The sequence below is a fragment of the Notamacropus eugenii genome, chromosome 5 (assembly GCF_028372415.1).
Source record: "Notamacropus eugenii isolate mMacEug1 chromosome 5, mMacEug1.pri_v2, whole genome shotgun sequence".
Taxonomy (NCBI): domain Eukaryota; kingdom Metazoa; phylum Chordata; class Mammalia; order Diprotodontia; family Macropodidae; genus Notamacropus; species Notamacropus eugenii.
This window is the reverse complement of record NC_092876.1, coordinates 153,669,351-153,741,439: the sequence shown is the minus strand read 5'-3', so window position 1 is coordinate 153,741,439 and position 72,089 is coordinate 153,669,351. Positions and strand designations below refer to the sequence as shown.

General features: G+C 36.9%; 1 protein-coding gene across 1 annotated transcript; it reads right to left on the bottom strand.

Annotated features, from left to right (window-relative positions):
- Window positions 1-15,277: 15,277 nt before the first annotated feature.
- On the bottom strand, window positions 15,278-68,873 carry MMP20 (matrix metallopeptidase 20). The gene is made up of 10 exons (XM_072611251.1): window positions 68,531-68,873; window positions 60,155-60,402; window positions 55,035-55,183; window positions 53,680-53,805; window positions 50,979-51,140; window positions 50,106-50,247; window positions 34,963-35,099; window positions 32,914-33,070; window positions 18,619-18,722; window positions 15,278-15,881 (listed from the first exon to the last, which is right to left on the bottom strand). Exons 1-10 carry the CDS (start codon window positions 68,654-68,656, stop codon window positions 15,781-15,783), a joined length of 1,452 nt encoding a protein of 483 aa, XP_072467352.1. The 5' UTR covers window positions 68,657-68,873; the 3' UTR covers window positions 15,278-15,780.
- Between the last annotated feature and the right edge of the window lie 3,216 nt (window positions 68,874-72,089).

The window sequence follows — 72,089 nt, the reverse complement described above, 5'->3', positions numbered from 1 at the left end:
TTAAATGTTTATGTAACTTTCTATTTCTATAAATTCCTTTTGAAGAAGGAGCATGACTTATGCTTCTCTGTTCTCCAAATGTTTCTCCCCAACTCCCGCCCATTTCACTTCCAGACTGAGCACATATAATAGCCATTGAAAACAAAACAAAACAAAATAAAACTTCAGTTGAAGTGGTTGGAAGGGTAGGAGTGGAGTGGCATTTCTACTTATGCCTTGACTGCTTTGGAATTGTTCAGTCACAGAATGAGACAGATTAGTCTCCCATTGTCTATTTGCCCTGTGTGGGAGTTTGAGGTTTAAAGGCTGAGAACCTAGTACCTAACACAGGATGGAGAATAGTACAGCATAAATGTTTGTTGAGTTGAATTGAGAGCTTGGTTAGCAACCAGGTAAAAACCTATAGGCCAGTGAAGAGCTGGGGAAGTAAGTCACTTGCCTTTGCCCAGCTGGAAGAAATAGCTTAGACGAGAGCCTGGGGAAATAACCTGCCTGTTTGTAACTAGGATCCTGTCATTAACCTACACTTTCCCAGAGCTACTGGAGTAGCAGCTGCCAGCCACCAAATTTCATCTCTAGTTGACCCTAAGCCTTTTCTCTAGCAACATACCAGAGGATATTAGTAATCCTGAAGAGTCCCAGCTCCTGAAAAATCTGACACTTCCCATATGTCTTCACTCCTAGAAACAGCTCAGCAAGTACCCAGCATTATGGAAATGGGACTGGCCTGTTTGGGCAGACCATCAACTCCTTTTTGAAAGGGCTACCTTTTCAGCTTATTCTTATTAATAGGCAAAATACAGATTTTAGAACCCTAGATTTAGAGCTGAAAGAGACTTAGAGTCCATTTATTATTTTACAAATGAGGAAACTGAGACCCAGGGAGATTGCCATTTGCCTTTCTCTCTGATATTATCTCAGATTTTTCCTACACACACATACGCGCGCGCACACACACACACGCACACACATTTGTACATAGTTGTTTACACATTATTAAATTGCAAACTCCTTGAGATTAGGGAATGTTTTTCATTTTCTTTGTATCCCTACTGCTAAACACAGTGTCTGGCACATAGTAGGAATTTAATAAATGCTTGTTGTTGCTAACTGGCAGCCCTTTCACTTCTGTGTGAAAGAACTCTTGAGCCAGTTTCTCTGGCTTCTTAAAGGTGACTGAGTCATCCATACCTTTCACAGATTTTTATAGCCCCTTGCACATATATTGCCTCAAAAGTGTGTATTGATTTCAGTATTTGTACTAGGGAATCAGAAATCCCCAGAGAACTGATTCTTTACATATTCTAAATACTGAGATGCTGGGAGTATTTCTAAAATGGGAACTCTAAAAGAAGAGAATCAGAGGAAACAAAGAGAAATAAGACAGTAGGCAAAAATTAAAAATATCAGAAATGAGTTTTTTCACATTAAGCGTTTTCTGATTCAGAGCTTGAAAGGACCTTAAAAATCCTCTAGTTCAACTCTTTCATTTTACAGATGAGGAAACTGAGGTCCAGAGAAATTAATTTGCTTGATCAAAATCAGACCAGATAAAAGTGGCAGAAATGGTATTTGAACCCAGGTCTTCTGATTTCAAATATAACACACTTAGACCTATTTTCAACACTGAACTAAAGCTTGCTTCCAGAACTAAGTGAAACTTCAACTGAGAAACTTGAAACTAACAACATACTACTTATTTTGGTTTCAGTTTTCATGCAAAAATTTGAGCCAAATGGATTTTATTCCAAATCTTTTAGGGATTTTGTGTTCAAAATGGGAAGCCTTATGTGTGTAATGTGGAAGGAAGTTTTAGACAATTTTATTTACTATTATTATTTTCCTACTTATTTGTTTCAGAGATGACCCTGCAAGAAAGGGTCAGGGGTTGTGGTTACCTTGTGAAAGTCGTTTCCAATGTTTATATTGCAATGTCCCCTCTCCTTTTTATTTTTTGTACTTATTTTTTTTTACAAGAAATCATTTTGTATTTCCTTCCATTATTTTTCTAAGGCAATTTATGCAACTAGCTTTCGTAGTTCATATTTTATTCAAATAAATGTTTATTGTAATTTTTATAACAACATAAAATGAACCTAAAACATACACCAAAAATGGGTCCTTAATGCTTTTTTGTGTGTTGTCTACCTCTTTGGAAATCTGATGAAGTTTATGGACCCCTTCTCAGAATAATGTTTTTAAATGCAGAAAATATGTAGAATAACAAAGGAAACCTGTGTGTTAATGTTGGAATTATTCTGGAGTGTATATTTATTTCCCTGGGGAAGATTTCTACTCTCTACTCTCAGCTGAGTTGAGAGCTTCCTTAGGTCTTGGGAACAAAAACCCCAAGGGGTTTGAGCAATAATGACTCACCAGGTCAGTGACAACTGCATTCTTGACAGTGCTTTCTGTGTTCTTCCCTGTTCTTTTGGGAGTGCCAAGGTCATGGGACCATGGTAGTTAGAGGTTGTGGGACTCATAAATATTGAGCTTGAGGTTACTGGTAATGGGAGAGGTAGTTCTTATACTAGACAAGACTACTACTCCTCCATCTGGGTCAAATGTTTGACTCGAAGAGGGTACCAGTTTCTAGAATTGATTGGTGGATATTTGTATAGAACTTTATACTCACTATAACCCTATAAGGAAATAGGTGGAGCAGGTATTATTTCCATTTTATAAAAGAGGACAATGAGGCACAGAAAGGCTGAATAACTTGCCCATAATTTTATGTAAAATTAGGTACAGAAACAAGACTGGGAACAGGACCTTATGATTCTTGGAGCAGTACCCTGGCACTCTAGGAAGGATTTAGTCCTCTCGAGCCTTGCTGATTTTGGTCAGTATCCAAAGAATCTGTCTCATTTTTGGATCTGATCCAGAGGCCTTTACTTTTGTCATCAGGGAAAAAACCTTTCACCACTTTCTAAACTTCCCCTGATGTTTAAAACTTGACTGGAAGCATAAACTCTCTTTTATTCCCTTTTCTTGAGCCTAAGCATCTCACTACTATTAAAGAACTGTTTCATTCAATTGCTTATTGTTTTTTTCTCTCAATTCATGTCACTGTCACCACATTTAAATGCTTTAATTTGGTCTATTATGACATCTTCAAATTTTATACTTTGGCACTTTGGACCACAAGAGAATATTTCCTAGAGTTTATATACAAATTTAGACATAAGCAATTATAAACTATTGAGAATAATTATTATTATAATCATAGGAATAATAATAACTAGCATTTATGTAGCAATTCAAAGCTTGCAAAGTGCTTTTTAAATATATCATTTTATCCTTGTAACAACATTGGACAGTAGGTGCTATTATCATTCTCATTTTAGACATGAGGAAACTAAGTCCTTGCCTAAGTACTAAGTTAAGTACTTGCCCAGTTTTACATAACTGGCTTTTCAAAAGTGCAAAAGTTTTTTTCTTTTCTTTTCTTTTTTTGTGCAGCCACTTCATGACTTCTGTGAAAAGCCCTCCCTTTTAAGACAATAATAGCTTCTTCCAAAGTCATTTTCTGAATAATGATTAGCACTTATACTGGACAGGCTTCTCACCCTGAGATAACATGATTACTGAATTTGTGTCATCCTTAGGTTAATCATGAGAAACTTCCCAACACAGTTCTTCCTTCCAGATAAATCACCTGTATTGGAGGTAACTGAGCATGTTGAAATAATGTCAGTGATGAGATAACCAGAAAACTCATCATGAGTTCAGAAAGTCACCATGTGTACCCTGATAAAAACAGAGCTATTCCTCTATGTAATTAGGGGGAATTCAGGCTTGAATTACACTTTGTTGAACATGTACTGATACCAAAGCTTGCTGAACAGTGCTCTTTCTGAAAATTCTTTGCTGCTTACCTGCCTGTCTTTCCTCCACAGACACAAGAGCTGACAAGGTCTCATTGCGGGACCAGGAACATTAGAGGTAGTCCAACATCTTGGGATCCATATACTTTTGTTCTTCCATAAACCTCAGTCGGATACCTGATTTTGTATCAGACTCTACTTTTGCTTTCCAGTGACACTTTGGCAACACATTATGTAATCATTTAACTAGAGAGCTAAATTCAATGCTAAATAGTGAAGGAAAAGCAGAAGAGATGGATAATCTCTCCATCCTTTGAAATTATCCTCCCATACACAGGACCTTGCCCTTGTGTCTGTCTACCGTTACGCTGAAGTCATATTACTAAGACATATACTAACTTGATTTGGAGGAGCTTTTCAAGTTTCTTTTTTTTAAAAATTATTTTATTTGTTTTCAGTGTTCTACAATCACTTCCATGTATCTTAGATTTTTTCCCCCTCTCTCCTCTTCTTTCCCCTGTCCCTCCTCACTCCCTCCCCGAGATGGTGTGCAATCTTATATAGGTTCTACACATACATTCCTATTAAATACATTTTCACCATAATCATGTTATATAGAAGAATTAAAATGAATGAGAGAAACCATAAAACAAAACAAAACAAAATACAAAAGAAAGTGGTTTGCTTCATTCTGCAATCCAATTCCTATGGAAAGTTCTTTCTCTGGATGTGGAAGGGGTTTTGACTCAAAAATCCATTGGGAATTTTTTGGGTCCTTGAATTGCTATGAAGGACTAAGTCTATCAGAAAAATTCCTCACACACTGTGGTTGTTGCTGTGTACAAAGTTCTTCTGGTTCTGCTCCTTTCACTCAGCATCAGTTCATATAAGTCCTTCCATGTCTTTCTGATGTCTTCCTGTTCATCATTTCTTATAGCACAATAGCATTCCATTACATTCATATACCACAACTTGTTCAGCCATTCCCCAATTGATGGGCATCCCTTTGATTTCCAGTTTTTGGCCACCACAAATAGGGCTGCTATAAATATTTTTGTACATGTGGGACCCTTTCACATTTTTACGATCTCTTGGGGATACAGTCCTGGAAGTGATAATTCTGGGTCAAAGGGTATGCACATTTTTGTAGCCCCTTGGGCATAGTTCCAAATTGCTCTCCAGAATGGTTGGATCAGCTCACAGCTCCACCAACAATGAATGTTCCAACGGTCCCACATCTTCTCCAACATTTATCCTTCCTGTTTTGTCATGTTAGCCAATCTGATAGGTGAGATGTGGTATCTCAGAGTTGTTTTGATTTGCATCTCTCTAATCAAGTGATTTAGAGAATTTTTTCATATGAGTATAGATAGCTTAATTTCTTCCTCTGAAAACTGCCTTTTTTCATATCCTTTGATCATTTATCAATTGAGGAATCACTTGTATTCTTGTAAATTTGACTCAGCTCTCAATATATTTTAGAAATGAGGCCTTTATCACAGATACTAGTTGCAAAAATTCTTTCCCAGTTTTCTGCTTCCCTCCTAATCTTGGTTGCATTGGGTTTGTTTGCGCAAAACCTTTTCAATTTAATGTAATCAAAATGATCTGGTTTGCGCTTCATAAGGTTCTCTATCTCTTCTTTGGTCAAAAATTTCTCCATTCTCCATGAATCTGACAAATACACTATTCCTTGCTCCCCTAATTTGTTTATAGTATCAATCTTTATACCTAGATCAGGCAACCATTGGACTTTATTCTTGTGCATTGGTCTATGCCCAGTTTCTGCCACATTTGTTATGTAGTTTTCCCAGCAATTTTTGTCAAGCAGTGAGTTCTTATCCCAGAAGCTGAGGTCCTTGGATTTATCAAACAGTAGCTGTGTTCATTGACTACTGTATCCTGAGTACCTAACATATTCCACTGGTCTACCTCTCTGTTTCTTAGCAACAAGAAAAAAACCCAAGTGTTTTCGATGATTGTTGCTTTATAACACAATTTGAGATCTGGTAGGACTAGGTCACCTTCTCTAGCATTTCTTTTCATTAGTTCTCTTGATATTCTGGACTTTTTGTTCTTCCAGATGAATTTTGATACTATTTTTTCTAGCTCTAGAAAATAATTATCTGGTAGTTTGATTGGTATGGAACTGAATAAGTAAATTAATTTAGGTAGAATTGTCATTTTTATTATATTAGCTCAGCCTACCCATAAACAACTGATGCTTTTTCATGTACTTAGATCTGTCTTTGTGCAAAAAGTGCTTTGTAATTGTATTCATATAGTCCCTGGATTTGTTTTGGCAGGTAGACTCCCAGATATTTTAGAGGGTCTACTGTAGCTTTAAATGAGATTTCTCTTTCTCTTGCTGTTGGGCTTTGTTAGTAATACATAGAAAGGCAGATGATTTACGTGGGTTTATTTTGTAATCTGCAACTTTGCCAAAGTTGTTTATTATTTCAAGCAGTTTTTTGCTTGATTCTCTGGGATTCTGTAAGTATATCATCACATTATCTGCAAAGAGTGATAACTTAGTTTCTTCTTTGCCTATTGTAATTCCTTCAATTTCTTTTTCTTCTGTTATTGCTACAGCTAACATTTCTAGTACCATATTGAATAACAGTGGTGATAATGGACATCCACGTTTCACTCCTTATCTTTTTGGAAATGCATCTAACTTATCCGCATTGCATATAATGCAATTACTGATGGTTTTAGGTAGATACTGCTTATTATTTTATGGAAAGTTCCATTTATGCCTATGCTCTCCAGTGTTTTCAATAGGAATAGGTGTTGTATTTTGTCAAAAGCTTTTTCTGCATCTATTGAGATAATCATGTGGTTTCTGTTAGGTTTGTTGTTGACATGATCAATAAAGCTAATAGTTTTCCTAATATTGAACCATCCCTGCATTTCTGGTATGAATCCTACCTGATCAGTATTATTCTTGTGATTAGTTGCTCTATTCTTTTTGGTAATATCTCATTTAAAATTTTTGAATCTATATTCATTAGAGAAATTGATCTATAATTTTCTTTCTCTGTTTTAGCTCTTCCTGGTTTAGGTATCAGAATCATATTTGTATCATAAAAAGAATTTGGGAGGACTCCTTCTTCCCCAATTTTCCCAAACAATCTATATAGTATTGGAATTAGCTGTTCTTTAAATGTTTGATAGAATTCACTTGTAAATCCATATGATCCTGGAGATTTTTTCCTAGGGAGTTCATTGATGGCTTGTTCAATTTCTTTTTCTGAGATGGGGTTATTTAAGTATTCAAATTCATCTTCTGTTAATCTGGTCAATTTATATTTTTTAAAATAATCATCTATCTCATTTAGATTGTTGAATTTATGGGCATAAAGTTGGGCAAAGTAATTTCTTATTATTGTTTTAATTTCCTCCTCATTGGAGGTTAGTTCACCCTTTTCATTTTCGTTACTGGTAATTTGATTTTCTTCTTTCTTTTTTAAACCAAATTGACCAAAGGTTTATCATTTTTTTTGTTTTTTTCCCATAAAACCAACTCTTAGTTTTATTTATTAGTTCAATAGTTTTCTTAATTTCAATTCTGTCAATCTCTCCTTTGGTGTTCAGTATTTCTAATTTGGTATATACTTGGAGATTTTAATTTGTTCTTTTTCTAGACTTTCAGCTGCATGCCCAATTCATTGATCTCCTCTTTCTCTATTTTATTCGTGTAGGCATTCAAAGATATAAAACTTCCCAGAACTGCTTTTGCAGTATCCCATAAGATTTGGTAGGTTGTCTCATTATTGTCATTCTCTTGAATGAAGTTGTTGATTATTTCTATGATTTGTAGTTTAACCCATTAATTCTTTAGGATTAGATTATTTCATTTCAATTAATTTTTGGTTTATTTTTCCCTGGCTTTTGATTACGTATAATTTTTATTGCATTATGATCTGAGAAGGATGCATTGACTATCTTTGCCTTTCTGTACTGAATTGTGAGGTTTTTATGGCCTAGTATATGGTCAATTTTTGTATATGTGCCATGTACCACTGAGAAAAAGGTATATTCCTTTATATCTCCATTCAGTTTTCTCCAGAGATCCATCATATCTATCTTATCCAGAGTTTTATTCACCTCCTTAACTTCTTTCTTGTTTATTTTGAGGTTAGATTTATCAAGTTCAGAGAATGGGATGTTGAGGTCCTCTAGTAGTATAGTTTTGCTGTCTATTTCTTCCTGTAACTCCCTTAACTTCTCCTCTAAGAATTTGGATGTTATACTACTTGGAGCATATATGTTTAGTAATGATATTTCTTCATTGTCTATGGTGGCTTTTAGCAGAATAGTTTCCATCCTTATCTCTTTTGATTAGACCTATTTCTGCTTTTGCTCTGTCTGAGATTAGGATTGCTACCCCTGATTTTTTATATCAGTTGAAGCACAATCTATTCTGTTCTAACCTTTTGCTTTTACCCTGTGTGTATCCCCCTGTTTCAAATGTGTTTCTTGTAAACAACATATTGTTGAATTATGGTTTTTAATCCATTCTGCTATCTGTCTCTGTTTTATTGGAGAGTTCATTCCATTCACATTCACAGTTATGATTACTATCTATGTCTTTCCCTCCATCCCCTTCTCCCCCTTTATGCTTTTACTTCTCCTTTCCCTTCCAAAATAGAGTTTTAATTTTTGACCACTGCCTTCCTCAGTCTTCTCTCCCTTCTTTCAGCTCCCTCCCTTTTACTCCCCTTTCCTCTTACTATTTCTTCCCTCCCTTTTAGTCTCCCCTTCCTTTTCTTTCCCTCTTCTCCTACTACTTCCTATAGAGCTAGTTTGATTTCTGTACTTAACTGAGTTTGTTTTTCCCTCCTTGAACCAAATCAGGTGAGAGTAAATCTCAAGCAATATTAATCTCCCTCCTCTCTTTCCCTCTACTGTAATATATTTTTCTGCCTCTTCCTGATGCAATTTATCTTTTTCTGCCTCTTCCTTTTCACATCTCCTGTTACAATCCCTTTGCACCCTTAAATCACATTCTTATCATTACATGATTTACTTTATATGCACTCACTCTATCTATGTTTATCCCTTTTTATACATCATAATACATATACAATTCTCAAGATTAACAATTATCATCTTCCCTTATAGGGATGCAAACAGTTTGCCCATATTGAATAACAAATTTTTTTCCCTGTTTACCTTTTTATACCTCTCTTGAGACCCGTGTTTGAAGGCTGAATTTCCTTTTGGTCCTGGCCTTTTAATTAAGAAGTTCTGGAAATTCCTTATTTCGTTGGATGTCCATCTCCCTGCTTGAAATACTATGCTCAATTTTGCTGGCTAATTGATCCTTGACTGTAGTTCCAGCTCCTTTACCTTATGGAATATCAAATTCCAATCCCTTCAGTCTTTTAATGTAGAAGCTGCAAGGTCCTGTGTGATCCTGACTATAGCTTCTTGATATTTAAATTGTTTCTTTCTGGCTGCCTGCAGTATTTTCTCCTTCAGTTGATAGTTCTGGAATTTAGCAATTATATTCCTTGGTGTTTTTAGTTTGGGATACCTTTCAGGAGGTGAATATTGGATCTTTTCAATAACTTTTGCCCTCTGGATCTAGAACTTCTAGCCAATTTTCCTTGATGATTTCTTTGAAGATATTGTCCAGTCTCTTTATTCATCATGTCTTTCTGACAGACCAACAATTCTTAGATTTTCTCTCCTGAATCTATTTTTCCAGGTCAGTTGTTTTTCAAATTAGATGTTTTACATTTTCTTCTATCTTTTCATTCTCTAGATTCTGTTTGACTGATTGTTGAAGTCTCATAGAATCATTCACTTCTACTTGCCCAATTCCAATTTTTATCAAATTGTTTTCTTCAGTTAACTTTTACATCTCTTTTTCCATCTGTCCAATTTTTCCTTTTAAGGAGATATTTTCTCCAGTTAGTTTTTCTACTTCCTTTTCCATTTGTCCAGTTTTCTCAGTTAGGTTTTATGCTTCCATTTTCATTAGTCCAATTTTCCTTTTAAATTCTTCTGTGATTTCTTTTTTCATATTTTTAAAATCATTGACCACTTTTTCTTCTACTTCCTTAATTTGGATTTTAAAGTCCTTTTTCAGCTCTTCTAAGAACATTCTTTGGGCCTGAGATGAGTTCATATTCCCTTCTGAAGTTTGAGATGGGAGTAGTTTCAATGCTTCTCTCTTTGGTATTCATGTTTTGGTCCTTGTCCCCATAGAAAGATTCTATGGTCTTATCTTTTCTGGCTTGTTTCTTGCTCATGATGATTGCTGTTTTCCTGGCTTTTAAAGTGGATCTCTGCTTCTGGGGTACAGGGGGCTCTGACCCACAATTCTTGTGTTTCTAACTTGAGACTTTTGTATTGTGGTCTCTGGTTTTTTCAGCTACAGGCTAGAATGCTGTAGCTTACCTGGACTGAGATGGCTGGTGTGCTAAAACAGAGGCCAGGTGAAGTCTTTCTGAGTTTTCCCGGAGTTATCCTGGAGTTAGCTGCATTAAGTGGGGAGGAGGGGTGATATGGCCACAGGAGGTCTCCTTTGCTGAGCTAGAGCATAGGTAAGCTCAGTGGTTGGTGAACCCATCTGCACTAGTGTCTTCCCAATTCCTCTGGGGTGCTGAGGCAGTCCTGGGGTCCTGGTGTTGGTGGTTGTGGGCTCCACCCCCCTGGGTCTCAGGTTCTCCTCTTGGTTCACTGAAGTGGGGCTGTTTGGGACAGCTCAGGTCTTGCACTGGTCCCCTTCAGCAATAGCAAAAGGGATCCCCCTTTGCGATTTTCCTGGCCTCATAGGCTTAAGAGACTGTTTGCCTCTTTGGCTGATCCTATTGTTACAGGATTTTTCCTGGGGAAGTATTTTATGGGTTTTTCAAGGTCAACAGGGGGAGAGGTAGAACATTTACTGATCACTCTGCCATCTTGGCTCCCAGAAGTTCAAGTAGGTAACTTACAGACATTTAATCTGTGGGCTGATAGTCTCAGGAGCAGGTGCTGCAGTTACCTGAGGCTCTGTGGCTCTCTCTTGCTCACTTCCATTGGACTCCCATCTTGGGCTGATATGTCCAAGATTCTGGGGTGCAGTTTCTGGCTCAGATAGCCAGAGGCTTCCTGCTCAGCTCTGTCATGGTGGGGACCTCGCTGGTATAGCCAGTGCACTGTGCACTGTGTGCTTCTCCAGTCCTGTGCAACAGATCCTTCATGTCAACCTTCCAATCTGTCCTGGGCTGGAAATCTGACACACTCTGTCTCCTGTTGGATTCTGCTCCTCCATAATCCATTCAGATTCTCTTTTTAGAGGTATCTGAAGGAGTTTGTCTTAGAGCTTAGGTGAGTAGTTGCTCTAACTCTGTCATCTTGGCTCTGCTCCTGAAATGTTTTTCAAGTTTTTCAAAGAATTAGTCATTTCTTTACTCTTTGCCATATATATTGGTATATGTTCTTATTTTCATGGTAACCCTTTCATCTTGAGATAAAGAAGAAGAGAATGATAAGAAGAGATAATGAAGTATTACATATAATCTAATTTTTTTGTTGCCCTAGAGCACAGGATGAAACCAACTGTGCTGCATCCTTGACTGATGTCTTTGCTGAAAATGTATGATCCATTTTCCCATGAGCTTCAGCTTGTTTGTGTCTTCTAGTTTCATTTATAGAGGTGTGATTCAGTTCCTCTAAAGATGTATCAAACTGGTCATTGGTCAGAGATTTCACATTTCAGAGTGCCAGCCATTAGATTAATCTTTATAAATGGCACAAAACCCATGTGACTCCTCAAATCTTTTGTGTCTACTTTTGCTATTCTTCCATCATTGCTGAAAGAGCAGAAGGCAGTCACAGAGAACTAAGTGCCATTTTGGATTTTTAATCTGTATCATGAATTGCTGGGGTCAAAGAATATATGGTTAATTTGCCAATTTTCTGGTGATGAGCAGATTCACAGGTAGCAAACAAAATCTATCATGTAGCTTAGAGCCTTTTAGACTGGGCAGAATTTCTCCTTGCTTATACTCCATCAGCATAGACTTTGAGAACTGAAGGTAACTTGTGCTCCATCAATAATGCAACATGGAAGTTAAACTCTGGATGTTTCTCTTACTGTAGCACAGCCTCTAATGTGGCATGATCACTACTCTCACTAAATCCTTGTTATCTCCATTGCACCTACCAATTCTTCTGTTCTGGGCAGAATAGGGTCCAGAATTGTAGTTCCTCTTATTATTCCCCCATCTTTGGAAAGATGTCATTATCAGCAAGATAAATATACACATGTCACCAGGGGCTTCTTCATTTCCCTCTTTCCTAAAATATGTTCTATCCAAAAGAAGCTACTTCCTAGCATTTTGAGCATTTTGTAAATGTGAGTCATTACTGCTGTTGGTTGAAATGCCTTTATTTAACAAAACACTTCCTACTTACATTTATGTTGACACCAAGTTTATATTGTATGTGAATTATTTCTTCCCCTATTTCTCAGCTGAGAAAGGTGTCTGGGTTGTGTCATGAAGAAATGATACCACAACCACAATTACTCTCTTTCATTTTGTTTGGTACAAGGCCAGATGTTTCTTTCCAATGTACACAACATCTGTAGCTAGGGATTGAGAATGCTGTGTCACAGCATAGACCTGATGATTCCAAAGGATACTTGTGCTTTTAATGTCTGATGAGAAATTACCTGGGGGATAGCTTGGTATAGTGCACAAGTTCCTAAACTGTTTCATGCAGGGTTCCCCTTTGGCAGCCTAATAAAGTCTAAGGACTCTTTCTCATAATCATGTTTTTAAATGCCTAAATAAATTACATAGGATTGTGAAGGAACCTAAAGAAACATGGTTATCAGAATATTTAAGAAAAGAACAAGTTCAGGGACTTCAGGTTTATAATATAGAGCAAAAGCCTTGAAATCAGAAAGACCTGGCTTTGAATCTGTCTCTGATATATACTTACTGTGTTACTCTGGGCATGTCAATTAATTTCTCAGTGACCCAGGTAACTCTCCAGGGCCCAATATACATTAATAGAGGACATTTCCTCATTGGGAGTTTCTATGCCAATGAAGTTATAGGTTTGGTGCAAAAAAAGAGAGATATAATTGTGTTATTATTTTAACTTAGAGGCTTAATACTGTCTGATTCTTGAAAAGTAAAACTCCAAGGTCTGTAATCTTCAGTGCTGGTTGTGTGAAGGGTGAAGGGGACCCTATTTATCTCAAGGGATGCTACAAGGTATTAAAGAAAAACTCAGCCCCCAAATAAATTTTAGTTGACAAAAAAGCCATTGAAAAGAAGAGGAGTAAGTCATCAAATCCAGTGAGTAATGAAAGATTACACCACTTTCAAAGTATTCTATTAGCAGGAGGCCATGTAGCATACTTCAGACAAACTAATAGCACCAAGAGGAGCCTTTGTTTTGGTGTTCCACTGACATGGTGGATACTCTTCATACTAGGATTCATTGTCATAAGGACTAGTTTGTAGTCCTAGTAGCTCATAAAATAGTTTTAACACCAACTGCAGACACTGCTTTTGAAGGAAATTAGTTCATCATCATCATCCCAGGAAGCAATTAGGTGGCTCAGTGGACAGAGCACTGGGCTTGGAGTCCAGAGGACTTGCTAAAATCTGGCCTTAGATACTTACTGTGTGACCCTGAACAAGTCACTTAACTTGTTTGCTTTAATCCATTGGAGAGGGAAATAGCAAATTAGTCCAGTATCCTTGCCAAGAAAACCCCATGGACAGCATGGCTCATGGGGTCACAAGCTGTCATACTGAAGAACAACAAAAATAACAACAGTCTGTCATCTTATTATTAATATGTGGTCTGTCATTCATTGGATAATCAAGACTGTCAAATATGCCTTTATTCAGTCAAATGCATTCCATTTAGGAGGCTTCAAATGGGTCTAATAACACATATCTAAGTTTTGACAGCAGAAATTCAATAAAAAGCTTTAAATAGCTATTTTCTCAAGCCCTCTCCTCCATTTAAAATAGAAAGTCTTTAAGTCAGGGTGGTGTATTGTACCTTGAAGGTACCAAGAGCACCAGAGGAATTCCTCTATGTATGGAAAATTAATGGCAAAATATGGACAAAAGTTACCCAGAACAAGAATATGTGGAGGGTCCATGAGATGCCTGGATAGATGGAGTATTCACCACTCCAGTACTCGACCATATTTTTTAAAAGGGTAACCCTATGCATGTTATAGGTAGGAGATTGCTCTCCTTAGCAAGAAAACAATTTATAAAAAGAGAGAATCCTGATTTTTTTAACCTGAACTATATAAAGAAGATTATCAGCTCTGTTCCTCACTACTAAAGACTGAACATTAGGAAGCACACTGAAATTGCAGCAGAAACAAACAAACCTTAAATTAATAGTTAGCATGAAGTCTAATAGAGTTGCATAACACTGCAGAATGCATTACAAAAAGATTCAAGTGAATGAACATATACACAGCGCTTTGCAAATCTTAATGTGCTAAATCAGTGCTAATTATTATTTTCCTAGAGACCTGTTGGAGGGAACTAGATATGTCATTTAAAGAAGGTTTCATTTAGTGTGATTCTTCCTGAAGTCAGAAGATGATTAGGAGTCTGGTTCATAGCACTAGTTCATAGTGCTATTATCTCAGAGACCACCTAATCTAGACCTTGTTTTATAGATGAGGAAAGAGAGGCCCAATGAGTTTAAATGACTTGCCTAAGATCTCATAACTACTAAGCAACTGAGGCAGGATTTGAGCAATGACTCTGACTTCAGACAAGATCTTTCCATTTTCCTGCTTTCTACTACAGTCTTTGTCAGGCTCATGTTTCTATCTATTGTCACAGGATTTCAAAGCAGGCCTGGTCTTCATGGGCCATCTATGACAAATTATTAGAAGAATCTCTTGTCCCTACCAGAAAGAGTTTTAGCAAGCCTTTGCCTGAAGATCTCCTTCATGGAAATATTTACTCCCTCCACCTCCAGCCCCAGATAGCTTATTTCACCTTTAAGCAGCTTTCTTAGGCAGTTAACATTGATATGAAGCCTAAATTGACTGATTTTCAACTTTTACCCTTGTTCCTCCTACTTTTTTCAAAATCCAAGCAGAACAAATCCAATGTCTTCCATTTGATAGTCCTTCACATACTCAAGGTGTCTCCTCTGAGTCATCTCTTCTCTAGTCTAAACATCTCTAGTTCCTTCAACTGATAGTTCACACACTAAAAGAAAAAATAGTTTAGTAGAAGCCAGTCAATACTAAACAGAAAGGAAAAATGAGGAAATGTCCTAATAAAACATTTTCATTGGCTTCAGTTGGAAAGATTTCCTGTTACAAAGTGTTCTTCTTGGTCCAGTATGGGAATTCGCAACTTTGTCTGCCCTTATCTATTTCAAAAGAGCATTAAGCACTAAATTGGAAAAGCAAGCAAACAAACAAACAAAACAAACCAATCACATCATAGTTTGGCTGTATGGCATTTTAATAGTAACAGGAAATTTTAAAAAATGCACAGCAAATTGCAGCACTGCGAATGTGGATTGCCTACAAAAATATTGTTGACAATGCAGCCAATAATTTTTCTAGTCAGTGAAACGTTTGTCATATTTATCAGGATGCCTTTGAGAGGCCTTCCTCCTGATAAGAAATAACAAACCCCAAATTCTTACTAAAGCCCAAGGGGAAGGGAAAATTGAGATGTTGAGTTGGGGAGTTCATTCTGATCATTAAAATGATACGGTAAGTTAACTGAATCTGACATGGCTTAAACTCATTGTATCAATGATGGTGATGGAATTGACAAGCTCAGTTTTCCTTTTCACTGAATAATTTCCTGCTACCCTTGTGTAAGTCAGCGGCCTCTAAAAAGTCAGCCCCTCCAGGAAGAATTCTACCCTACATTGTGCTTCTATTCTCATGATCCAGTCGTCAGCTCATTCCAGTAATCTTCATACTTTATGTGTTTATTTAGCAACCAATCCAGGAACTAGATCTCACCACATTAACCACGTCTTCCTTCTCTATATCATATTTATAGGCTTTTGGTCCTGAAAAGAAGTAAACGTAACCTAAAAGACATAAATTGAAAGTTTGGTAACAACAAAAGAAGTGTGCAAATGAGAGAATTAGTAATGTTTTTAAAAGCAGTCTTGCTTTAGTGTGCAATTGAGAATTTGTCAGGTGGTGTATTGACCATACTTTTTAGGCTCACTTTTAATGCATATCATAATCTGGCATCATCCTATTACTGTCCAAGGTAACTCCTCTGATCCAGTATGGCTGCTGTATCCAATGTCCCTTTCCCATGAAATAATAGAAGTAATATTACAGTCTTTATTCACTTAAATTGTATGAGCATTTATTAAATGCTTACTACATGCCAGCACTATGTAGCACAGTGGGCTTGGAATCAGGAAGACTCATCATTCTGAGTTCCTGAGTTCAAATCTGGACTCAGATACTTGCTAGCTGTGTGACTCCAGGAAAGTCACTTAACCCTGTTTGCTTCAGTTGCTCATATGTAAAATGGACAACCACTCTAGTATCTTTGCTAATAAAACTCCAAATGGTGTCATTTAGAGTCAAATAGAACTGAAAAATGGCTGTACTTAACCATATGCCAGACACTATACTAGGTACTGGGGATATAAGTAAAAAATCAAATAGTCTTAGAATTACAGAGTCATGAAATGTAAGGGTTGGAAAGGATCCAGTGGCCAAAAAGTTCAACCCATAGACAAAAGGAACTACTGCTATAAAATACCTGACAAGTGGTCAACCAGGCTCTGCTCGAAGACCTCTCAGCAGGAGGAACCCACCATCTCTCCAGGGAGGTTATTCCATTTTGAGTAGCATTAATTGTTAAGAAAATTTCCTGACATCAAGCCTCAGTTCACCTCTTTGCAATTTCCACTCGATTCAGTCCTCTGGGGCCTAATAGAACAAGCCTTTAGATCTTCCCCTCTAGTCCTTTTAAACATATACGTATGTATACATGTATATGTACACATATAAACTATATATACCCACATATATGTGTGTACATATGTGTGTACATGTAGATATACATATACATGCACACATATGTATATATTTATGTGTGTGTGTCTATATGTATGTATGTATTATATATAATCTATATTATAGCTTATACTGCATTGTGTCTTTGTTTATATGATTGCCCCTGTATATTACTCCAATAAAATCTACTCCACTGATATATTCCCTAACCATATCCTATCTATCCTTCAGGGCGCAGTTCAAGTCTTATTCTCTAAATGAAGTCTTCAGCATACATTGATCTCTCAAAATGGAAGATTGTCTAGTATAACCCAACCCTTTGGGAGAAGAAGGAATCGAGGGTAGGGGAGTGACTTGCCTAAAGCCACTCAGATAATAAGTAACAAACACAGCGTCTGGAAACAAGGTTCATGGACTCCAAATGCAGTGACTCTTTCCTGCTGTACCATGCTGGAGTCACATAGTTTTTTGCTGCTGCCTCCTGGCTTCTCAGTCTTTCTTCATGTCTCAACTGAAGTTTTATCTTTTTTTAAGAAGCCTTTTCCATTCCTTCTAATATTAGTGCCTTCCTTTTGCTGATTTTTTTTATTATTTTAATATTTTTGATGATTTTGTTGATTATTTCTTATTTATTCTGTGTGTATGTTCTTTGTTTACATATAGTTTACATATTTTCTTTCCTCATTAGACAGTGTGTTCGTTGAGAGCAGAGGCTGTCTTTGCCTTCCTTTATATCCCCAGTGCTTAGTACCTGGTACATACATAGTAGGTGTTTCATAAATGCTAGTTGACAGACTGTATGGTGTTTTGTACTGTATTGGTCTTTAATTGTTACATTTAGTTTAGTTTTTCTCTGACGGATATTTAATTTAAACATTATATCAACTTCATTTTTGAGTACTCTCTCCCCTACTACCAAATAAATGATGCTTTATGATAAATTTTTTTTAAAGAGGGGAAATCAAGCAGTTCTGATAAGTACTTCCATTTAAGGACAGGGCCTGTGTGGAATAACAATAACTTGAATATATATATATATATATATATATATATATATATATATATATATATATATATATATATATATATATATATTATGTGAGGTTTATAAAGCCTTTTTCTCAAATTAACTCCTTGAGGTAGGTAATTCAAGTAATATTACATTAATGTTACAGATGAAGAAACTGAGACTTAAGGAAGTTAAATTAATTAGCCAGAGACACATAGCTACTAAGTGTCTGAGGCAGGGTTCAAACAAAAGACCCCTGATGTTCTAAGTCCATTACTCAGCTATCAACTCTCCCATATTTTCTCATACTTTGATATCATTGTTTCCACCAATTAAATGTTGGTTGAGTTATTGAATGAATCTGCCCTTTTGAGCTTTTCCAGAAGTAGAGACAGAGCAACTGTGTCAATTTATCCCCTGATCCTGTGTTGAAGAGTCTAGTATTCTAGGGATCTGGTCAGATAACTTTAGATAACGTGTCAAACTATGTCTAAGAACTAGTCTTGTATTGTGCTTATCAGAGCCTAGAGACAACCACTTTTTTTTTTTTTTTTGGTTATTAACCACTATGGCACTCTGGTGAAACCTATAGACCCCTTCTCCAAAAAATGTTTTTAAATGCACAAAATAAAATACATAGGATTGCAAAGGAAACCAATTATGTTGAAATACATATGTGTTTTTTCAATCCTAATTCATTGAATGCCTAAAATTCTACTCTAAAAAGGTATCTTTTTCTGAAGTGGTATTTATCTCAAGTTTGATAAGATACTCACCATTCACTTCTACAGCAGCATCTATATTGCCAATTATTCCTGAAAATTCTTCTTCAATGTTCTTTGGGTAATCTTTTTCCATTTTCCTTTTTACTTCATCATAGCTAGAAGAATGAATAAAATAAACAAATAAACCACATTTATAGGGTCAATAAAATCAACCCTAATCCAAGACTACTTTGGTCATTTAGAAAGAGTTCCTGATACAAGATTTCTATGTATTTCATTAATGTCATCCCTTGTTTTCATTTTTGTCATTTAAATAAAATGCTACATTTTGCAAAGCTCTTTGAAACAATTCTTTGTTGATGTCCACAATGCACCAGGAAGGAAATAAAGCGTGCATTATTTTACTTATTTTACAAATGATAAAACAGATTCTTAATGGTTAAATAGTCTTTCCAAAGCCCCTCAGTGAAGACTTAACCACAGGTATTCTCATTCCAAATTCATTATTTTTTTAAATGCCATTGTTTCCTGCCAGTCTTGTAATAATAGTAACAAAGAATGGGAAATGAAGATAACCCACCAAAGCTTATACTTAATGAACTCATGATAGAAAGTTTATGGTAATAACCAATTTCTTTTCCAAATGTTTACCAATGACTTCTTTAATAACACATTCTAGAATTTGGCTAAGAATCTTCAAGAGGCTAACAGGCTTTCACAGTTTGTAGTATTACTAGGATTGTACAACAGGACAGAAAAATCCTTATGATACTCCATGTAGTTTTCATTTCTTTGTTAAGAATTTCATTTATTTTTCTTTTTATAGGACAGTCTATTGATCCTTTTAAAAATCTTTATATCATAATTCCTAGTTTAGACTGAACTCTCCCTTATGACCAAGAAAACCAGCTAAGTGAAATGATACTTTTTCCCAGAGGGATTAAATAATATTTTATTATCCACTCCTTGGGACTTCACTGGCTTTTCAGTTATTCAGAGTTTAGTTTTCTTTTAGTGGTCTTTTCATTTGTATTGTTGAAGTCATTGTTCATATTGATCCTAGGACATTGATTATTTTGTTTTATATTAGTTTTGATCAATCTTCCTATCTTCGTCTGAAGTCTTCATACTTGTAACTTCTAACTGCTCAATAACATTCCATAGCATGAATCTATTCTAGGTTTGTAAGCTGTTCCTCAATGAATAGGCACTAACATAAAAAGGCTTGCTATGGATATTTTGGGAATCTATTAGAACTTCGTTTTTGTTTTTTATTTTCTTGGGAGCCTTTGCCCAGGAGCAGAATCATTGGGTGGAAGAATATGGACTGTTCATAGTTTTCTAGCTCTAAGCTGGCCATTGTAATTTCAATAACCTTGGTTTTTAAAACCAGGTTACCCCCAAAATCACTGGGCAGGAGCTTAGATAACTTCAGAAACGAACAAACTCTGTGCATATTCTTCTATCTCCAAGGGGTTACCTTGGCTTGCTTTTGCTTGAAGTTGTTATGTTACTTAATTAGACTTAAGTTCATGAAAATACCCCCAGAATATCCAGGAATGGGTTTTCATGATGGGTTGAGTTTTTAGGGGAAGATGTATAGCAGGGGAAAAGTATATTTGAAACTACTTGAAGAAATTAATTTCCTACAACTTCCTTGACATACTGAGAAAAAATGACCTAAATAATAAGAAGCATAAATGAAAGTATATATTTAATCTTCACCAAATGTAGTGTAGGGAGACAGTGAGATTTTTTTCTTTCACTAAAATACAACATCAAAGCAATGAGGCTTTGCTGCTAACAGATATGATTGGTGGTGATAGGAGTAGAGAGCCTCCTGAGTTGAGCTTCTGTTGAAAATTAATTTTCCTCATAAGCCATAGGAGATTTTGGGAGTATCTAAATTTAAGTCAGATAGTTATCTATAACAGAAGGTTGCCAATACCTAGACATGAAGGTACAAAAGTAAACATAATCTTATCCTGGGGGCATTCTATATTTTGTTAGCTGAGCATGATTAAAGATATGATAAAAACTGTCAGCCTGTCCCTAGGGGGAAAGGATCATCTCTTTGGAGTCACTAGATGCTAGTGGGTGGCCCCAAAGAGATGATCCCAGAAACAGGTAGTAGTGAACCATGACCAACAGAGACTAGGTACTCAGTAACCAATGACAACGAAGAAACTATCTGAAACCAAGAGCGCAGCTCTCACATTAGCTAATCTCAAGTCAGGGAAGCAATACCCAGTAGAGATAAAGTGTCTAGTAGTTACCAGTAGACAATAAAAGACTATTGCAGACAGGAACAGTAACTCACCTAGCATAGATACCACACCATACAGAGAGGATTCCCAGTGAGAGAAGCTTGATGACATAGCCAGTACACATTGGTAGTCTGGTAGCACTGGAGACGTGACTTGACGCGTATCCTGGCTACAAGTGTTTCTTTAATGGTTTTGACTCATACACAATCCCTATGTGAATCCACTACCTTCATTGATTATGATGAAATTCATATTTTGTGGTATAGTGTAGCCTAGGATTATGGGGGGGAATGTTTTAATTTTTCTTACTATGCTATTTCATCAAATATCTATTTTGTATTAACTATGTTTGAGGGATAGCAGAGATTGTGAGTTGATCCCTGGATGCCTTTTTGAGAAACAGTAGTAATGCAGTACTACTGATGTGATTGCAGAGCCCAGAGCAAGGTAGAAGGGTGTGTGTAGGGTGGTTTTTGTGATTATTCTTTGTCCTTCATTCTCCAAGAGGACCATGACATCAGGCAGATGATGCCACAACTTGCAAATGAGTTGGTTTTAAGTGAAGGAGGACTGTGAAAAGTCACCAGCCTCACTTTCTTCTCCAGAACCACCTGGGCCCAACTGCAAGTATAGACCAGGATGATTGGAGATGACACCGCTTACATGAGGTAGGTTGGGGAAGACAGGTGCAGTCACAGGGCAGATGGTCAGATCAATGCTGTGAATTGCTGAATAGGATGTGAAATGTAGTCTGATCTAGTGATTTGGGACCAGCAAAATATACTGTACTAGATGAGTTTGCATTCACTTACTCATCAGTCAAGACCTAGGTCAGGAATTTCAAAGCTAAAAGTATGAATTCCCCTAATAGACTTAGTGCATTTTTTTCTGATGGTCTGATCTAGGCATGCTATGTGAGTTGGGGACAAGTTGCAAGAGAGATGGCAAAATGAATAGGATAGACAAAAGGAAGGGATATGAAGCATAGTCCAGGATGGTTTTCTGGGGTCACAAGCATAGAGGGCTAATTTAATTAAATTAGATTATAAGCTCCTTGAAGGCAGGTAAGGTATAGTTTTTTTTCCATTTTCTATCTCTGGTCTAGAAGACTGCCTTGCTTATAATAACTGTTTCATGAATGATTGTTGAATCAAATTGTAGTAAGCACTAGCTGATGACAAACAAGTCCAGAGAGAAAGTAGAATGATGCCAGAAACAAAAATGATGCCACCTATTTTCTCATTTCATCTGGGAAATTCATTCAGGATATACCAACGGTCCTAAGAGGAAGAACTTAAGTTTATGCCTTTAGTACTGCAATTCATGTACACTATAAATGAAATGGGATTTTATGGTATCTCCTGGGAATGTAAGTGCCACATATCAATTTATTTCTGTGGGGAAAAGGTCTCAAGATGGCTGGTGACTATTGGGTACACAGTCTCTGTTTGGCATCACTCTCTTATATATACTAGCTTCCAGGTCCATATCTGTAGGACCATCTGCTAGTCTTCTTAGCACCTGTTTTCTAGGCCAGAGTGGCTAGAACATCTTTCAGGAAGGCCAGGATAATAACTTTTCAATTATAGACAACATAGAGCAAAAGCCATGAACAATATTACCAGAATAAAAGTAACTTTTCTTTTAGACAATTATGTAATGGTATTGCAGCCCTATATGACTAGCCATAGATAATATGGTCATGTGTGAATTACTTGGGACAAACAATATTTTTTTTCAACATCAATAGTCATTTATGTGTACTTCTACGTCCTGTTGGTCAAGAGCTGGATTTTGCACAAATGCAAATGTTGCTCTTTTTTGTCACGTTTTTAATTCTGTGATTTTAAAGAGTGGATATTGTACCAAGGAAATGTAGTTGAAGCTCTTGAGTACTAGCGATACTGTAGCAGTGGTTGTTGTAAGGAAGGCAAGTGTTTTAAGCTTCACTCAAAGAAAAAGAAGGTACTTGCCATGGGCAAGAAAATACAAAGATGGAAATAAATAAGACTGGAAACAGAGAATTTTTACTGATGAAACTTACTTGCATCTAAGGCTGTGCCCCAAAATTTGTCACAAGAGATTCAGATAAGCCTGTAAGAGCTGGGAATCTTCATTAAACTGTAAATCACCCAGCACCAAAAGTTACTTGGGGATTTTTTACTTCCACTGGACCTGAAAGTCTTGTCAGCACTGGGGAAATGATGAAATGCCGGGAAACAGAATTATTGCTAAATTATAGAAATTTACAAATGGAAATGAAATAATTGAATACTGTAACACTTCCTTGTACCATGCCACATGTCATAAAAGGTTAAGAAATGTGTCTATGAGATGGAGACAAATATATTTTCATGGCTTGGAAACTAACTTGGCTTAAACCTCACTGAAAATCTATGCGCCATAATCAAAGTGAGATGTGGGAAAATGAAATCTTAGTCAAATGTATGCTTAATGTCCAATGTGTTATGTATAGTTTCATGATGAAGATCTTAAAAGCATAAGACAAAAAATCTGAAAACTCAATTAAAAAGCATGTCAAAGAAGTTAATGTAATGAGAAGAAGTTGTAGGGCATATTGAATTTTTTTAAAGATGTAAAAAAGTGCACAGTTCATTACATAAGTAAATAAATTTAATTATTTTTCTTTGTCCCAAATAATTTGTATACCACTATAATGAAGCTGAACATTCTCAAGATCCTCTCTGGCTCAACTTGAAGATGAAATCTCAACAAAACAAAGGCTCAGCAGGCAGTCATTCATTGTTTTCTGGCCACCTAGCTGTCATTCCTGACCCTTCCATCATATATGTCAATAGCAAAACCCCAGCTGAGGCTGCTCTATGGCCAATGAAGAAAGAAGTCCTACTATTTTCTGGTACTTCATTTGATGAAGTACATTTTCCTAATTATTTGTTTCCTAATTATTCAGCTAAGTTTTCCTCTTTGCATTTGGAAGTTGCCTGAAACTCAGTTTCTCAAGTGGCTTCAAAGTTAATCAAAAACATCTTTGTGAAGTAATGCAAAGTGGATCCAGGATAGAAGATGCAGGACTAGCCACTATACAAAAGGCAAGATCAACGAGGAAGAATGAGGAAAATATGGCTCAGATGAAGACTTAGAGAGGGATAGAAAAGCTCACTATATTTCATGCTTTGAAAAAAATTAATTTAAATTTAAATTGTAACTAAGCAAGGTTAGTTGGTTATATTGGTGTTCAAAATCAGGCTTTTGATAAAGCATTACATAATTACAAGCTGGGAGGGGAAGATCCTCTGGGTTGCAGTTCCAAAGAGAAACAGTTAGCATGGACATTCACTCTAAGCCAGGAGGGCCCAAAATATAGCCACTGAGTGGAGCTTGGGCAGAGGACCTATCAGTATTTTGGGGCCCTCCTGGTCCTCTTCAAAAATGAAAGACAAATACAACATAGATTACAAAAAAGGAAAATGTCCTTCCATTTCCAAATAGCTCATTCTTATTCTAGGACTTGAGGAATGCCCCAGAATTATGTGGATTGAAGTCAGATGGGCACCTCAAAACCCCAGAATGGGATGAAATAAAAGGAATTAAAATGACAGAGAAGACTTCAACAGAAATTCAAAATGTGTAGAAACTAGATGAACCCATAGATATGTGATCATAGTTCATGTGTACATTATTCAGTGTTTTGCAAGTAAGGGCAAAAAAATACTCAGAAAAGAGAACAAAAAATCTTGACCCCGGAAAATAACAGTTTGATGCTAAGAAATGACTTGCCCAATTCTGATAAAGAGAGGAATTATTGAAAGCAGTGGCAATTTTCTGGACCTACCATATATTCATTTAGAGATATTTATTCTTATTTTATAGGAATGAGTTTCAGATGAGATTTTGAAGAAGCAAACTCTTACTGACTGAGAAATTGTAATTCATTGGTCTGAACTGGATATAGGGATTTCATCTTGTGGTCTGATGTCTTAAAATACAATTTTGATTCATTTTATTTTCAGTTCTTGGTCCCAGGGTACAAGACTTTAGACAAAAGTGTTAAGTAGGTAAAGTCTGTGTTGAGCATCCTCCAAGGGGCCCTGTTAGTGCCCCTTCCTCAGTCCTGCCATCCTACTCTCTCCACCACACATTCCGGAGGTTACCATGCTTCCTGTGAAGGGTGACTGGTGTGTTTTGTAGATTAAACTGTTCTAAGGTGCTAGCATCTAGCAGCTTAATATGGCATCTTGCCTTGAGGCATTACCCTCAGCTTTCATTCTATAAATTTCTTATGGTATTTCTTCAGGTATTTAAAAATTTTTAATCATAAGGCCAGCTATTTTTTTTAAAAAGCTATAGTTCTCTAGTTCCTTACCATCAGAATTCTTGGATGTCCAATTTAGGAAGAAGGGTGGCTGTGGAGATTTAGATCTAGCCTTGGATGCCTACTACCTGTGTGACTTTGGGTAAGTCACTTGACCATGTTGGGCCTCAGTTTTCCTTACTGTAAAAATGAGGGGACTGAGTAAAATGACCTCTGAGATCCTTCTAACTTTAGATTCTATGACCTTGTGCTTTTGTTGCTAGTTCATGGCATTTTTAAACACGTTCTCCAAAACACAAACAAAATTATTTAGGTAGCTTCAAAACAAAGAAGAATGGTATCCAAATAAGTGATGGGTGAATTGAAGAAGACGAAACATTTAACTGAACTGTAGGTTCAAATTCTAAGCCCTTGACAGCTCACAATTCACTTCCCAAAGCAGAATAAGCCATGAATATGGTAGGTTCTCCTTCTTCAAACAGTGACTGGATAACCATTACTCTATGATATCATAAAAGGGATTCCTTTATTAGGAACATATGGATTAGATGGCCTTGAAAACATTGCCAATGATTTCATAAGTCCGTGATCTCAGCTCTAATAATCATCAACTTGGTCCTTCAATAATTAAATTGAATCGAATTTGAGTTTATCCAGGCCCCATGACAGCCTAGGGGTATGATATTTCTCTTTACTTAGGAAACTATTTGTTTGAATAATGTGAAATGTGTAACATAGCAGGGCACAGTCAGTGATGGGGAGAGATAAAGAAATGAGACTAAGATAAGAAAAGTATTGTAAGAAAAGGGTATTAGAATATGCTCAGAGTCACAACACTTTTGTTCAAGTCAGGTGGAGGAGGAAGGTGGGAAAGAGAGTAAAAGACAGGAATAATATAGGGAAGCAAGATGACACAATGTGAAGAGAACCCCGGCTCTTGAGTCAGAAGAAATAGGTTCAAATTTCATCACTAATACTATGTTTGTGATAGTAAGCGGATGAGCATCATCAGAAAAACAAAGGGGTTGGATTAAATGGTCTCTGAGGCCCCTTCCTGCTCTAAATCAATGATACCATGAATTTACATTTATTCAGGGTGTCTGGAAAGTCTCAGTGCAATTTTAAGGTCTAACAGTTTTTAGCTATTAGCTATTTTCAGCTATTAGTATTTTTAGGTTATGATCTGTTTTCTCTGTGAGGAAGGTAATGCTAATATCTTTTGCCTTAAATTTAAAAGATGAGGAAACTGAAAATGGTTGAGTGACTTGCCCACTGATTAGCAGTTAGTATCAGAAAGAGGTCTTCCGACTCCCAGAGCAGACTGAACAGCAATCGCAGGCATCAAGACTTTCACTAAAGGTGATGAGGTGATTAAATTTAAAGACTACATTCATATACACACAAATTAAAAAAAAAAAACCAAACTTGTAGATACATAAGAGATTATTGCCATCCATTTTATGCTCTCCTTTTTAGTTTTACTCATACCTTGTGGTATAATGGATAGTGAGAGGGACTTGTGTTAGGAAAACCTCAGTCTGAATCCTTGTTCTACCATGTATTACTTATGTGACCCTGGGCAAGTCACAACTCCTCTGTGCCTTGAATTACCTTACCTGTGAAATAAGTGTTGGACTAGCTCTCCAAAGTACCTTCCAAACCAAAAAATGTATTAAAAAATGATTGATCTGTGGCATGTACAAATATTCTCTTGGTAGTGGTGGAGTAGGTGAAGGGGACATTTTATTCATTATTCAATGTGGACAACTCTATAGCAATTGGATTAATTTCTACTAATGAGTACAATGTGACTAGCTGTAATTTACTACTGTAGTACCTGGGATGATTTTCAGGAATTCACAGTATCACACACTCATGTTTATAGTTTAATGGATGAAATGACTTTCTTTTGTTCATCGTCTTCATTTTGAGTAGATTCAACTATGTTCTTAGAATGCAATTTACCTTGTTAATTTCTTCTCTGTATCTGTAAATTAATAAATTCACCTTCTCATGAGGCTGGGAGTGGAAGTGGAAGAATATATCTGTATTGTATTTTGGCTTTGCCTGATAAATATTTGGGAAGATTGGAAAAGGGAGAGCACCCTGATCAGATATTCGGAGTCAGTTCTTATTGGAAAATACAGCAGCAATGGAGGCTATTTTCTGGTGAGTTCCATTGCTTTGCCCTGCCAATCTGCTCCTTCTGAAGTCAGTATTGAACCACTAGATACATATACAATCAGAAACTCTATATATACCAGGGACATCCAGAATAGGAAATTTTCCAAGGGTGTCAATTGTTGAAATAAATCAAGACAGATTAGAAGTTCACTAGAAGTTCTGTAAGGATAAGCTAAATAATTTCTAGTATTTTATTTCTTAGATTTCTATTTTCTTCAATTATTATTAGTTCCAGACACTAGACCTGCATGGAAACAAGAAGAAGGCTAGAAAAGGAAAAAGGAGAGGGTCCTAGAGAATGAACTATGGTTCACAAAATTGAATAATTACTGATGACTTCATCTGGGGTTGTTAAATGAAAAGATGACAGCTAGAGACCACAGAATGTGTCTGTGTTTCTAGTGATGCAACATTAAAAATTATATTTTGAATGCAGAACAACTCATTACCAGGGATATTGTTATAACTTATTCTGCACCTTCAAGTTTCAGGTCAACGTTCTGACATTTGTCTCCATTATTCTCAATGGATAAAATTGAACCGATTGGAAGAGTGGGTGTAAAGCAGACACCTTCGGGGCATAGGTATGTGCAGTGTGAACATTGCTTTATGTGATGTTGAAAGATGTGGGATTGAATTCTATTACTAACATTCATTAGTGATCTATCCCTAAGCAACTCATTTATCCTCTCCGAGACTTAGTTTCCTCCTTTGAAAATGGAATTTAAGAATGTTGGTACTACCCACCTCCTTCAAGTACTATCTAAATGTGAGGAGGGGTGGGTGATATTAGTTGTACTACACTGGGACTCAGTCACTAACCTCTGTGAGCCTTGATATCCTTAATTTTCAATGGAATGCATCACAGGGTCATGAATTTAGAGCTGGAGGGATTGTAGAGGTCATCCAGTGCAGACTTCTTATTTATTTTTTCATTTTAGGAAGCTGAAGCCCAGGTAAGTTAAATAGCTTGCCCAAGGCCACGTAGGAGGGACTCAGACTATATAGGTCTCTTGTGAAGAAGGCACTCTATAAACCCTAACGCTTTCTATAAATGGGAGCTATTATGCGTTTTAGTTATGATCTTGGGAAAATCACTAATCTGTTTCAACCTCAGTTACCCCATCTCTAAGATGTGGATAATAATATTTTCACTATCTCCCTTAAGGGGTTGTGAGAAAATGAAAAAAACCCTATGAATTATTATATTGGGTGACATGAGTTTCTCTTTTCCTCCTTCTCCTCCTCCTTGTACCTGCTTTTCCTCCTCCTTCTTGTCTTTCTCCTTCTCCTTCTTTTCCTTCTCCTTCTTCTACTCCTTTTTCTTCTTCTCTTCTTTCTCCTCTTCCTCTTTTCTTCTTGTTGTTTTTCTCCTCTTCCTCCTTATTCTTCTCCTTCTTTTCTTCTTCTTCTGTTCTTCCTCCTCCTCCTTCTTCTCCCTCTTCTTCTTCTTCCTCTTCTCCTCCTCCTCCTCCTCCTTCTCCTTCTTATCCTTCTCCTCCTCCTCTTCCTCCTCCTCCTTCTTCTTTTTGTTCTTCTCCTTCTCTTCTGTCTCCTTCTCCTCTTCCTTCTCCTCTTCATCATCATTCCCTTCTACTGGGATTTCTTTCCAAGGTGCCAAAGGCAATAAATGCCTGGTTGAGCCAAAAAGTTCATGTGTCTGATGTTTGTCTGTCTAACTAACTATCTTATGTCTCTGATAATCTTTTTGATTCTAATAAATAATTTTGTCACTGTAGTCTACAGTGACTGTCAATATGTCCACAGGGAGTTGTGAGATTTTCTTGGCTACTTAGACTGCTTCCTGTGTGTACCAGTTGTGTGTGCCTCATTAAGATGCTACTTGTTAAGTAAGGCCAACCAAAAAGTCACAACATTGTCTTTGGTGAGAAGGAGAGTATACCAATTGTTCTGTCATTAAATTTAACGTGTCTTTGAAAAGGAGAGACAAGAATAGTACAGATAATTGGATTCCACTGAGAATCCTCAATCTTCCTTTGAGAAGATACTTCTAGCATCTCTTCAAACTTAGCTTTTTATTTGAAGAGCTGAGAAGTCACAGCAACATGGGAATAGTAGTAGGGTATGATGGGTAGAGGACTTGTGGACTCGGAATCAGGAGACTTCTATTTGAATCACACTTCAGACACCTATTAGATTCATAACCATGGGCTAGTCATTTAATTTCTCAGATGCTTAGATGGGGACATTTGCACTCTCTACTTTATAGGGCTAAGAAGAAAACATTTTTACCATCCTTCAGGTGTATAAACGCCAGTTGTTCAATGACAACACTGAAGTGACCTCTCAGGACTTTGGGGTAGGAGAAAGTGGGGGGAAGCTGGCTCAAAAGCTTGGAGCCCAAGGAAAGAAGAGTGGGATTAATCCATCAGAAGGATAATCAGACCCTTTAAAATAAAACATTATTTTTGGCTCCACTTGTCCTTTGTAATGAACAACAAAGAATGGACCTGTTCCTTTGCTTGCTTCTCAGCAAAGCCCACAGTGAAGGAAGAATTGCTTAATGCCTGTGACTCATTGAATGTCAACATTGTGGTTTATACCCCCTTTCCCATGGAAATACATTCTGAGCTCAAACAGCCTGAGTTTATTTTTCAGAAAGGAAGGTCTGAGAAAGAGATGGTGTGGTTTTGAGGTTTAGAAACAAGATTAGGAGTCATAGCTTATGCCTCCCCATGGTACTATTGATGGTACACTGAGCTTTTCTGTGCTCTAGCAACTCTGAAATGGGGAAAATTATCACTCTTTAAGGGGAAGGATGGGAAGGATGTATTTATAGAGGATTTGTAGGCTACACAATAAGTAATAGATGACGGAAGGCTGTGTCATATTGGAAAGAGTGTCAGGGTTAAAGGCAGGAGACATGGATTCTGGCCTTGGCTCTGTGACTAAGCAGATGTGCAGTCTTTGAGAAGCCATTTCCATTCTCTGAACCTCAGTTCCCTCAACTGTACAATGAAGAGATTGAATTGGATTATTTCAAAGTTCCCTTCTAACTTTAACATCTCATGGTTCTTCTTTGGTACTTTAAGGGTTAATGGTTTCTTCATGTGATTGCTTCCTCTGTTATCAAAGATTGCAAGTCCTGATAATTTTGTAAGTGGTCTTTGAGATTTGCTGTGACCAAAAATTCCATTGCCCTGTGGCCAACTTGGCAACAAGTCTGTCTAGATTTAGCTATGCTAGCCCTGTGATGACTGGCATACTATTCATCATCAGGTCTATTCTTGAAGTCTTTCCAGATCATTAACCCACTAGAGCTTGCTCCTTATTGACATAACCTTTAAATCCAAGATCACCTACCTCCATGAAGCATCATAAGAAAACTTTAGTTGAGGTTAATGATTTTTATGACTTACAAACACAACAGATGAGGCTGTAATTTTGGTCTCTTTACAATGGTTTGCTGTTATCCCTCCTCTGCCTGTCTTTCACTTCAATATATCTGAAGTCCTTATCACTGCCCTGTCCTTTCATCTGACTCTTGTTAGAAGCCCATGGAAAGTGTTGGTAGATCATTTTCACCTTTGAGAAACTTAAGATGTTGTGAAAATCCTTCAAATGCATTCTGTCTGGGCTCTAAGGCACAGGAGCATTGGAAATGTCTGGCCTGACCTGGGTGCATACTCTCATAGAGTTAGAGTTGGAAGGCATGTTAGGATCCATCAAACACAAAGCCCTCATTTTAAACATGAGGGAACTGAGGCCTACAGCTACCTTCAATGTTTTATATTGGGTCAAGATGTTGGTAAGTATCTGAGGTGGCATATGAACACAGATCTTCAAGTCTAATGATCTCTTCGACTATGCAGGGAATGAATGGATGCTGAGCCATTCATCTGGGCTGGGTTCTGCCCCTCCTAAAATAATGTGAAAGTGGAGCAGTCACAATGACCATATAATTCAATAACTTGTGCTCCTTAGAAAGAAAATAATTCATTGTGCTAGCTAACATTTTGGAAATTAATAGTCTCAATTTATCAGCAATAGTTATAACTGTATAAATATTTGAAAGGCTGTCCAGTGGAAAAGGGGCCAGACTTCGTCTGCTTGACTCCAGAGGGAAGAATGAGTAGAAGGTGAAAAGAAACAGACCTGGGCTTGATATATGGAAAAAATTGCTAACAATTTTAGTGAACCAAAAGAAGAGACTGACTAGGGAGGTAGTGAGATGCCCATCACTGGAGAACTTCAAGAAAAGACTGGATGGTTTTGGTACCATCTGGGGATGTTGTAGAAAGGATTCTTATTCAAATATAGGTTGGGCTGAATGGCCTATGAGATTCTTTTCAGCTCTTAAGATTCTATGATTTTATTTTATTTATTTTGAGGAGGGGAGAAATTTGGACATATGATTTCTTCTTTCTGGAAAAAATGCATCTGTTGAGGCATATTGGCAACTCCCTCCCTTTCCCCTCCTCCATTAGATCATGAGCTTTTTGAGGGTATGTTTTTAACCTTCCCTTGTATCCTGAGTGTTTAGCACTAGGGCAGCCAAGTGGCACAGTGAATAGAGAATTGGCCCTGGAGTCAGGAGGATATGAGTTCAAATCCAGCCTCAGACACTTGTTAGTGCATGCCCCTGGGCAAGTCATTTAACTCTCTTTGCCTCTGTTCCTCCCTTTAAAATGAGCTGGAGAAGGAAATGGCAAACCATCATAGTGACTTTGCCAAGAGAACCCCCAATGGGGAAACAAAAAGTCACACATGACTGAAATGACTAAACAACAAGGATTTAGCACAGTGCCTGACACATAGTAAGTGCTTAATTAATGTTTGTTGAATTAGTTTGTCATATCTCTAGAGAGAGTTGCCTGGGGTTCTGAGTGGTTAGGCAATTTGCCATTGGTCACACAGATAGAAACTGTAAGAGGCAGAATCTGAACTCAGATCTTCCTGCCCTCACAACCAGTTCTCAGTTTTCATTGGCATACTATCTCATTTCTGCCAATTAGTAAGCAGTTCATTTAATTTTAGGCAGCACATTTCCTCCATAGAACTCTGCAGCTAATTAACATTCTGCAAAATACAGGGAGTTGGGTGTAATGTAGCTGACATTACTGCTGAACCAAAGACTTGTTGGTAGGTAGGTAGATGGAAAGAAACCTAGAAATGGAGTCAGAGACCTGGGTTTGAATCCAGTTCTGCCCCTCACCTTTGTGACCCCATCACTCACCCTCTCTGGCCTGAACTACTCTTTTCTAAAATGAGGTGGTTGAATTATTCTGCCTCTTCTAGCTTTTAACGCGTGCTCTTATGATTTCTGTTCATATGCTATTCCCTGATGGTAATTTCTGAGTTTTTATACTCATTGTTTTAGATTTAGTTAGCATATTGAAACACCTGGCACATTGGTCTCCTAGATACCTAACAATGGCATTATTGAGTGAATTTTTTGCTTCTCAGCTGCCTGTTTCAGCCCTAGGCACAGTCAGGGGAGGCAGTAAATGATGCATAAGTGGTCTGGGTTAGTCAGCTGACTCACCAAATATTCTACATTCTTCTCCACAATAGCATTCTCAATCCAGTGAAACAAAATACCATTGCCTAGATCAAAGGAAAAAAGGGTGGTGAAAGTACCTGTAGTAGTCCTCCCCCACAAAGAAGAGAGTCTTCCGGGGCTCCCTTAGGTAGACAGCTGCATCTATGTGCTGCACATGCCTGGGGAACCCAAAGTCATAGATGGTCCTGGGGGGACCCTGCATTTTAAATCCTCTTGTCATCCAATAGTGAGGACCTGTGCACAGAACAAAGGGTTTTTAAAAGAAATAAAACAATGTACAACTTCCCAGTGCTTTCCCCTGGGGAAGCATTATTTCCTATTGCTATTAAAAATCCTATGAGTTCCCTTTTCGGTTCTACCTCACAAACAACATCTTTCTTTATGGCTTGGGAGACAATATAGCATACATACATAGACCTTCTGTTATTCAAACGGCTCTAGAAAACACAGGTTAGTGTCCTGACCAGGGCAGACTGCTTTGGCAGTTTTCCTGGCTATAACCCCTAACAGTACATAGAACTCTAGCTCTAGCAAGACTCTTGACTATTAAGTATAGGTCTGGGAATGTGGGAAGATATTTAGCTCTACCTGGAGGTGGGGACTTCCCTCCAGTAATACTAATAATAGCTTGGTTGGTTGGTTGTTGTCCTTGGTTCTTAAAGAACATCAAAAGTAACATTACTATGTTAGAGTCAGGTTACAGTGTGTCAGACTATGACTGATCAACTGATCATACAAGCTCAGAATGCTCTACCACAGGTCGGGCACAAATAATACATATGAACATTTCAGATGGATTCCCTAAATTTGTATATCTCACATTTCTTTTGAGCTGCTGCAATGCTGCTTTGCTTATAGAGCACAGTGCCTCCTTTGATATGGGCATGTCATGCTGGGTGATTCTTTGCCTGCATCTCCCATGTCACCCAATCAGTTCTTACAGGTCTTTAACTGATTCAAGATATCTTGCATCTCTAGCCATTTTTCCTTCTCAAAATTTTGTTCAGTCATTTTTTAATCATGCCTGACTTTTTGTGACCCTATTTGAAGTTTTCTTGGCAAAGATACTGGCATGGTTTGCCATTTCCTTTTCCAACTAATTTTACAGAAAAGGAAACTAAGGCAAATAGGGTTAAGTGACTTGCCCAGGGTCACACGTCTAGTAAGTGTCTGAGACTGTATTTGAACTCAGAAAAAAAAATGAGTCTTCCTGACTCCAGGCTCAGTACTCTCTCCTGTGGGAGCCATAGAGTAGATGGAATGCAAATGTTGTAGGATTGTAGGATGGAGTGCTGAGTGCCCAAGAGCTTTAGGTTATTTATTCAAGATCACAACTGAGTTGAGATTTGAATCTAGATCTAGGGTCTTTCCCACTATATCCCCCTTGGATCCTTCCTTTACTACTACCAAATGTGGGCATTTTGGTATGGTGGGAAATAGCACTGGTTCAAGAAAGGTATTGCTATACATCACGTTCCTAATCTGTAAAATGGCAATGAGTCACAGAATGAACTTGACAAGGTTATGAGAAATGAACTTTGTAAAACTTAAAGTAGACTATAAATAGGACTTATTATTTCAAATTAATTTGTGTCAAGGTCCAATATTAGCTTATTTACCCAGATTTCTTTAGCATAACTGTTTGTATTATTCTTAAAAGAACTCTTAGACTTATTGTAAGAGCATAGATTTAGGTCTGGAAAGTTTCTTCCAGTCATCATCTGGGTCAATCCTTCATTTTACAGATGAAGAAACTTAAGCCTTGAACATTTAAGTGACTCATTAGAGGTCACATAGGTGACAAAGTGGCAGAACTGAGATTTGAACCCAGGCCCTTCAACTCCAAATCCAGTCCTTTATTGCCTGTTCCACATGCTATCTCTCTGGACCATGTCTAAATCATTATGTGATTAGTAGAGTAGATATGGGCATCTCTTTTTGATGGCATTTTTATCTTTATCTTAATAATACTACAGTTAAGGAATTTAACCAATAGTTGCAAAGACAGAGAGCAACAAAGAACCTTTTTTCTCCATCAGTGAACATAGCACTTGACACTCCAAGTCCATGGGTACTTTCACTAGTGCCACTGCATTTTTCAAAGTGATAGGAGTTTGGTTCGGTACCTTTGAAAAAGAAAGCTATGCCTCTCTCAGGCACTTCATAAGCAGCGTCCACATTTGACATGAGCTGGGGAAAGGAGCTGGTGATGGTACTAGGCCTGATTCCAGCTGACATGTGAGCTTGCCGTCTCCAGAAAAGCCTATTGGTTACCGACAACAGGGTCAAAAAAAAAGATAGCTGATAAGAGACATGACTTGAATCTGTAATAAAACAGGCCTCAAACCACTGTGGAATCTCCTTTGGCTAGGAAGCTTTGACTTTCTTGAAACTTTTTTGCCATGTATATAATAAGCTAATAGAATCATGGATTTAGAATCTAATTTTGGATTTTAATTCGAAATTTAGATCCTAGAAGTTATCTATTTCACCCACTTCATTTAACAACTCAGAAGCATTAATGACTTCCTTCTCTTAATTATTCACAATTTATTCTGTATATAGCTTGTTTTTACAGATTACCTTGCTTGCCTCCCCATTAGACTATGAGAAAGGGAATGTCTTTTGCCTTTTTTTAATTCTCAGCATTTAGCACAGTGCCTGACATACGGTAGGCACTCAGTGTTTATTGAATGACTTTCATAACTAGTTTGTTGATACCATTTACCCTCCTATTGTTTCTTTTTTCTCTCTTTACTTAATTTAAAAGACCCAGAAAAATATATTGTGGAATGAAACAGTGGGATAAAAGCCAATCCCTGAAAAACACTTTGGAAATCCTAAACTACCATATTAATGATAGGTGTGATGATGAAAAAAATGATGGTGGTAATGATGAGGCAGATCCATAGCTAGACATTATGGCACCTGGGGCAAAAACAAATGGAGGATGAGAAATAGCATTGATTGGGATGACCCAGAAGAAAATGTAAGCATTGTTGTAATTGTGTTGGTAGAGGGGATAATCCATTCCTTAGAAAATCTGAGCCATGCTCCCATGAGAACCTGAAGATGAGGTAGATCTTGGGGAAGGTCAACATGATGTCAGGACCTTCAGAATGGGAAGCAGGATTGTGTTATGTGGTGTAGGCTTGGGCTAAGGAGCACCGGTCATGGTAGTTGTTCTGCTGAGGAGAAAAGACGTGCCCCTGGTTGTTGGTGTCCTGGGGCAAAATACTGGTTATTCTACCCTAGCATAAGTTCTGTTATTTAAGGAATATCAATCCAATATACCAATATATTCAGTTCAATTTAGTGAATATGACTTGACTACTCCATGTAATGTACTTTGCTGATATTTAAGCTCCTTTAGGGGTCATCCCATTTTGTCTTTCTATTCTCAGTGCTGAGAAAAGTTTCTTCACATAGTAGGTGCTTAATAAATCTTAGTTAACTAATTGATGGATTGGCACTGGAGAAGAAACAAATATAACTGCATTATCTCCCTCCTATTTTGTGGATTTCCCTTTCCTGTTTTTCTCTTCCTTAAAGGCAAATTTGGCAGAGATACTAAAAATATATTATAGAGGCAGAACAGCATAGTAGCTAGAGTGCTGGAAGTCAGAAAGAACCATATTAGAATCCCACTTATAATATGTACTACCTGTTTAACCATGGACAAGTCACTTAACCTCACTGAGACCCAGTTTCCTTGTTTGTCCTTCATTTTCTAAGACATTAAGGAAATGATGGCATGGCTTGCATTTGACTTTGATTTGAGTGAGGGAGGGCTGTACCAGGTCACCAGTCTCACTTCTCCTTCTGAGTCATCTGGATCCAGAGACCAGATATTCATCAGGATGACTGGAGATGGCCCAGGATGCAATGGGAGACCTTGGCCATTTTGGGCTAAGGCCTTTTCAGGTACTCCCTTAGAGTGAGGTAACGTCCATTCAGTGTGAGTCATCATTTCCCTGATGTTATGGCCTTCTTCAAAGACAAAGGACAAATACAACCTATGAGCAGACTGAATTGCCTGAATGGGGATCCAGCTCCTCTCCCTTTCCTTCTCCCTCTGCCCTTCCTTCTCCTCTCCAAAAGAAGGTAAATTTTGATAGTCCAGTTTCCTAATCTATAAAATAAAGACACTTGATTAGATGGGCTCTAAGATCCCTTTCAGTTCTAAATCTATGATCCTTTCATTAAAAATTATAATTATTATTTATGACGTAAGTAATTAAGGAAAACTAACTTGAGGGAAGGTGTTAATTAGTATCTATAATAATAACAATTACAATAATAGTAGATCAGATGGTAATTTATATAATCATCCTCAAAAGATGATCTCAGTTTTACGCTGTTTAACCCTGGGCATTTAAACTGCAGTTCAACATGGAATTAAAAATTGATTGAATAACATGTTCAGAACTTGAAAAGTAAAAAAATTCATGGTAGGTGGCCATTCATTTAAAATCATAGGACCCAGAATTGGAAGGGACCTTAGAAATTATCTAGTTCAAACCAATCATATTATATTTGAGGAAACTGAGGCCTCATGGGTGAAGTGACTTGTTTTAGGTCCCACAAACCAAAATCTCCTGGCTTCACTCAGTGCTATTTCCATTAGACAATTTTGCCAACATTAAAAAGGATAAAACAGTAAAGAATCTTCAAGGAGCTACTAACTGGATGGATTTAGAGTAAAAAGTTCTCAATTCAATATGTGTGCGTGTGTGTGTGTGTGTTTGCATGTGTATGTGTGTATGTGGAATGAATGAATGAATGTGGACAAAGGGCTGATTCAGTGTGAATGGTTGCTTAATCTCCTGATTAAATTGCAAGAATGGCAATTTCTATTTTTGCTTCCAGTTCCAGTTGGAATCAGACTCTGATTCTGCAATGCCAGCAGTATAACATTGAGCTCTCCTTTTGCTTCTGAAATACCATGAGCAGAATGCTGGAAAATGAGGTAGACCTAGAAGTAGACTACTACGGGAGGGTCTAAATTATAACAGTCTTCATATTCTGTCTACTAATGAAACTAGAAGACCAAAAGAAATCGCATGGGAAGATGAATCACAGGTTCTTCTTGGGGATACAAATAAAAGATCATAGAATTATAATTACAGGTTTATGGCTAAAAGAGATCTTAGTGCCTATTAAGAGCAACCTTCCCATTTTTACAGATGAGAAAATTGAGGTATAGAGAAGTTAACTGACTTGCCCAGAGTGATACAGATAGTAAGGGTCTGTGATGGGATTTGAATCCAGATCTTCTTGATTTGAAGCCCAGCATTCTACTCATTATACTATGCCTCTGAAGTGGGCAAAGTTGGTTTTTATCAGAGTTGTCCTGAAGCAACAAAAATCAGTTAATGGTATACTTGTCTATCTTGTATTATAGTGTTCATTATAATGATTTGTAAAAATACTGCAATTAACATAAATGGAGCCTATATGCCAGCATCTCTGGAAAAATTTGAGAAGGAAATAGAATTTTATGAAGAATTTGGTTTGGTAGGATCCCTTCTTTGCCTATTATCCCAAACAACTTATTTAATATTGGAATTAGTTAATCTTTAAATGTTTGGTAGAATTCATTTCAAATTAAATAAATATATACTTTAACATTTTAAATAACTTCAATGCAAATGTGAGCATATGGGAGGACAGTGAAAAATATGTTGAAAAAAATGATGGGAGAGTACAAAATGAGAAAGACCAAAGGCCATAGGCTGCCCAGAAACCTCATCCCCATACATTATGAATTTTTTCTTTAAGAAGAGAATCAGGACGTGCCAAACATAACAAGTATTAAATAACATCACAAAAGAGCAAACCTTGTAATTTAACAAACAGGAAATGATTAGATAGTAATAGAGGAGTGATTTCCAGATCAGTTGTTTGTATACAGTCAGATCATTGGTTTGTTAGAGCAAAGATAAAAAAAATACCAGAAAAAAATAATTGACACATTTTTCAATTGAGGCAAGTCCAATCTGACCTGTTTAAACAAGCTGCTGACACCAAAAAAAATAGGAAATTAGTAAAAGAACAGGCATTGCCATACAACAAAGATGGGAAGAAAAGTTGGACAGTTTGCAGAATGTTTGTACTGGAGGTAGTATAATTTTGAGATCACTGAAGAATCTCAATATATCTAAAAATAGAAAACATAAAACCAGAATATTTTTAAAAACCTTATTGTTACAAAAATGTTGAGGAAATATCAATATTCAGCAATATGTCTACTTTCCCATTTCTACATAATTTTTATGAGATAATCTCTGTATACATGGAGGGCATTATTTATGAAGGTATGAGAGAACATATACAAGCTTTCACAAATGGTTTTCTAAAGGTGACTACATCTTTACTGTCATACAACCGATTTAAATATAAAAAGGGGGCAGTAGTCCTCTGTACTTATTTGCTGACTCTAAAAAAAGCATCTGATGACAAATCTAATAAAAAATAAATATGAAAGAAGTCAAGGAAGTGAATAGAATTTTAGATAAACTAGATATTATAGCTATCCGGAAGGAACTAAATGGAAATAAAAAGGAATACACTTTTTTCTTGGTGGTTCATGAAACCTTTACAAAGATTGAACACATTAGTACATAAAAAATTTATAGTTAGAAGCAGAAATATTAAAAGTATCATTTTACATCACAATGCAATAAAAATCTATTTAATAAGAAACATAGAATAAAATCTAATTGGAGATTAAACAATCTGTTATTAAAGAATAAGTGGGTTAAAGAACAAATTACAGAAATAATAAGTTCATTGAAGAGAATCACAATAATAAGACAACATCTCAAAACCTATGGAATATAACAAAAGCAGTGATCAGAGGAAAATTTACATCTCTAATTGCTTACTTCAATAAAAGAGAAAGAGCAGACTAATGAATTGGGTATGCAATTAAAATGCTAGAAAAAGAACAAATTAAAAATCCTCAATTAAGCACTAAATTAGAAATCCTACAAATTAAAGATGAGACTAATAAAATTGAGTAAAAAAACCCCATTGAATTAATAAATAAAACTACAAGTTGGTTTTATGAGAAAGCAATAAAATAGATAAACCATGGATTAATTGGATTTTTAAAAAGAGAAGGAAACTAAATCACTTGTACTAGAAACAAAACGGATGAATATACTACTAATGAAGATGAAATAAAAGCAATTACAAGGAGTTATTTTGTCCAATTCTATGGCAATACATTTAACAATTTAAGTGAAATGGAAGAATAGTTACAGAAATATAAATTGCCTGGACTAGCAGAAGAGGAAATGGAGTCTCTAAATAGACCTATCTTGGAAAAAGAAATTCAACAGGCTATAAATGAGTTTTCTAAGAAAAAAGGAGCAGGAGCAGGTAGATTTACAAGTGAATTCAACCAAATACCTAAAGACCAATTAATTTTAATATTAAATACATTGTTTGGAATAATAGGCAAAGAAGGGATACTATCAAACTTCTTTTATGAAACAAATACAATACTGATACCTAAACCAGGAAGAGTAAAAACAGAGAAAAGAAAATTATAGATCAATTTCATTAATGAATATGGCTGCAAAAAACCTAAATAAAATACTAACTGAAAGATTATGATGATATATTACAAAGATTATATGTTATGACCAAATGGAATTTATGTCAGAAATGCAAGGAAAACTATTAATTGTTAATAGTTAATATATAATGGTTAATATATAATATTAACCATTGTATCAATCATAAAGTTAAAAACGACATTGATAGATGCAGAAAAACTTTTGATAAAGTCTAACACCCATTTCTGTTAGAAACATTTGAATGTAGAAGCATAAGTCTATTTTCCCTGAAACTGATTTATTTAAAACCATCAAGCATAATTTTTAAGGGGATAAGCTAGGAGCCTTCCAGTAAGATCAGGTATGAAACAAGGATGGTCAATATCACCAAAATTTTTGTAGACATTTTTTCAGATATCACTTAAATTGCTAAATTTATTAGCATGTATTTAGGCAAGATAACTTCTTATAACTGCTTTAATTTCACCTTCATTAGTGGTATATTCATATTTCATTTTTTATAGTAGTGATTTGATTTTCTTCTTTCCTTTAATCAAATTAACCAATTATTTATCTATTTTATTTGCTGAAGATTAAACAACCTAATCTTAAAGAATGAACAGGTTAAAGAACAAATCAGAGAAACAAATGATTGCAGGGGAAAGTGACAAATGTTGGGGGGGATGTGAAAAAATTGTGACACTAAGTCATTGTTGGTGTAATTGTTAACTGATTCAACAATTTTGGAGAGCAATTTGGAATTATGTACAAAGAATCATTAAACTGTTTATACCCTTTGACTCAGAAATACTACTACTAAGTCTATATCCAAAAAGGATTAAGGAAAAAGGAAAAGAACCTATATTTCTAAAATATTTATAGCAGCTCTCTTTGTGGTGAAAAAGAATTGGAAATTGAGGGGATGCCCGTCAATTAGGGAAAGGCTGAACAAGTTGTGGCATATGATTGTGATGATAGCACTACTGTGCTGTAAGAAATGATGAGCTCAAAGATTTTAGAAAAATATGGATAAACTTGCACAAAATAATAGAGTGAAATGAGCAGAACCATGAGAAAATTGTATACAGTCATAGCAATATTAGTATAAGAACAACTTTGAGTGAATAAGTCATTTTGACTATTAGAAATAATTAAATTAAACAAAAGGATATATGAAGGAAGATGCTGTCTACATCCAGAGAAAAATCTGATAAATAGAAGTATATCTTGAATGATTGTACTTATATACTCATAGTTGTGTCTAATGGCAGCCATCTCTAGGATGGGGGAGGGAATAGAAAATAAAATAAATTTGCACAATAACTCTATTATATATTTGAAAGGAATAGAAAGTTGCACATAATAGATCTGCAGTTTCATGTGCAATCATCTTTTTATATTATATTATATCCTATTGTATCCTATTATATCATATTATATAAATGTTTGCTTTATTCCATAAATTAGAAATAAAATAAATGAAGCTAAAAACTCATGTGATTCTGTAGAGAAAATGCTACCTTAAAGCTTCCCTTCCAACAAAGTATCCTCCATCTCATGTCAAAATTACCCAAAATGCTTTGAAAGATGTAAGAACAGAGATAATTTTGGTGACCTTGACTGTAAATATCAAAGAAGACATGAACTATAAATATATATGCAAATATGCATATATACACACATGTATATATGTGTATGTGCATATATGTATACACACATACATGTATGTGTATATACGTATGTGCATGTGTATATATACGTATGTGTATATGTATGTGTGTGTGCATACATATACATGTATGTATGTATGTATATATTGCAGAGCCTCTTGGATGGGATCCATAATCACTTATAAGAGTTCAGTCTAATTTTCCCAAAAAATAAATCAAATAGATAGAAAAATTCCCTACTTTCCAGATTATACTATGCACTTGGATGGATGACACATACAGTGATTCCTCAGTATTTTGCACATATTTTGCACAGATACTGAAGATGAACAAAGAATTTAACCAGAACTGCATAAAGGGAAGATAGTAGGCTAGATTAACTTTGAACAAATGTCTTTTTTTTTTCATTACCGCAAGCTTTCCCCTGAAACAAAGGCCTATTTTTAAAACATTGATATTCTTAAGGTAATGCCTCATGGCTAGGTGTTTCAGAATATCAAAATCTCTGAAGAATTAAATTTGCAGTTTACCCAAAGGGCAATGGACAGGGGATATCATGGTGGATATATATTCCTGTATATAAAACCACTGAATAATTTCACAAAGTTGTATATTAAAGATATCATCTGAGAGATAAATTATTGGAAAAGGAAGTTGACTAAGTAGCATGAGCAAGTGATGTGATTGATAGCCTGGGGGTATAAACCCATTCTTGGTCTCCCCAGCTAGTAGTGCCATCCCCTCTAAAGCTATATTCCCTCTACTCTGCATTTAACTTGTATGCTCTGATTATATCTTGTCTCCCTGATTAGATTGTAAGCTCCATTAGATACTATTTTCTTTGTATCCCAAGGGCTCAGCACAGTGCTGAGAACAAATAGTAAATGCTTAATAAAAGCTGGATGATTGATTAATTGATTATCATGCAATGCCAATAGATCTAGAGGAAGACCACTAGAATGATGATTGGACACTTGGTAAATTAGTGGAAGGATGTGGACAAGAAACACAGAGGATTGGTTGGTATGGTGGTGGTGATCTGCACTGTTGGGTGGTGAGCCCCTATCTTTTTAATCACCGCTTCATCAAAGTATTACATAATTTAAATGTAAATGAACATCAGAAATGTTTGCAAACAGTCCTGATTTAAATGAATTTCCAATTGGCCTTGAATTAATGGCTCAGAGACAATAAAATAAATCAAAGTTCCAGTTTTATTTTATAGCTTTGCGTAAATACAGGAAGACTACCTCCTGACTAATGCTCCAGTAATGCCTCATGCTTTAGGAAATAAGGCATGTGAATTCCTGGTTCATTCGTCTTTCTGTTACACCACACAGCCTCACCCAAGAAACTCCTCACCCTGGCCTTATCACTGCATACTTAGGAATTAATTGTGCTCTTATTTTCCTGAGAAAAGCAAGATTATCTTGCAGGAACCTCCTTATCTACCTTCTCCATTTCAAACTATTTCAAACTAGTTTATAGATGGTGCAGTGGATAGAGTTCTGAAGACTCACTTTGCTGTTATTCAGTCATTTTTTTCAGTCATGTCTGACTTTTTGTAAACCTATCTGAAGTTTTCTTGGCAGAGATACTGGAGTAGTTTACTATTTTCCTCTCCAGCTCATTTTACAGATGAAATACTGAGGCAAACAGGGTTAAATAACATGCCCAGAGTCCCACAGATAGAAGGATCTGAGGTCAGATTTGAACTCAGGAAGATGAGTCTTCCTGACTTCAGGTCCAGTGATCTGTCCATTGTACCACCTAGTGTGAGTTAAAATCTGGTTTCATGCACTTACTAGCTATGTGACCCTGGGCATGATACCTAACTCTGCTTGCCTCAGTTTCCTCAATTATAAAATGAGCTGGAGAAGGTAATGGTGAAACACTCTAGTATCTTTGCCAAGAAAACCCAGCTGTGGTCATGAGGAGTTGCACATAACTGAAATGACCGCCCAGCAACAACAAACCCTTTGCCTCTTGGCTCAGGGCAAGAGTTGTCTCTGCTTTTTCAAACTCACCTCTTCACCGTTCTATTTTCTCCTGTCTCCTTCGGAATCTTACTCTTCTAATCACCTCATTTTTCTTAATTGTTAAATCTCTCCTGTCACCAGCTCCTTTCTCTCTTCCTTAAAACATGACCAGGTCTTTCTCTTTTGAAAAATCTTTCTTTGATCTGCTGTCTCCTCCAACTGCTACCCCATTCTTCTCATTTCTGTCACTGACAAAAACATTGCATGAATAGTCCACACTTCCTGACTTAATTCTGCGCCATCAAGTATCTCTTTCAGTGCCTAAAATCTGGCTTCTCTTCTCACTACTCTACTGAAACTGCACCTCCCTAAGCTTTCTAATCTAAAGCCTTTTCTCAGGCCTTATTTTTCTTAACCTCTCAGTAGCACTGACACTATTAACCCCTCCTCCTGCTCAAAATTCTCTTTCCCTATGTCCTCTGTGTCACCAATAGTGGTCCTTCTTTATATTCTTTGCTAATTTTTCTCTCTTCCACTCCTTATTTCATGTCCTGAAAATTAGTTTCCAACTATCCATTCCTTTTCTTGTTGAATTCTTTCCACAGAATAATCAATCTCAATTCCAGCTACTGGTTTTGACCTCTTTTCTGAATACCAGTCCCATACCTTTCCACAAAATTGCTTCAAAATTTCTACTCAGACATTCCACAGTCACCTCAGCTCACTATATCTAGAACTGGATCTTCAACATGACACAGGAAAAAAAACCTGGCTCTAGAGTCAATGGATCTGGGTCTGATCCCATCACTGATACCCATTATCTATGTGACTTCGGACAAATTCCTTTATCTCTCTAGGGCTCAGTTTCCTCATCTGTAAAATGAAGTGGTTGAGCTGGATGATGGCCTGAATGAGCCCTTCTAAGTCTAGGATTCTGTAATGATTACAAATTAGCTCTTCTTCCTGAGCTCCTAATTTATGTTAATGATAACATTATAGTTCCAGTCACCCTGCCTGAAAACTTGGTTTGTCTTCTTCCTCTCCTTTGTTGTAGATATCTACTCATTAACCAAATCCTTTAGATGTCCCTGTAGTTGACGGTGGGAATTTCCAAGCTGACTAGTGGGAATGAATAAGTTCTGGGAGTGAACAAATGCTTGGCAATGTTTCTCAAGCACAAACTCCCCAAGATCTCATTGTTACTGGGCCATGAAAAAATGTTTTGTTCTTTGTCCAGAATAGCAGGCAGACTTCACCAAGATATAGAGATAGTAACCAACAGGAAGTTCAAACTCTAAAATCACTGAATTCTAGAGATGGAAGGATCATTAGTTCTGACCCTTTCAATCTAAGGATGAGGAAACTCAGTTCTAGAAAGGAAAAGACTTTGCCGAAGGTCGGAAAGTTAGTGACAGAACTGTAACTTCAATCACAAATCCCTGTATTTAGTTCTATACTTTCCCTGCCGCAATGTATTTTAGTGTAGCCTGGTTATTTGAAATCATCTCTATTCAATTGCATCTTACCCAATCAGAAGTTAGGGAAAAGTCATAAAAGCTGCTTTTCACTAGAGACTTGTTAGACAACCTTCCTCCCCACCCAATCACCAGGAGACTTCAAGGAACTGAATCATGGTCAGCCTGCACCTAGATAAATTTTTTTAAACCACTGAAACAATGATTTGTGCTATACCAATCAATAGTTTCAGGATGTAGGAACCTATAGAGAAGGAAAAGAATGTCAAGAGTTTTCGTTCTTCCATTATTATCTCCCTGGCACATAATGGCTTCATCTTATGCCAAATGAACAGGTAAGGAGAGAGATGAACATGGTGTTATTTGAACAATGGAGAGGTAGCTAACTGGAAATGACCTCATAGACAGACTACACTGCTTTCCCCAGATTCCATTTCCATATCAAATATTCCTCATTTTCCATCAGGAAAGCTTTCAGATATATGAAAATTCAAGAAGTCAGAGATGGAACAATTCAAGAAAAGTCATTATCACCAGGAAAATCTTGTAGCTAAGCAAGTTAAAAAGCCTTCCTGAAATCTCTTTATGAGGTAGAATTTCTATAGGAAGAATACTAGCAGTTTGAAGCTTATCAATGAAGCACTGAAAACATTCATTTGTGTCATTTGTTTGAAATTCAGAGCAAATTTTCTTAAAGAAACAATTTCTCTTTGGGACACTTTAAAGAGCTATTATACACAGTGGCTAATTTCCTAAGCTAACCCTTGGAAGACCTTTCCATTTATGAGGTAATTGAACCACATGGTTCAACTGTAGGACTTTATATTCCACCAGATGAAAACTGTACATACACAGATAAGTAATTACACTTATGTAAATACAAAGTCATATTTTTTTGGGGGAGTGAATATGCTAATACCCGAAGAGATCTGTATGGCCTCATGTAGGGAGAAAGCTAAGCCTTGAGTAGAGTTAAATACTCAGGAGATAGAAATAAGGAAAGAGACCATAGGGTGAGGTGGGGTGGTGGATTAAGGAAGGAAATGCCTATGCAAAGGCACATGGACAGGAAATGAAATGTTATGCATTGCTGACAAAAAGCAGATTAGTTTGATAGGAACATTGAGTCTATAAGGGGGAGTAAAGTACAATAAGTCTGAAAAGAGAAGTTGGGGTACAATTGAGAAGGGCTTTAAATATCAAACAGAGGAGTTTGCATTTTATTCTAGAGGCAAGAGGGACTCATTGAAGCTTCTTGAGCAGGGCAGTGATCACACCTGTGTTAGTAGTAATATGTTTGACAGTTATATGGAAGATGGATTGGAGAGAAACTAGATAGGAGATAGATGAGAGGGAGATAAAGATGAGAGAGAGAGAGAGAGAGAGAGAGAGAGAGAGAGAGAGAGAGAGAGAGAGAGAGAGAGACAGAGAGACAGAGAGACAGAGAGAGACAGAGAGAGGGAGACAGAGAGAGACAAAGAGTGACAGAGAGAGAGAGAGACAGAGAGAGAGAGGAAAAGAGAGAGAGAGAGAGAGAGAGAGAGAGAGAGAGGGAGAGAGAGAGAGAAGGAGACTCCCTGGGGAGGCTACTGTTGTAGTTGTAACAACAGGTGATGAGGATGGTGGTTGTGTGGGAATAGAAAGGAACAGATAGAAGTGTAGTTAGGCTAGCAAGCCTTCTCTCATTAACTCCTAAACTCAACTCCCATCCCCTTTTTTTACACATTGAACCCTTATGGAGAAGATTGAAGTCACCCTATATAAGCTCATTCATATCTCTTTCCTCACAGTGAAAAAATCTGCCTTCACTCATGCTCTCCCCTGGGTTCAGGGGAAGTTAAGGCTATACCTTGCCTTGGGTCTAGGAGAGATAATCTATTATGGAGTCCTACTCAAACGTGAATCAATATCAATTCATTACGATTCTATACTCATCTAGTAATACATATTTGGTCAGTCATCTCGTAATGGGTATAAGAATAAGCAATGTATTTATTAATCCATATTTTGTGTAAATCACATGCTTTGTATAAATCACAAACTTACTGCATAACCACAAGAATGCTGACACAGATATCTCCATCCTATTTTGCTCAGAATTCATAACCAAACCAAACATGGGAGGCATGGTGCAGAAAGTCCTCCCAATATATTCTTGGAGCATATGTATGACTTGTACCATCTCCTCTTGCCCAACCCCATCCATCTTATGACCATCTAGTCAGCAGAGATAATCCCTGCTTCCCCCAACCCATGAACCTGCTGATAAAACATTTTTAGCTTATGCATCATGTCAACCAATAGGATTCTGTACTTTGTATAGCCTCTTTAGAATGTTCAGTTAATAAATCTGGTATCAAGGCTCATAAAAATAAAGCACTGAAAGGAGGGCACATCTCAGGCCATGAGGAAATTCTGGGGTTCACTTCATTAGAGGGAGCCAGATCCCTTTAATAAAATACTTTGGCTCAGAGCTCTGCCTCAGTTTCTCTTCTAGTTGTTCAGGGTGCTTTTTTTCCCACAGCTCCTTAAGGTCAGCCCTCAACTTTGCTTTACTAATAATTTCCTCTCTCTTATCTTTTTTTCTTTTCCTCTCTGCTAGTTCTCTCCCTCTGCTTATAAACATGCTCATCTCCTCAACCTAAAAAACAAACCCAAAGAATCCTTTCCCTTTGACTCTGAATTTGCCTCTTTACTGGTCTTATTACCTCTTTCCCCTCATTGTAAACTTCTAGAAAATGCGGTCTCCTCTTATTGTCTTCACTTTCTCACCTCCTTACTTCCTACTCAACTCCTGCAATTTGGTTTCCTCTCCATCTCTCAGGTGAAACTGCTCCCTTAAAAGTCATTAACTACTTCTTAATTGCTTAATCCAATAGCCCTTTTGTGATGTTTCAGAAATATTTCTCAGTGCTTTTCATCTCTTCACTCTTCTTTGTGACACTGCCCTCCTTGGTTTTCCTATTCTGACATCTCTTTAGTCTCCTCTTCTGTATCATTCTCTTGTGGTCTAGGCCTCTGCCCATTCTCTCTTTCTCTCTCTCTCTCTCTCTCTCTCTCTCTCTCTCTCTCTCTCTCTCTCTCTCTCTCTCTCTCTCTCTCTCTCTCTCTCTCTCTCGTTTCAGTTCCACATTGTTTCAGTTCCATATGTCCACATGCCTTGGAGCTTTCATTGGCATTATAAATTCAGCATTTCTTCTTCCCCCTACATGAGGTCATTTTCCCAATTTCAATTCAACAAGTTCTTGTTCATTGCCCACTCAATGCTAAGCATTGAGACAAAGATATAAAGCAGCACACCCCTTACATTCAATATTGTATATGAAAATATTTCAGTTAATAAATCTGGTATCAAGGCTCACAAAAATAAAGCACTGAAAGGAGGGCACATCTCAAGCCATGAGGAAGTTCTGGGGTTCTATTTGTATTCAGATGGAATACAAATGACTAGTAGACCTTTACAATGTTTGCATTTTGAGAAGATAATCATGACTGATTTAGATCGTTGGATTTCCTTATAAGAACCCTAAGACATAATTAGTGTGTTATTTCCCCCTTCTTACAAATGAATAAACTGTGTCCCTAAGAGGCAAATGCCTTGCTGAAGGTGACAGTTAGGATTTGCCTAAGAGATTATACAAATACTAAGTCATAGAGTTAATATAATAATAATAACTAACATTTATATGCTAATTACGCTGTGCCAGGTACTGTGCTAAGCACTTTACAGTTATTTCATTAGATCCTCATGATAACCCTGGGAGGTAGGAGCTATTATTATCTCCATTTTACAGATGAGGAAATTGAGCCAAACAATAGTTAAGTGATTTGTCCAGGGTCACACAGCAAGTAAGTGGCTGAAGTCAAATTTGAACTCAGATCCTCCTGATTCTAGGTCTGGCACTCCATTCCACTTCACTACCTGGTTGCTTATGTGGCTAGCGATCAGATGACCTTCCCTCAGATCTGATCTCTGACATTTAGCACTTATGTGGCTCATAAGTCACTTAATGTCCCCAGGAATCAGGTTTTCTCCTTTGTAAAATGTCAGACTAGATGATTTGAAATATTCTAGTGTCTGGTATGTAGTAGGTGATTAATAAATGCTTGTTGATTGATTAATCCCTTCCTACTCTAAATCTATGTTCCCATGACTCTGGAGTTTTCCCTAAGGAAGCTCCTCTCCTCAGTTCCTCAGTTATTTCTGCTTTTCTCAGTTTCTTCCCTTATGACCCCCCAGGACCAGATTCTCTAAAAGCAGACGTTCAAGACAATTATATTTAGGGTGTGTATGTGGTGTGTGTGTGTGTGTGTGTGTGTGTGTGTGTGTGTGTGTGTGTGTATGTTGTGAAGGGGGAAGGGCAGAGAGAGAGAAAGAGTAGAAGAATGGGAGAGTCTGTCTAGTGGTCATTGATGTGCCAGTGCCATGGTTCATGTGAATCATTTGTCAATATGCAAGCTAGTTTTAGGTAGGTGGCTGCCTGAAATAATGATGTTTCTCCACTTTTTCAATTCATGTGGAACCCTGAAACCATGCAGAAGCCTGGTATGTTTTGATGTTGGGTACATATTGAGCTCACCTGTCTTTGAAGAACAATAATTCCTTCCCTAGCATTGTCACAGCATCAAAGGATGAGGTGGAATCACAGACATCAGGGTCTGACGGCTTATGAGGAGGGACATTGGGCACATTGGGTCTTTCAGTGACTGGTTTGCGAGGTCCTAGGATTCAAAAACAAAGTTGGCAAAATAGACTTTTTTTTTTAAAGTCCTCTATGTCCTTTGGTTGCCAATATTCAGGATACTTACGTGACTTCTTTATCCTTTAAGGACCACCTTCTTTCTAGAGCATGACTCATTTTAGAGATGGAAAAACTAAGTCTCAGAGAGGTTAAATGACTTTTCGTACATCATGGAGTTAGTTGCGACACTGCAGGGTCTAGCACTCAGAGAAGAGGACTTGACTCCCAGTCACAGGCTCTATTTCAATCTACTATAATGTGGGTTTGTCTATTCTGCTATGGGGAATCAGAGGTAGAGCTGTCATTAGTTGTCCTTCCAAAGTATTCTAATACCCTTGGTCTTTGCACTTGGGCATTTGGAAGAAAGGTAAGCTCCCTTAGGTAGCTCTCTGAACATGACCATAGAGCATTCATTTTTTCTCAGGAGGTGATTCCTGATCTAGGATCCAAGGGAAAGTAAATCTTCTCTCCTCATCTCTGTCATGGTCTAATGTACTTTGGAGAAAATTCTCAATGCTAATTCCAAATCTAAGAAGACAAAGGTGTTTGCATAATGGGGGAAATAAAATGTGACTGGGATACGGTTAAGCTTAAATAATCTCTACTTAAGTAGACATTATCAAAGTTTAAAATCCATAGTTGTTGGAAATCAAATGTTATTCCTACACCACCCATCTATGCTTAGCTATCAGATGAGTTTAGGATTTATACCATATAATGCCTGGATCCCTTTCACATCGTCCCTGGGGAGACGGAATCCATAGGGATGCTGGTACTTGTAAGTTGGATACATCAGTGCTGTGGGGTCACTAGAATGGGCCAGTCCCAATGCATGGCCAAATTCATGGGCAGCAACAGTGAACAAATTGAATCCTAAACAACACAGGAGGAATAAGATTAGTGTGGAAATTAGATTTATAATTTCATCATCATCATCATCATCATCATCATCATCATCATCATCATCATCATCCTCATATCAATAATAGGCAGTTCTATAACATTTTAAGATTTGTGAATCACTTTAAGCATTATCTTATATCATTTTCATCATCTCTCTATGTTGGGGAATTAAAATCAGACATAATATATTTTTCATTGATAATTATTCAACCACCTTGGTTACTCAGAAGTTTGTTATAATAGATCATGAATTATTCAGAAACTATTCTTTTCCTGTGTCATTTTAAAAAATTCCATTTCTATCAAAAAGAGGGCAGTTTAAAGTCTGGCCCATGTTTCTTTCCCTACGTTTGTACAAATGGTACCACTAAAGGAAGATGCAAGTTGACTAACGAGGAGCAATGGGTGGAAATTACAGGATAATGGCTATATATGGAAAAAAAAACTTCCTAACAATTCGAGACAATCAAAATAGGATGAGCTGCTTTTGGGGGTAGTGAGTTTCCTGTCATTGAAATTCATCAGATGATCACTTGTTGGGGGATGCTGCAGTCAGGATTCCAGATTTAGGTAGGAAATTGGTCTAAATGCCCCCTGAGATCCCAATGCTCCTGGATTGCTTAGATTTAGTTACTGGTCTGTTATCTTTTTGATTGTGACCAAGCTCCATTTTGTATTCCAGTGCTAGCAACTATGTCCCTATGTCTTCCCCTATGTAAGATCTTGCCTTGTTACTCTGTCTTGTTCCCCATATCTTCCAAAGAAGAGACTGAAAAACTTCTAGTAAACCATTAACTATGTTGTCTATGGCCAGATTCTCTGAATACCAACTGTCTGCTTTGTCTGTACCTTCTCATGTCAGGCTGCCCAGATGCTGTGTTTTATCAACGTACTGACGTAAGTTCCAATTGTCCTGTACTCGAACTCCCAAGTACTGACAGCCAACTCATCTAGATCTCCGTAGCTGGATGTTGCCATATTCTCTTGATGCTCCACTCCTCAGCCCAGGGGCTCTCCTACACCCATCAAGACTTTCCTATATCACTTGACTCATCCTATCAAGACTCTAATTCCCAGGTTCCAATAATTCCCCATCTGGTCCAATCTGTCAATGTGTAACCATTAAGTCCTGGTACTGACAGACAAGCAGCAGATAGAGGAGCTAAGACTCAGATTAGTCAATTTTGCTAGTCATTTATTTTCTGAGCAGGGCATATAATTTCATCCTCTGATTTCATCATTTCAACTCCTGGTGTGGAATTTACCTCTACCAGTGCCCACTGGCAACTATTCTGGAATTTATAGTCCAAGAGAGTTGTTCAGATCACTAAAAGGTTAAATGACTTGCCCAGGGTCACACAGCTACAAGATTATTGACTCTAAGGTAGGCTTCCTATCGACCAAGCCACACTCTACCCACTAAGCCATTTTCTCATGCTATTTATAGTTATTTTCTACTAGATGATTTAATGAAGTAGGACACTAAAGTCAATGGAAAAGTAAGATGGAGAGTGAGATCTATGAATTTCCTAATACCTTTTAGCTGTCTCTTAAAATAAGCACTTAGCCAGCTCCTCCTTATCCACATACATTCTATCCACTTTATGGGCTATCTGAAAGAGCTGTATGCCATCCCAAAGTCTTTTCTTCCAGACACTTTAGCGAAAACCTTCCCTTTCTAAATACTGTATGTTCTTTTAAGGAATCAAATAGGTACCCTCCCCTTCTCCTTTTCTCTTATTATTCTCTCTCTCTCTCTCTCTCTCTCTCTCTCTCTCTCTCTCTCTCTCTCTCTCTCTCTCTATTTCTCTCTCTCTCTCTCTCCCTCTCTCTCTCTATTTCTCTCTCTCTCTCTCTCCCTCTCTCTCTCTATTTCTCTCTCTCTCTCTCTCTCTCTCTCTCTCTCTCTCTGCCTGGCAGAATGTCTTGCCTTTCTTTCTGGGTTGGACCTGTGATTTCATGGGTATAGGGAACTCCAGGTGAGGATAGCCCTCTACCAGTATAGATAAGCACTGTTTTTCAATTCATAGAGAGCTTTCTGGAGCACCAGGGCTTTCAGTGACTTGCCCAGCATGACACAGCCAGCAGATGATAGGAGTGGAACTTGAATCCAGGTCTTTCTTCCTGACTCTAAGGCCTGTTCTCTATCCATTACTTCATACTACCTTCCTCGTGCACAGGAGACACTGAATAAATGTTTGTTGATTTGAGTTGAATTTCTTGCAGGAGACAATGACTGGAGAAGAGACCTTGATGCTGCTTCTTTCTAATAGAGTATGTAGATTATGCTGAAGTGAAACAGACCAAACAAGGATTCAGCAGCACAGCGGAGGGCAGAGCTTTCCCCTTATGGGGTTGAATGACCTTTGCGATTTTTGGCTTACTTGTTTTCCTTAGCCTGGTCCCCTAGTTAAAGGGTGGTTTGGACCGTTGAGCCACAGGGTTTCATGTTGGAGGCCCAGGAGAAGGTACAATATTTTCCAGGTTATGGTGAATTGTGCATATATACCATTCATTCCCATAGTCCACTTCTCAGCATTGTCGAAATGAGTGTCTCCTCCTAGGCCTTCTCCAGGGGCAAATGCATGGGCCAGAGTCCCTCGAGGACCATCAAATGGGTATGAATCCCCATGATCTACCAACAAACATGGGAAAGATACCAACAAAACTTAGTATGACTTTCATTGGTTTCAGTTAAACATATTTCACCCAAACCATGGACACTTGTGATAAAACAGAAGCACTGCATATTGCATAAAATGGTTTTCAGTACAAAAGACACTAGATGGAGTGATAAAGAAGAGTCAGACCATGTCACAAAAGTATGTAATAAACTTGATTCTCCCTGTTTTTTTGGTAAGGGAAAGCTTCTTGAGTGTTCCAGGGGCAGTAAAAAGCATTAGGATGGTCAATACACTCTTGGTGGTTCCCACTATGAACCAAACCAATGTCCAGGAATTTTAGACTAAGCCAAATTCTCCCTCTGTGCCTTAGAATCCCTAGTTTCCTTCAAAGATCAAGTGCCACCTTCTATTTCCGGACTATCCTGACCCCACCAGATGTTTGTGCCTTTTCCTCTGTTCTTCTCTCTACTTTTCCTCAGTTAGAGTTAATTTAAAAATGAGCATCAAGAGTAGTCTAATAAGCAAAAGAAGTCATGAAAAGGCTTCTTCTTGAGGGACATATATGGAAGGGAACTAGGAAGTCTTGGCCTTAATGATCTGTGGTAGCGGTGATGGGGAACCTTGAGAAATCACTGTAAGTATTGGAGTCTCAGCTCTTTCTCGAGCACTGGTTAGCACAGTATTGTCTTTTTTCTTGTTTGCCTGCCTTGCTTAAGTCACTACCTGGCTGAGGTGCATGGCCCATGGACGTGACATCATTAGTATACCCTGGGAATTACTTTCCTCCATCCTAGAAATGAAAACACCGAAAGCCATTCAGCTGGGTCAGCAAGAGGTTGAGAGGAACAGAGGTTGTGGGATAGAAAGAAGCAGGAATAGAAAGAAGGTAGAAATTCATTTTTCAGGTATAGTAGTTTCTATGTAAAAGGAAGAATAAAATTAAACAGGTCTTAATCAGATACAAAGGTCAAGAAAAAGCATTAAAATGAGATGATAAATGATCTATCCTATATCGATTTGGTGGCCCAAAATTTTCTGAGAAATGTTTCAACTGTAACTTCTGGCCCAGCTAGCATGGAGGCAGCAATTACAGTGCCTTTTGCTATAACCTGGGTCTCTATAAATCAAGGCCCACTATGGATAGATTGCACTGATTGATTGCATCCAAAGTCACACAGCATTGTGTCTGTGACAGTATTGGTGGACTGGCTATGGACAGAGCATAAGAAAGATACGTTACCTCCAATTTCAAATGAGATCATAATATCTGCTTCTCCTGTGTCTAGTCTAACAAAATTCAGAGGAACAGCATTACTCCAAGCCTGTAAGGCCATGTCTACTGCCTTGTCAACTTCAGCATGGCTCATTGAGGATGTGTATTTTGAGACTCTGTAGAAATAAAAAGAGAATGTTTTCTATTTTGTAAAAGTGAGAATCATATTTTTAATTAAAAAAATAACTTGTCTAGACCTTATTTTTAAGAAAGCAATCTTTTTATTGTTGTTTAAATAAATAAAATAATCTAGAAAGCATGCAGACTGAAGTGGAGAACTCAGGCAAAAACTGAGAAAATTTAGGGCTTAAAAACATTCTTTCCTAATTTGATGATAATAAATCCTAGCTTACAATTTCTTGGAAATAAAGGAAAGAAACGATTTTAGACTGCATGGTGAGCATCTTCAAACAAAGAGATAAGGAACTGGAAGCCTTTGACTAATATTCTAATGGAAAACAATGGCGACTTAAGATCATAGGATTGGAAGGGCACTTAGTCCAATCTCCTCATTTTACCAATGAGAAAAAATGAGAACCAGGACCACATTCCTATGTGTATGTTTATCTCTGAAAAGAGTCCAAGCTGAAGGGGATTTTGATCTAGATTTTAAAAAGATGGTCACCATCTCTAGGGTTGGGAGGAGGGGAAGAAAAGAAGGGAAAAAAAGAAATTTACATGATAACTTTATTATATGATTTAAAAGGAATAGAAAGTTGTTCATAATAGATTTGAATTCATGTGCAATCATCTTTTTTTATTATAGTATGTTATGGAAATGCTTGTTTTATTCCATAAATTAAACAAATAAACAAAAAACAATGGAACAGATGAGCTAATGACATTAATAGGTAGAACTGTGTAGAGCTAAGGGAATTTTTTTTTAAGAATAATAGTGGCTAGAGAAAGGAGTAATGAGACTTCAGAAGCCAGAGTGGAAGGACGGCTAGAAGCACACTTTCTGTTTGCATAATTCCAAATTACTTTCCAAAATGGTTATTTTGATGCATAGCTCTACCAATCCTCTACTGGTTCATTATTTTCTCTCTATGTGAATTATTCCCACCTTTTCTCATCTTTGCCAGTTTACACAATGTGAAGTGAAACCTCAGGGTGGTTTTGATTCGCATTTATCTTACTATTAGTGATTTGGAGCATTTTTTCATATGGTTAGTAATAGTTTGCAATTCTCTTGAGTACTGTTTCTTCAAATTTTTTGATCACTTATTTATGAGGAATGGCTTTTGGGCATATATATATCATATACACATATGCATATATTTGTCTATCTTAGATACAAAATTCTTATGTGAGAAATTTGATAGAAAGATTTTTTCCCATTTGACTGCTTTGCCTCTTATCATAGATATATTAATTTTATTTCTGCAGAAGCTTTTCAGTTTCATGTAATTAAAGTTATCTATTTTATCTTTTGTAATTTCCTCTTTTTCTTATTTGGTTAAGAATACATCTCCTTCATATAGCTGTGAGAGCTATATGATCTACTCGTCTTTCATTTCATATTTGATCTTTAATATTTTATTAATTTCATGTATTTATTTTGAATTTACTATGGAATATGGTACAAGGCATTGGTCAAAGCCTAATTTCTGCCAGACTGCTTTTCGGGGTTTTCCAGAAGTTTTTATCAAATAGGAAGTTCTTTCCTAAATAACTTATGTTCTTTGGTTTATTGAATGTTGGGTTCTTGAATTCTATTATTTATGACTCTCTCTTGTCTAGTCTGCTTCATTGATCTACTTCTCTAATTTTTAATTGGTACCAAATGGTTTAGATGATTGCTGCTTTGTAATACAGTTTAAGGTCTTGCATTCCTCCTTTTTTCATTATTTTCCTTAATATTCTAGATCTTTTATTGTTTTATCAAGTTTAGTAAATTGGTAGTATTGTTATTTTTATTGTATTGATATGGCCCAGCTATGAGCACTGAATAATCCTCCATCTATGTAAGTTCTTTATTTCCTTAAGAGCAAATCTATACAAGTATTTCGTGTGCTTCAGTAGATCAATCCCCTACTATTTTGTGCATATTGTAATTTTGCATAGGGATTTCTCCCTCTATTATTGCCTTTTTTGTTTTGTTATTATTATATAGAAATGCTGTTGATTTTGGGGGGGGGGGTTTCTTTTGTAGTCTAAATAAAACAATACGTCATTAACAAATATGTATAGTTTATCTCCTTTTTTTGCCTATCCTAATGCCTTATGGCTACTGATGACATTTTTAGCACTATATCAAATGATAGGGAGGAGAATTGACATCTTTGTTTAACTCCTATATTTATTGAGAGAGTTTCTAGTTTCTTTCCATTCTGTGTGATGTATGCTTTTGGTTTTAGATACTTTTCAAGATATTAAAAAAGTCCTTCTATGCCTATACTTTGTAGGGATTTTAGCATAAATGAGTGTTGTTCTTTGTCAAAGATTTATTTGCATCTATTGAGATAATTACACAGTTTTGGATGTCTTCGTTATTGTTACTATTATTTCATAGCATCTCATGTATCTATCCCTTTTCCCTTCACATAACCACCAAGCTGGTTCAGATTAGCATCATCTCTTAAAAACTGTGTTTCAATTAATACTCATCCTCCATCTTTCTCAATGAAAAAAAGAAAAACAAAAGCCTGGACCATTTCAATAGTGTTCCAACTGGTGTCTCTACCTTGATTCTTTTCCTTCTTCAATTGATCTTCTACACAATTTCCCAAGTGATATTCCTAAAATATTAGTCTAACCATGCCACTTCCCTCCTCAATGAGCTCTACTAGTTTGCTCTTGTCTCTGCAATCAAATACAAGCTGCTCTGTTTGTCAATTACTGTCTTTCACAATTTGACTGCAATGTGCCTTTCCAGGATTACTAAACATCCTCCCTTTTATACACTCTATGGTCTCGCCACTCTGTTTCCTCTTCTTTGACATTACCACCATCCCAGGCCAGGCCTTCATCACCTCCTGCCTGAACTATGCAAGATTGATGGTTGGTCTCGCCACTTGTCTCTTCCTGCTCCAGTTCATCTTCCACTCAGTTGTCAGATGAGGGGATATGTGGAGGGAATAAGCATTTATATAGCATCTACTATATGTCAGGCATGTGTCTTCAAACAGGAACTGGGTGACTACTTATCTTGCAAATTATAGTAAGAATTCCTTTCAGAAATGGGTTGGACTAATGACCACAGAGGTTCTTTCCACTGTCAAATTTTGTGATTCTGTGAAATCCAATAGAGACATGAAGGAACACTCTGAGTTTAGTTAAATTCAGGAAACATTAATTAAGTGACCATTATGGTACTTTGTAAATAAATTAATTAATAAAGGAGACAGACCTTGGCCTCAAGGAGCTTGCATGGGGTGTGTGTATGGGAGTTGGGGATGACTTAAATCTAACTAACGACTAACCTTGCTCCTGGGGATGGGGGGTGGGAGAAGAATCATTTCATCTTGTGGGAAATATTTCATACTTTTGAAAATCAAAAGTTTTTTTTTTATTTGTTGCTCCAGATTATCTGTGGCCTAGACCAGGAGTGGGGAAACTGTGACCTCAAGGCCACATGTGACCCTCTAAGTCCTCAAGAGGGAACCTTTGACTGAATCCAAACTTCACAGAACAAATTCCTTTAATAATACGGGATTTAATGATAAATAATAATTATTTAATAAAAGAATTTGTTCTGTAAAACTTGGACTCAGTCAAAAGGCCATACCCAAGGACCCAGTAGGTCATATATAGCCTCAGGGTCACACCTTCCACACCCTTGCCCTAGACCCTTTATTGTACATTCATAGATATAGTCATTCCTGGGCATAACTTGTTCTAAGAGAACAACATGGAAATCACTTCAAAGACTCCTATAAATAATACTTATTTTACCCTCATCTGTTGTACAAGACTCAGCATTCCTTGCTCCCAATAAGTCTCCCCAGTGGCTATCTAGTCCAACATGAAAAAAACTCTCTATAAAATAATTTTCAATGGAGTCATCCAGCCTTTACTTGAAGACCTCTAGGGAGGGGAAGCTCATAATCTTAGAAGTGAAAAAATTTATTTTGAGCTTCTCATTGAGGCAGTGGGTATAGAGATGGACCTGGAGTCAGGAAGACCTGAATTCAAATTCAGCTTCAAATTCTTATTAGCTGTGTGACCCTGGGCAAGTCACCTAACCTCAGTTTTCTCATCTGTAAAGTGAGGATTATAATAATACTTAACCTCTCTGGTTTCTTTTGCGGATTAAATGAAATAGTGTTTATATAGTGTTGAAGAAGGTGCCTAGCTCAAAGGAGGCACTTAATAAATGCTTAATCCCTCCTTTCTGACTCTTACTCCAGGTCTCTTTCTACCACAAAACTGGCTAAAATTTTATTCAGTGAAATCTATTATCTATTTTCAGAGCCCCACCTGCTGGATGCACATAGTCATAGCACTTAACTAGCTGCCCAGAAAAATACCTTGATTAGCCACCCCATCACTATGCATATTGAACGGTTATTCCAAGGATTTCTAGAATAGGTCGGTTTTATCACATCCTGAAATTATTTTAAAAATCAAAAGTTCTAAACAATTAAACAGCAGACACTATAATTTAATCACTTAATTCAAAGATTCCTTTTCTCATGTTTTTATACATGTGTATCCTACTTGGCCATACTGCCTGTATATCCAAAATTGCTTGATGTCATAGTCAACCTGAGAATGTGTTCTCCTAAAGCTAGCCTGTTTTTGATGAAAGTTAGAATGATACAGAATAAAGAGTATACTATTGGGAATCAGTGGGCCTGAGTTTGAATACTGAGCTCTGCTGTTTCCTAAGTATATTATCATGGACAACTCATTAACCTCTGAGCCTCAGTTTCCTCATCTGTATAACAATGAAGGTGGACCAGATGACTTCCAAGACCATTCTAGTTTTTTGTCTACGATGTAATGATATCTAAAGATTTGCATCCTGTCCCACGCTCTTGTGTACCTTTAAAAATATTGTGTGGCATGATCATACCTCAGATTATCCAAAAAACATCAAAAAAATATATTGCTCTCTGATTCTTGAAAAACCATCGCATTACCTGTATGTCAAAATGTTTTTCTTCCACTTGGGTTCACCTGGGAACAGACGATAATTTGCGATATCAGGAACACCACATCGAGGCTTCTTCATCATCTTCATAGTAGAATAATCCAACTTTCCAGTGACCTGGAGGCCAAAAAATGCTTGCATTTCTTTAATTTTCCTTTCCATGTTGTTACGTCCTTTTACAACCATCTCCCCAATATGGTGTCCTCCTTTCTTTGTGTAATATCTGTCAAGGTATGCCTATAAGGAAGAGATAGGAAAGTGTTTATTTAATATGAATATTAATAGCATATATTCTATGAAATTTGAAAAGTACTTTGAGGTTAGAAGTCATTTTTAGTAAAGTATTAATTGACCTTTAAAGCTCTTACTATTATACTGTGAGTTCCTTGAGGACAGGGTTTTTTTTAATCTTTCTTTGTACCCCTAGTCCTTACACAATCCCCGACCATAGTAGATATTTAATAAATGCTAGTTAATCCATTACTGTTTGCAAAACACTTTACATACATTATATCATATGATCACTGCCCTAACACGGTAAGATATTTTACAGATAAGGCAACTGCATCTAGTGTCAGAGACAGGATCTGAACTCAAGTCTACTTGATTCCATGTAAGTCTAGCACTCTACCCACTATAACATGCTCGCTTTCTGTGAAACAAAGAATGAATGGACATTTGGTATTGCCTCTTTATTTGTCATTAACATGAATAATTTACATTTGTATAGCACTTGACAGTTTGTAACGTGTTTTCCCATGTATTACCTCATTTGGTCTTCTTGGCCTTGTATGACAGATAGCACAGATATAATTGTGCCCATTGAATAGATGAAATTCAGTGAGAATCAGTGATTTACCTAACCAAGATTACTCATCAAGTAAGTATGAAATTGGCTATCAAATTCAGATCTTCAAACCTCCAAGCCCAGTGTTCCTTCTACTGTCCTTTTTAAAAAATAATTTTATTCTGAATTTAAGTACAAGAATTTCCATAATATAAAATAGAAAAAAGACAATTGCATATGAAATCGCAAACTATTATGTATAATTTGCTATTTCTTTTAAATATATAATGAAGTTATCATGTACCTTTCTTTTTTTCCTGTCCCCTCCCAAGATGACTGCTTTTAGGTATGTGTGTGTGTGTGTGTGTGTGTGTGTATGTGTGTGTGTGTGTGTAAAATAATTCTATACATGCTTCTATTTTTCAGTCCCCAACTGATGAATAGCCAAAGGATAAGAACTTGTTTATTTAGTAAACAAAAAGAAGAAACCTGTGCAGTATTACTGAAAAAAGAGCCTTTACAACAACAGTGGAATTCTCTGAAGACTTGAAAATGGGTGTTACACTGAAGGCAATGGAAAGGCTTGTCATGAATGTGAGTCATTGACAATAAGGATTATAAAGGATAAGTAGTATAAAGGATGTGATCAAAGAAATACATGAATCAAAAGTACTCATACATACAAAAAGACTCAAAAGGAGACTGGTGATGTGGTCAGAGGGAAGGATAAGCTATGGACAGTTCATGTGCTCCACTGATACTGTCAAGGCAGCAAGAGAATGTGAAGAAAGCATCCAGCATGTTGGATTAGTAAATTTATGGGAGATCATAAAAAATTCTTACAGGGCACATGTATGTAGATAGACTGAAAGTTCATTTGGAGATAATGCCTACATCAAGAATGTAAAGAAGAATTGTTTTTTTAAAGTGGAAAAAGTTAAATTTAGGCCTCTTATCGAAAAGTTAGACAAATGTCTAAGTGGAGATATTTATTAAGTTGTGTATCCACCTAGCATTTCTCAAGTCTTATGAGTTTATTACTTAATATAGTAATGAAAAGTGTGATTTGTTTCCATGTGGGATCATAGATTTCGAGTTCAGAGGAACTGTAGAGGTAAGCTAGTCTAGTCCCATCATTTTAGTTGAGAAAGGTCTATTGAGTTAAGTGCCTTGTGTACGCAAGGTCACATGTAGAAAATGAAAGAGGTAGAATCTGAACCTGTGTCTTTTGATTCCAGAATCAGGTTCCTTTCTATGGCAGCACTCTGAAATTAATTTACATGATGCGGGATCTTGGACTGACTATAAATTAACCTAAAATTACCTGTCCTTTGAAAGAGTATTGCTCTATTTTGGGGAGAAAAGGAACCAGTATTTGTATAGAACTCTCTAATGTCTCTATTTATACATGTGGACTAGTGGAAAGAATCATTGGATTTATAGTTTATGGATATGGTTTCAAATGCTGCCTCTGCTACGTTGAATTAAGTCCTTTATGCTTATGACATAGAGATATGGAGGTTTGATCAGACTATGCTTAGGGTTTCTCTTCTACCAAAAAAATAAAGGATTAAATCATATATTTTCTCTCTTGCTAGCTATGGAATTACAAGATCAGTAGAGACACAATGTAGCCAAGGAACATTGAATGGGTTTATGGAAAAAAAACTCACCCAAAAGATTATTTTACAAAGGATCTATGATTTCTGTAATATTTTTTTAATGGTAGAGAACTCCCCCAGTGTAAATCCTTTCATCAGTGCAGATTGCAAGCCATTAGTGGCTTAGTAAACAAGTAGGCAGTTCCATCTAAATGACCTGCCTAGAGTCATATAGCTGGGAAGACTCAGAGTCCAGATTGTTTTGCTGATTCCAAGATCACAGCTCTATTGCTTCTATTCCATAATCTTTATCTAAAACTATGATACTGAATGTCTTCTATTGTGCTTGTGACATGGTACTAAGTGACAGCATGTGGGGTACTGTGTTTGGTTTTTCAGGACACAAGGATACACTTTAGATGCTTTAGATTACAAAACCTTGTAGTTGGAAGCAATCTAACTATGAACAAAAATAATTTTCTAGGACCCTAACAAATGAAGGAAAGGAAAGAAACAAGGATATATTAAGTGCCTACTATGTGCCTGGTACTGTGCTAAGCACTTTACAACTATTATCTCATTTGATCCTTGCAACAGCCCTGGAAGGTAGGTGCTATCGTTAATTCCTTTATTTAGATGAGGAAACTAAGGAAGACATTTATAGGTGTGAAACTAAGATAGGGAAACTAAGATTTGGTGATTTGCCCAGGGTCTCACAACTAGTACGTGTCTAAGGCTGAATTTGAATTCAGGTCTTCCTGACTCCAGGCCCGGTGCTTTATCCACTGCTCCACCCAGCTGCTTTGCTTGAAGATCTCATGCAAGAGGGAAGAAGTTGCTGCCCTAAGTAGCTTATTCTACTTTTGAGCAGATTTATTTGCTATAAAATTTTTCTGACATTGAGCCTAAATTAGCCTCTCCACTGTTCCAGGTTCTCTCCTCTGGGGCCATGCAGAGCAAGTGTAATCCCTCTTCCAACTGACAACTCTATGATAAAAGACTTTCTTTGCTCCCTCAGTCTTATACTTCCAAAATTGATTTTATGAACAGTCATAAGGCCACATTTATCTTCATTAAATTTCATTTCATATTTGACCTGCCATTCTAACCTATTAAAATCTTTTTGGATTCTTTTTGTAAGGAAGCTAGGTGGTGCAGCAGGTAGAGTGTTGTTGATGGTGTTGTACCATTGTTTAGTCATGTCTGACTCTTTGTGACTCTGTGGGTCATAGTATGTCAATACTGTCTGTGGGGTTTTCTTGGCAGAGATACTGGAGTGATTTTCTATTTCCTTCTCCAGTGGATTAGGCAAGCAGAGGTTTGCCTAGGGACTTGCCTAGGGTCACACAGCTAGTAAATGTCTGAGGTTGGATTCTAAATTTCAGTTTTTCTGTCTCCAGACTCAGTACTCTATCCATGGAACCACCTGGCCGCCTAGCGTCAGGAATTCCTGAGTTCAAAGGCAGCCTTAGATTGTGTGTGTTACTCTGAGCAAGTCATTTAACTTTTTTCCTCAAAGGTAAAATGAAGATAATGACAACAGCTACCTCTCAGAGTTGTTGTCAGGATCAAATGAGATCATATTTGTACAGAGCTATATAATTGCTAGCCATTACTGTTATGCTGACTTCACCACCCACATTGTTAGATATGCTTCCCAATTTTGTCTCATCCTCAAATTTGATGTGCATACCACCTTTACCTTTATCCAAGTCCTCAATAAAAATGTTAAATAGCATAGAACCAGCAAATGTCCCTGGGTTAGTCTACTGTAGACTGCTTTCCCAATGGACATCCCACTATTAACGGCTACTTTAGAGTATTTCCCAGATCCACTATTCAAGTGACTATATCAGAAATTGAAGTGAGGTTGATCTGATATGACTTATTCAAGTTGTCCTTGATTAAGTCATATTGTGATACAAAGGACCACTTCCTCTGCTGGATATGTTTACTATTTCCTCTTATAATACATTCTAGAATTTTGCATAGAGTTAACGGCAATCTCACATTGGTCTACGATTTGTGAAAGTCTCCATTCTCTTCCTTCCTTTGAAATTTTGGACAATATATGAATTTCTTCAGTCCTGCAGTATCATGTGACTTTTTTAATTTTTAAAAGTTTCTTCTTTAATGATGAATTTAACAATCATTAACAAACACAGACATCCCAATATATTTTATATGAAAACATGAACTTGTTACAGTTTGTTTTTAAAGACATATTAAATTTAATAAGGCAATAACACAATAGTCTTGTTTATGTCTCCTTAAGAACTTCTTTTTGTTTTTTTCCCTGTGTATTTTTAAAAAGGTCTTATTGATGCTTCTTTTAAAAATCTCATTTCCCACTAAATCCCTCCCCCATCCCTCTCAAAAAAGAAAGAAAACCCTGTGTTTGTAATATATATGTAGTGGGGTAGAGTCTAGAAATGTGATTCCATTGGTTTGGGGAACATCCAGATGAGGACACTCCTTTGACCAATGAACTTTCTCTAGAGTAGTCTGAAAAATGGAGTGGTTAAAATGACTTGCCCAGATTGATATGTCTTGTATATGTTTGAAGTGGAATATGAACCCTCTTTTTTCCAGGCTCTTGGGCCAGTTCTCTGTGTGGATTCTACTCTGCCTTTCTAACAAATACACATAGTCAAGCAAAACAAATCAACGTGAGCCATCTCTAAAAAATGCACATTTCATTCTGTACTATTTCATATCTTCCCTGCCAAGAGGTAAGAAGCATGCTTCTCCCTCAGTCTTCTGAAGTCATGACTGGTCTCTGCATCTCCATGATCTTACAAAAGACATTCACAGTTGCTCAGCAATCACATCTGCCACTTCTCTCAGGATGACACTGGCTTGTAGTTCATCTGGGCCTGGTGACTTAAACTCATCAAAGGCAGTTAGGTACTCTATTATCTCCCCACATATCTTGCATTTTACCTTTTGCAGTCTTTCCTTTCTAGTTGAAAGATCATTCTCTGTGGCAAATAAAAGTATCAAAATGAAAGTTGAACGGCTCTGTTTCTCTGTGTTCATGGAGCTAAAGTGGGGTGTAGAGGTATGCTGGAGTCAACTCAAACTGGCTAGCAAGGGCAGATGGGTAAGTTTTCAGTGTAAGCATTTATATCTTAGAATTTGGAGCATGTTACAAATCAGGGCTTAGTTTATAGTCATTGATTGTCTGTACTTAATAAAGTGATGACAAATGTTAATAATGCATACTAAAATTATGTATTAGATGTGTATACTTTCTTTTTCTCCCTGCAGAGCTAGTTGTTAAACATTTTTTTTTTACCAGCATCTTGACTGGAAGGTATAGGACACTTGGTTCAGCTACCACATTTTATGGATGAGAAAATGGAGTTAAGCGATTTGACTACAGTCACAGATAGTGGTAGAAGGGTTTCAACATACAATCCATTATGAATAGTAATTCTTTCCACTCTTATGTCTTCTTTTCCTTGATAGAGTTAGACGCTCCAGCATCTTTAAGGAAAAGATATTCTCTAGGACCACAGCTGGTAGATACATTTTGGGAATGGTATTGGGGTAGCTGTGTTCAGGATAGAGAGGTTTCTGGCAGTCATAATGTGATACCTTCTAAAAATGCCAGGAGAATTGCCTTTTGAGAAGGTATGACCACAGTCAGCCTTTATCCTTTGGGGAAAGTTGGAAGTGTTATATGAATGTGAAGTATTATTTTTATTTTAATATAATTCAATATAATTTCAAAAACTGACAAACATTTATTAAAAACCTCCTGCATTCAAGGTGTTTTCTTACTTGCTGGAGATAAAGACAAAACTGGTAGCTACTTTCCTTTCAATTCTACAGGTGGGACACCTTTGCATTTACATGAGGAAGGGCTCAAGGGCTACTGAGGATGGAGAGGTAGCTAAAAATTAGGTGGGGAATGATCTGGAAAATTTTTTAGGAGGAGGTGATACTTGATCTGGTCTTTAAAGGAAAAGGATAATGGCAACAACTCTAATAATAATAAAACATTTCTATAGCATCTTAATGTTTGCAAAGTGACTTACAAACATTTAATTACAAATCACAACAACCCTGGAAGGTAGGTGCCATTATCATTCCCATTTTATAGATAAGGAAACTGAGGCAAACAGAGGTTAAGTGACTTGTCCAGGGTCACAGCTACTAAGTGCCTAAGGCTAGATTTGAACTCAGGGCTCTCTGATTCCAAGTCCAGGATTCTAGAGGTGAGGAAGGAATGCATTCCAGCTATGGGAGATGGTTTGTTGTAAATATTGCAGGTAGATGTTAAGATGGAATATCAAGTTCTGGGAGCAACTACAAGTTCAATTTGGCTAGAATGTAGAGTAGTTAATGAAGTGAAGTAGTACAAAATGAGATTTGAAAGACAGGTGGGAATCAAACTGTAGGGGTTCCTAAGTGCCAGACTAAATAGTTTCTGATGCATGCCATAGACAAGCAGGAACTACTGAAGGGTTTTGAGTGAGTAAGAGACATAGTTAAACTTGCTTGTTAGGAATATTTCTTTTTGGTATGTGTGTGGAGATTGAATTGTATAGAGAGAATACTGGTAACCAGGAGACCAAGTAGGATGCTATTATAATAGCACAGAGAGGATATGTTAAGAGTAGGACTTGTTGAAAACACAAGAGATAAAAGAGATATGGAAGTGTGATAATCAAATCTTAGCAGCTGTCGATTGGATCTAGAATTGGGATTAGGGAGAAAGAATAATCAAGGACAACTTTATGAAACTGGATAGCTATAGGATGGTGGCTCCCTGAACAGAAACAGGCAAGCTTGGAGGTAGGAGAGATTTAGGTGAGAAGATAATGAATTCTGTTTTGGACATGTTGAATTGGAGATGCTGATAGTACATCTAGGAGCATATATTCAGGGTCACTTGATGGGGAATGATTGTAGATCAGGAGAGCAATCTGGGTAGCATATGTAGATTTAGGAGTCATTTGTGTAGAGATGATACTTGAAGCCACGGGCATCGATGAGATTTCCAAAAGAGAGTGTGTAAAGAGAGAAGAGGGCCCAGAACGGAATTATGGGTACGCTGATGATGAAGTGCTAGATTTTGGATAATGATCTAGCAAAGAAGATTGAAAAGGAGTGATCTGACAGAAGGAAGACACCTGGAAGAGAGTGATGTCACAGGAGTAGAGAAGTGAGTTCCTGGGAGGAAAGGAGGGTGGGTGTCAAAAGTATCAAAAGTTGTGGAGATGTCAAAGAGAATGAGAACTGAATAAATATCCTAAGATGTAGCAGTTAAGAGACCCTCAGTAATCTAGAGGAATTCTGAGGAGAGACAGATCACTTCCACGTGGGAGAATTAATAATAGCTTCTTGGAGGATGTGATACTTGACCTTGAAGTAAGGGAAGGAGCTAGATAAACAAACTGTAGGGAAAGGCATTCACAGAAAAGAAAAGTCATGAACAAAGGCAGAGGATACATTCAAGTAATAGCCAATAGTCTCATTTTCCTAGTCTGAAATATTGAGAAATAATATCAGAATGACAGACTGGGGATAAATTGTAGAAGGTCTTGAATGCTAACCAAAATTGAGTGTACTATTTCCTATTGAAAGTATCTTTTAATAGAAGTGGAAATAGAAAGAAGCCTGAATGTAGATATGGAAGGGTTTGAATGGCACTGAAAGTAAAGGGGTCAGGCATTGAAGAGAAAAAAACTTTAAACTTACTTTGCAATCTTATGGAAGACTGGCACTATCTACAAAACATGGACTCATTCATTTAGTTGTGCATTTGACACCTATTCATTGAGTACCTACTGTCGGCAATGCCCTGAGTTTCAACCCCTGAGAAAAAACAAGACTAGGATCTATAATTTCAAGAACAGCTGCTCCAAATTGTCTAGAAGTTATGAACGATAAATGTGGATTTCCACCTGTTTTCTCTTTACAATCTCTCTAATTTTACAGATAAAAGAATGTGCAGAGTTTCACTAACCTGTGCGATGTAATAGTCCTTCCTTGTTGACCTGGCAGGGGATGCAAATAAAGCCGAGGCAACAGCTGACAATTTCAAAGCAGTGATCAGGATGAAAGAAAGGCCAGATGCCTGTAGTATCTTCATCTCCTTTAAGCTGGTTTGGAAAGTCTATCAGTCAGTGTGCGAGCAGCAGGTAGTACACGTTTGCACTTCGACCTTGTGAAGCTTTTATAAAGCCAAACAGGTCTGTGAACTCCGGGCCAAGATGATTCATGTCTCAGAAGGTAATTATACAGCTGTTTTGTTTATCTTTGATGAAGGGGTATCACAATGGTTCACAAGTTTCAGGAAAAGCTTCATTCTTGGTGATTTGGAGAAGTCATAGAAAGAAAAACAAATATTCCTTATGATTGATGGAAAACCCAATACAAATGACAAGAACTCAGTTAACTAGAACCCAGTAAATGCTTCTTTGAGCCTCAGTTTTTTCTTCTATAAAATGAAGGGGATAAACCAAAATACCCACAATGTCTCCTCTAGCCCTAACATTCTCTAAGTCTATGAGTAAATCTAAAACCCACTGGAATTTTTCATCCCCCTCTTTTTCTAGAAACAAGAGCAACAGAATGACAGGCTTCTGGTCAAGCATGGAGTGAACCTAACAAAGGGTAATAAGAATAAGGGTCTTACAAATCTAATTAGTCTTTAAACTGAAAGGAAGGTGTGAGCAAGGAGGGAAAGGTACTATTTAGATATCTACCATGCCAGATACCATACCTACAAGATAGGAAGAAATAAAACCCAGAACTTCATAGGAGATGAGATTTATGGAAAGCTCCAGTGATAAAGTCTGTGAAATGAGAAATTTATGCATTCATGAACAAAGAATGGGTAGCAAAGGGGATGAAGGAAAAATTGAATGCAAAGAGTCCAATTTGACTTTTTGGGCCACTCTAAGTTTGGTGGAGTGAGATCTGTAACTGGACTTTGGTTTTGTCTTCAAAAGAAAAGCCATAGTTATGTAGAAGGGGTGGTGGGAGAGTTCTGTTATAGATTAAGAAAACACAAAAGTGAGAAAATTCAAGAAGCATTGAGGGTGAATATATGGATGAAGATTAATAGAAGCATATATATGACATGATCATTGATATATACAAGAGAACACCTACATGCAGAAAAGAAATAGAGCTAAGGAGTTGGGAAAATAGATTACCAATGAGGCACAGAGCAATGTTACAATGAGAAGGGATCATAATTATTTAAACATTTGATTGAATTCTTTCTTTGCCAAAAACACAGTAACTAATAATTTCTTGACTTGTTTTACCCTTCAATGGGTAGGAAACAACAAATGGAAATTCTATTTTGTATCTGATTTTCAACAGCAGGGAGGAAGTGGTTTCTAGATGGGTCATTCTTAGAAGTAAAAAGGTAGAGGAGGAGAGTAATGACAGGTCTAGTCTGACATATGCCCTACATTTTGGGAAAGCAGATTTCAAAATGTTCAGAGAAAGAAGAAGTAGAATGGTATAGGCTAAATTCTACAGAAATTAGTCCAAGAGGAAAGGAAAGCTCTCAAAATGAAATTTTAAAGACATGAAGAAAAATAACTCCAGCGAAGATGGGAGTTATCTAAAGACACCACTGTGGATACACAAGGAACCCATCGACCTAATTAGATTTTAGAATAAAACATGTGCAGAAGATGAAAACAACAGAAGGTAATAGAGCATGAATATAAAATCTGTGGGAATAGTGTCAGTACCTCCCAGTAGATAAATGGTCAAATTATATAAACAGATTTCAAGAGAAAAAATTCAAATTATCAATGGTCAAATCATTCTGTAATGTGAAAAAAGTATTCCAAATACTAACAAGAGAAATACAAATTAGAATAAATTGAGATTTCACAATATAGTAAATTGGCAAAGACTGAACAAAAAAGAAACTCTCAATGATGGAGAAGATATGGGAAGATAGACACTCTAATAAATTCTTGATGGATCTCTGACTTGGTCTGACAATTTGGTAAAATCATTTGGAATTATGCGAGAAAAGTCACCAAACCATGACTTATTGTTTCTACTGTTAGAATATGCTAAAGAAGTTAAATCAGAATGAAAAGTCCAATGAGTGTCAAACTACTTATAGCAGCATTTTGATAGCAAGTAAAAACTGTACACGTGAGTAATCATAAATGGAGAGTGACTGAACAATGGTGGCATCTGAATGGAATGGAATGTTACTGTTCAATACAAATGCAGAATTTGTATGAAGAATTAAAATTTATGGAAAGATAGAAAAATTTATATTGACTAATTCAGAATGAAATAAAGAGAACCAAAATGATATGCACAGTACCTACAATAATGTAAATGAACAACAAAAGGAAGTTGAATTTTGACTATCGTAATTTTAAAAAAAATCTTCTTTCTTAAAAAGAGTTAATGAAACATACTGCCTTCTTCTTTGCAGAGAGGAAAGAAAGCATAGAGACAGAATATTACGCATATTCTTGCATGTTATCACTAACAATATTTTTGTTTTTGTCTAAATTTTTTTTCATCACAAGGGAAGAATTCATGTCCAGTGGTAGCAAAAGGAGCTATATGCTGAAATTAACAAACTTCAAAAACAAACATCATCAATAAAACATTATTTTACAATGATATTGACCATCAAGAAGAGAAAGAACATTATCAGTAGTTCTAAAGGTCACAATGAAGTAAGAAAGCTAAGGACAAAAGCAAAAGATCACAGGAGGGGAAAGAAGATCAAATAAAGGATAGATCTGGGGTGGAGGGGGTGATGATCATGGATAATCAAGGGAAGGAGAAGTTGCAGATTTTTTTTTTCTGTTTTCTTTACCATTGAGGTTATCTTTAGTCTGGAAAGACCAAAACAAAAATGGCAGAGAATGGTACCCGAGCAGAATGAATGAATTAAGGAAAAGCATTTATGAGATGTTTACTAAGTGCCAAGTATATACATGCTAAACTTGGACAAAATAAATGCAAAAACGAGAATCTCTGCACTCACAGAGTTTATACTCAAGTAGGGGAAGACTACACATGTAGGGGTGTGGTAGCCAGGACAGGGAGTTATGTCTGGGAAGCCACATAGATAAGTCAGTGGAACAAAAAAGCAGTCAGGGGACATATTCTTCCCAGAGAAGGGGATAATGCTGATAAATAAATCACCTACCTTTCTTCATGGTTAGCATCAGATTCTAAGCCCAGATGAATCATATTCTTGGATACTGAAAAAAAATGGCAATTAAAATCGTCGTCAATGATCTTTGAAAGACTGTTAAGAATGGGAAAGATACTGCAGGACTGGAGAAGAGTAAAAATTATTCTTTGTAAAGGGAATAGAATGAACCCTGCAGATTTTAGTAAGCTTGAGTTCAGTTTCTGGCAAAGTACTATAACAAATTTTTAGAGGTTATTATCAAATCAGTGACTGTGTATTCTAGAGGTTAGCTAATGAACTTCTTCCTGTTTCTCACAGATGACTCTTCAATCTCCTGTTTGCTTGTCTTTGTACTGGCTTGCTTCCAATGTTCTTCCGGCTCACT

What these genes read in the sequence shown, in the direction of transcription:
- MMP20 (XM_072611251.1), bottom strand. Translation starts at nt 68,656, where the DNA reads ATGAAGATACTACAGGCATCTGGCCTTTCTTTCATCCTGATCACTGCT. An exon ending in GTGGACTATGGGAATGAATG is followed by an intron (nt 51,141 to 53,679) that starts GTATATATGCAC and finishes TGTGTTGTTTAG; the next exon opens with GATTCAATTTGTTCACTGTT. An exon ending in CATAGCTTTCTTTTTCAAAG is followed by an intron (nt 33,071 to 34,962) that starts GTACCGAACCAA and finishes TTCTGTGCACAG; the next exon opens with GTCCTCACTATTGGATGACA.